Source organism: Nicotiana tabacum, chromosome 10, assembly GCF_000715075.1.
Source record: "Nicotiana tabacum cultivar K326 chromosome 10, ASM71507v2, whole genome shotgun sequence".
NCBI classification, from domain to species: Eukaryota; Viridiplantae; Streptophyta; class Magnoliopsida; order Solanales; family Solanaceae; genus Nicotiana; species Nicotiana tabacum.
The window spans coordinates 109,112,893-109,184,981 of record NC_134089.1 but is presented as its reverse complement, the minus strand read 5'-3'; the positions used below and the strand labels follow the sequence as shown (position 1 = coordinate 109,184,981).

The 72,089-nt window shown below is 35.9% G+C and overlaps 3 protein-coding genes across 9 annotated transcripts in view; 1 reads left to right on the top strand and 2 right to left on the bottom strand.

The window, feature by feature from the left end:
• Positions 1-28,570: 28,570 nt before the first annotated feature.
• LOC107804771 (choline transporter protein 1) lies at positions 28,571-35,026 on the top strand. The gene is made up of 10 exons (XM_016628702.2): positions 28,571-29,051; positions 29,950-30,308; positions 30,492-30,637; positions 31,062-31,245; positions 31,478-31,551; positions 31,641-31,754; positions 32,665-33,021; positions 33,368-33,628; positions 33,948-34,175; positions 34,597-35,026. Exons 1-10 carry the CDS (start codon positions 28,858-28,860, stop codon positions 34,780-34,782), a joined length of 2,103 nt encoding a protein of 700 aa, XP_016484188.1. The 5' UTR covers positions 28,571-28,857; the 3' UTR covers positions 34,783-35,026.
• Positions 35,027-35,365: 339 nt separating this feature from the next.
• Positions 35,366-43,424, bottom strand: LOC107804772 (putative nuclear RNA export factor SDE5). Of its 7 annotated transcripts, none has more exons than XM_075223187.1 (12): positions 43,190-43,424; positions 41,442-42,052; positions 40,997-41,022; positions 40,050-40,127; positions 39,016-39,086; positions 38,637-38,887; positions 38,032-38,117; positions 37,806-37,862; positions 37,207-37,274; positions 37,013-37,113; positions 36,887-36,937; positions 35,366-35,826 (listed from the first exon to the last, which is right to left on the bottom strand). In XM_075223187.1, exons 2-12 carry the CDS (start codon positions 42,049-42,051, stop codon positions 35,777-35,779), a joined length of 1,449 nt encoding a protein of 482 aa, XP_075079288.1. In that variant the 5' UTR covers position 42,052; positions 43,190-43,424; the 3' UTR covers positions 35,366-35,776. The 7 variants fall into 7 exon arrangements, with proteins under 7 accessions (XP_075079288.1, XP_075079284.1, XP_016484189.2 ...); XM_075223183.1 differs by having other exon boundaries at positions 36,870-36,937; positions 41,442-42,090; positions 43,190-43,422; XM_016628703.2 differs by having other exon boundaries at positions 36,870-36,937; positions 43,190-43,422.
• A 26,352-nt stretch (positions 43,425-69,776) lies between these two features.
• LOC107822027 (MLO-like protein 11) overlaps positions 69,777-72,089 on the bottom strand; it is an 11,021-nt gene continuing 8,708 nt past the window's right edge. The window contains exons 14-15 of the mRNA XM_016648516.2: positions 71,944-72,004; positions 69,777-70,523 (exon numbers count right to left, since the gene is read on the bottom strand). Of these exons, the coding sequence (XP_016504002.2) occupies positions 70,119-70,523; positions 71,944-72,004 (466 nt within the window). The 3' untranslated portion in view covers positions 69,777-70,118. The remainder of the gene's footprint in view (positions 70,524-71,943; positions 72,005-72,089) is intronic.

The window sequence follows — 72,089 nt, the reverse complement described above, 5'->3', positions numbered from 1 at the left end:
GGAATAAACACAATAAATGAGGAGCAATAAAGCTGTAGAGCAATTGTTGAGCACGTTTAGGCAAGAAAGGCAGAGAATGTTCTATTGTATTAATATTCATGTATATTTCAAAATAACCAGAATCCCTACATGAATGTTTGAGTCCCCTTTATATAGGAGGAGTGAATCCCAACACAGTACAAGTCTAATAATGACAGAGAAATGTTATTGGTATAGCTGTGTAACAGACTTGTACGGGCTTTACTATCTTTACAGACCTTATCAACTCTAACCACGCATTCTTGAGAGTTTTCCCGCCTTTCCATGACGGTCAACGATTTCATACTGCCTCGAGGTTGACCGTAGTGAACCTTCGATGTGCTCCCTCGAGGGACGCACCTCGGGGTCACACTTCACATTCTACTTCGAGCTTCTCGAGTATGGGCGTGGAGTGCCACAGTAGCCCCAAAGTCGAACTCCTCAATTTTGACCATATACAGATAGTCCTCGTGTTTCTTAGAATAAAATAATATGAAACGACTTTGACCTCGATTTTCTCGAGCCTCTCGTGATGATGTCATGCTCGTGATGTAAGCGTTCGAAGTGATCGAAACGTCCCATCGGTTCGTCTCCCCAGAAGCATTGAATATACCGCCAGTCCATTTTCCCAAAAGCGTTGATTGCGTCGTTGATCCGTTTCCCAAAAAGCATTGATTGCGCCATCGGTTACATCACTGTCTCTCTATAAATAAGGGATTGCTTGAACCAAAACTTCACTCATTCTTTCTTCAACAGTCTTTAGCCTTTTCCCTTCTTTATATCCTCCTTCAAACTTATATTTTTATGGTTCAAACTTATGACCACAAGGTCATACGGCAGCAACTTTGTCAGTTATGTCATGACTCTTTTTCAAAGCTTTTCCCCACTGAGTGGGATTATACTGAGTTGTTGTTGTTGTTGTTGTTAGCCCGAAATAATGAGAGAAGGGCACAAAATTCTTTCCGTATCAGAAGATATGTGGTCCTTATACCGCTGCTCATCTCTCTTAACTTCAACCTGGTGTGGCGCTTCATTACTTCTGCTTTCCATGGAGTGAGGTGGCACTATCTACTAACTTTTGCATCCCACACCGGTACAATGTCTCAAGAAGTGGTTTACTTGCCAATTTTTTTACCAGGCCACAATTTTCTTCGCTTGTTAAAAGTTTTTGCTCTTTGATAGGCTACAACCTTTTCTTCATCTATTGTTGTTTCGAAGGAGGTTCTCGAAGACGCCGCTTTAAAGATCGAAATGGAGTCCCCGAGGAAAAGGTTCTCGAAGATGTTTCTCTTGAGGATATACCCTCGAAAGTAGATTAGGCCTTTGACTGCTGTTTTTTGCTTCTTTGTTTCTGTGTAAGGGCCTCTCGTGGGCTTTGTAAACATCTCTTATTAATATAAGAATTTCTTCATTTTGCCTTCAATTTGTGTTGATCTTCATTCTGCCTTCGTTTGTGAAAAATCCAAGTATATGACTCTATTGATTAGTTCGAATATTAGACCCGGAACATAATAAACCCTTAGGTTTTTAGTTGATTAATATGATGTTTCTTAAAGTCTTTTGTTATCCCTCGGACTAAGCTTAGATTGATTTGATGCAAACTTAGGTCACCGGGACTTTTGAGTTCGAGTTGAGTGAGAGCTAAGTCTCGATTCTTGAAATAAAGCTAGCTTGTTGATAGCCCTCGAGTGAGAATTTTCTTGAACTCAGGTAGCCTTTGGACTTAATAGTCGAGTGAGTGTTTGCTCGAACTCGAAATAAAGATAGCCTTGAGGCTTTATAAATAGTCCCTGAGTGAGAACTTGCTCGAACTCGGGTAGCCCTTAGGCTTAAGAGTCGAGTGAGCGTTCGCTCGAACTTGAAATAAAGATAGCCTTGAGGCTTTGTAAATAGTCCCCGAGTGAGAACTTACTTGAACTCGGGTAGCCCTTGGGCTTAATAGTCGAGTGATCGTTTGCTAGAACTCGAAACAAAGATAGCCCTGAGGTTTTATAAATAGTCCCCGAGTGAGAACTTGCTCGGTGCGAGGCCGAGCTTAAGAAAACTTCAGAGGAAAAGGAAGCTGCAAAAGCCTTATATGCACAGAAAGCACTGGAGATTCATAATCTTCGAGCTTAGTTGGTGCAGGTGTGCCAAGATCAAGCCGAATATGTTGAGAAAGTAAAATAGTTCCTGAGGGTTTGTCACATACTTGTTTTGTTTTAGTGGCTGACATCATTAAATTTTGCAGTTCAGTCAGAAAGTCGAAGTGGAGGCGCAGCTTTGGGAGGAGCTTAAGATAAAAGAAGCAAATGACCTGAAGTTGAGGCGAGATATGGATGATCTCGCTTATGAGAAGGACACCCTAAAAGATAAGTTAGCTTCGTTCGAATGCCAGCTTCGAAGCGCAAAAAAGGAGAGCCTAGCTCGAAGCCTTGAAATTGAGGAGCTAAAAACCCGATCTGCTGCTGAGCTGGCCGAGCTTGAACTGACCCGAGCCCTAGAGCATGCCTTAAGATCTCGGAGACGGACTCTCGAGGATGTACATGTAGGGGGTATCGATTTGTCTGTTGAGATCGAGAGGGTGAAGGCCTTGGAGGAAAAATCGACAACTTTGCTTTCTTCCGATTACGGTTCAGCAGTGGTTTGGAGGATGATGAAGATGAAGGTGAAGTCCCCGAAGGGGAGGAAGTCGTTGATGTTGCGGGGGTCGATGGCCAAGCCATTGAAGGCACAACTTCTGAGGGAGCTTTGTCCGCTCAAGTTACCCCGGCGATAGATTAGGTTTTTATTTGTTCCTTTTTTATGTAAGGCCTCCAGGCGTGAGCCTTGCAAATATGTCTTTGCGAACCTTTATTATATATATAATGATCTTTGCTTTTCGTCATTTTTTGTCTTCCCATTGCCTTTTTGGAATAAACTTTGATGCTTTTCGATAACCAGTCCGATGTGTCAGACTTATAATATAACTCCCTTAGGTTTTCATGCTCGATGAATAATCGATAACAGTTGACCATTCGGGGTTCGATCCTCGAGTTAAATTTTGACCCGGGGCTGTCAACCCTCAAGTTTTTAACACATTGTCCCTTAGGCTCTTTAGATCGGCCCTTAGGCTATTACGCATTGACCCTTCGGCTCTTTAGGCTGGCCCTTAGGCTCTTACGCATTGGACCTTAGGCTGGCCCTTAGGCTGTTACGCATTGGCCCTTAGGCACTTTTAGATTGGGTCGATGCGACCTCTAATATGGCCATAGTTTTTCCTTATTTTGGCTAAAGACTTTTGAAGTTTCGATTATGCCTTGAAATGTTTTATGTTCGTCCGACTCTTCGACAGCTCAAACGAGAACCTCGATTATGAGTCGATATGTGATGATAGTTGAGTACCTCGGGGGCTTCGCTCGAAGGCTGAGTTTTCAAAACCTTTTCATCGAAGGCTGATCATTTTCAAAGCCTTTTTATTGTTCGGAGTTGATATTATCGAAGCTCCTTTGCCTATGCTGAGGGTAGTATGATTAACCGGTTATTTTTGAAGTATTTGAAGGCCTTCAGTTTTATGGCGGTAGTCGAACATCTCCGAGCCGCGTTAATTCGGTTGTAGCCTTTTAGTTCGACCGTAGTCTTTATGTTTGGTCGTAGCCTTTAGTCCCCGGGTGCGGTGACCTTGGCGTCTATATTGAGGGTATGCCTTTTTAGGGGTCTTACAAGTTCGAATATATAGCCTTGGCCTTAATATCGGGGTTATGCCTTTTTTAAGGTCTTATAAATTTGAGTACACCTCGTTGAGGTCTTACAAGCTCGGTATTGCCTCATTGAGGTCTTACAAGCTCGGTATTGCCTCATTGGGGTCTTATAAATTTGGGCATGCCTCGTTGAGGTCTTACAGATTCGATGCTGTCTCACTGAGATCTTACAAGCTCGAAGTTGCCTTATTGAGGTCTTATGAATTTGAGTTTTTGATGGCTTCGATGAGTTGACTGTCAATGACAGTCCCCGAATGTTCGACGATTTTTGGACCTTGAGCCGTTTTGTGAAAGTGGTAAACTTCTTTGAGGCATACAATGTTTTGACAAGCAGAGAGGCTTCTTTGATTACTTGATATATGTGTACATATTCTTGCTATCGGAGGCTGGAGTTCTACATGGACACGGTTCATTCGACCGTTTGGCCCAATACAATATTTTCCTATCGAGGTCCCATTAGGCATAACTCAATTTTTTCAAAAAGATAACTTCCGAGGGGGATGCCCCCTAGTATTCGAGGCTGATTGAGAAGAAGTCTTGAATACATGTTGTGTTCTCTTTAGGTAGTATATAGATGTTGCCTCGTTAAAAACCTCACCGGAAAAACCCATTTGGGATAAAAACCTATCGAAGGGAAAAAGAGTGCAATGCATGCTTTAAAACCCAAGGTCTTCGAGTCGAAGGGTGCTTCGGCGTCTCCCATCGAACACCTATAATAAATTAGTATGAGACATAAAGTGAAAAGGGATGTGGTTACACCTTAGCAATAATAGCGTTTGAGCATTGATATGTTCCAATTGCTTGGAAGTTGCTCGCCTTCCATGGTGCCAAGTTTGTAGGACCCTTTGCCTACTACTCCGAGGACGTGGTATGGTCCTTCCCAGCTCGGGCCTAGCTTCCCTTCATTTAGGTTTCGAGTGTTGATGGTGACTTTCCTTAAGACTAAGTCCTCGACTCCGAAGTACGGAGGTGTGTTCTCCTATTATAATATCTCTCGATCCTCTGTTTTTGGGCAGCCATTCGGACTAGTGTAGCCTCTCGCTTTTCATTTAGTAGCTCGAGGGCTGTAATCATAGCCTCGTTGTTCGAGTCCTCGGTGGTATGTCGAAATCTGGCGCTTGGATCTCCGACCTCGACCTGTATCAAAGCCTCGAAACCGTATACCAAAGAGAATAGTGTCTCTCCTGTGCTTGATTTCGAAGTTGTTCGGTATACCCATAGTACTTCAGACAATATCTCTCTCCATTTTCCCTTTGCATTTTCTAACCTCTTTTTCATGTTTTGGATGATGGTCTTGTTCGTGGACTCAGCCTGTCTGTTTGCACATGGGTGACAGGGCGTTGATAGGATCCTCTTGATCTTATGATCTTCGAGGAATTTCGTCACCTTGATACCTATGATCTGCTTCCCATTAGCACATGTAATCTCGGAGGGGATCCCTAATCGGCATATGATGTGGTCCCAGATGAAGTCAATGACTTCTTTTTCTCTTATCTTCTCGAAGGCATGTGCTTCCACCCATTTCGACAAATAGTCAGTCATAAACAGAATAAATTTGGATTTACCTGGCGCCGTTGGTAGGGGGACGACGATGTCCATCCCCCATTTCATGAACATCCATGGTGATAAGACTGTATGTAGTTGTTCACCAGATTGGTGAATCATCAGCGCGAACCTTTGGCATTTGTCACACCTTTGAATGAATTCCGTGGTGTCCTTTTTCTAGTTGTCCCAATAATAACCTACTTTGATCACCTTTCGAACCAAAGAATCAACACCGGAATGATTTCCACAAGTGCCCTCGTGGATTTCCCGAAGTACATAATCGGTATACCCCGGTCCCAAGCATACTGCTAGAGCTCCGTCGAAGGTCCTTCTGTATAGTGTTCCATTCTGGTTGAGTGAAAATTGAGTTGTTCTGGCTCGAAGGGCCCTCGATTATTTTGGGTCTGTGGGCAGCTTCCCGTTTCTCAAATAGTCGATGTATTTATTCCTTCAATCCCATGTTAGACCTGTTGAGTTGACCTCGGTGTGGCCTTCTTCGATCACCGATTGGGATAACTGTACAACAGCCCCCAGGAGTATTTCATCTTCTTCGACAGACGACCGTAGGTTCGTGAGTGCATCAGACTCACTATTCTGATCTCGAGGAATGTGGACCAGAGTCTATTCTTTGAAGCGATGCAATATGACCTGAAGTTTGTCTAAGTATCTTTGCATCCTATCTTCTCGAACCTCGAAGCTCCCATTTACTTGGTTGACTACCAGAAGGGAGTCACACTTTACTTCGATGACTTCTGCTCCTAGGCTCTTGGCCAGTTCGAGACCTGCAATCATAGCCTCATACTCGGCCTCGTTGTTAGTAAACTTCAAAGTTTTTATAGATTGCCTAATCAGGCCGTCTGTAGGCGATTTTAGAATGATGCCGAGCTTGGACCCTTTCACGTTCGAGGCACCATCAGTGAATAGGGTCCATACCCTCAATGATGTGCCCGTTTTTAGCAAGGGTTCTTTCTCTACCTCAGGCACAAGGGCAAACGTAAAGTCGGCCATGAAGTCCGCCAAAATTTGGGACTTGATATGTACAAATCGATAATCGATAAGTAATTATTGATAAGGGTCAAAATCAAATCGATAAATAGAATTCACACCCCTATTTTGAACAGGATACATTGTTAAAACACATATTCGATGGCATTGAAAATAAGGTTTTAATTTCCGAGATGCACTTATTAATGCAAGAGCTAATTTTTCTAAGTGTGGATACCTGGTTTCAGCATCTCCTAGAGTCCGACCTACGTAATAAATAGGGAATTGCATACCTTGTTCTTCCCAAACCAACACACCACTTACCAATACTTAGGATACGGCCAGATACAAGTACAGCATTTCATCTTCCTTAAGTGTGTGGAGCAAAGGCGGGCTCGAGAGATATCGCTTTAATTCCTCTAAAGCATGTTGGCATTCCAGAGTCCACTCAAAGGTATTTTTCTTATTGAGCAAAGAGAAGAAATGATGACTCTCATATGACGACCTCGATATGAATCGGCCTAAGTCCGTTATCTGCCCGGTCAGCTGTTGTACGGCCTTCACATTGTTCACCACTATGATTTTTTCAATGGCCTTGATTTTCTCGGGGTTGTCTCGATCCCTCTATTCGACACCATAAAGCCTAAAAATTTGCCTGATCCCACCCCGAAGGAACATTTCTCGAGGTTGAGCTTCATATTGTAGCTTCTAAGGATATCAAATGGTTCTTGCAAATGCATCAAATGGTCCTCTATGCGTGATCGAGGCCAATCCTGTACTATTATTGAGTAGCAAGAGAGGTCGAAGCAGCTTTTACCCGAGAAGGTCGGGATTGATTTCCACAGGGAGCTAGATATTGGAGTTGAGTTTCTATCTAAAGTGGTGTTGTGTAATTGTTCCTGATTGCACTTCTGAACATTTTTGGTTTTGATAATAATTCTAATTTTATAATACTACAATGCTAAATTAGGCTAAGTAAATCTAAGGTTAAATTATTGCAAGTTGTTCAATTAGATAAAAGGCACTAAGGTAGTGACTTTATCCTAGGTGGCTAATTGACGGATTCTTGAGTCTAAGGCTAGATTGTCACATTTGGGAAATATGATATAACCATTGCACGATTCTACTCACTCTACACCTCTCGGTGGTTCGAATTTTGCCCAAATTGACTTTCTCAAGACCAATTGGGTATGCAAATTTGTGCAAGCAATCAAGGTTCAAGTCGGATAATACTACCTCTAGGTTTAACCCTTTAATTGAGGCTATCAATCTCTTGAATACGCCTCAATTCTTTGTTGGACTAATTTCATGGACTTAGGCTCTATTTTTGAAGAAGAGCCATAGTCTACTAGGCATAAACTAGTGTTTACAACCACTAATTCCACACTAAAATCCTAAATTAGCCCAAATATCAAACACCCATAGACAATCAAGCATCAAAACACAAGACTCATCAATTACTCATACTAGGGTTGAGCCACAACCCTAGCTAATGGGTCTAGCTACTCATAATTAGAGAAGAAAATAAAGAAATAGATGAAGAAAAGCTCATAATAATTAATTGCTAAATAAAACTTGAAAATTCAATGTTGAAACTAAGTTAAAATTACTCAAAATAGTAAAAGGAATGAGTTCACGAGTGCATCTCTACGTCCAAAACTATCTGATGACCTAAAAATGGGAAAAGAAACTATTTATACTAGGGTGAAAATTCTGGACAAAAATACCCATGCGAGGCTAGTGCGGACCGCACAAAATCGAGTGTGGCCGCACTAAGGCTCTTGGCTTGACTATTCTGCTATCTGAAGTTGGGCTTTCCAGACCGCACAAAGTCGAGTGCGGCCGCGGTGGCTTCTATTGCGGTCAGTACAAAAAGGATCGTGGACCGCATTGGCCAATTCCTCCGAAATGCCACCTCTTTGAAAATTGGCTCTGCGGACCGCACGAAATCGAGTGCGGCCGCAATGAACCCAATGCAGACCGCACAAAACCCTTTGCGGCCGCATTGCCTTGTGGCCTGAAAAGCATCCTCTCTGAACTTCATCTTTGCGAACCACACAGAATGGTGTGCGGCCGCACTGGCCCTGTTTGACTAAGCTTGATCTTGTCTTGGTACTTGTGCAAGTTTCACTCCTTTTTGAGCTGGATTTTGACACCTTGTCACCTTGTTGATCAAACTAGCACAACTTGTGAGTCTTTGGAACTATTTTGTACACATTTCTAATCAAAACTTAAGCAAGAAGAAGTGTAAAATGAATCATAATCCCTATTTATCAACTCCCACAAACTTAAGTTTTTGCTTGTCCTCAAGCAAATAAAATAAGACTCACCCCTTAAGAGAAAATCCAAGAAGATTCAGCTGTCCTAAAGTGACCTCATCTAGCATCAATTGGGACTAACAATTGCCTCAATACAAATGAATCATTGACAACATTCACTCTTTTAAACACCATGGATTTAGTGCGACACAAGAGCATCAAGAGTTGACTCAACACATCAAAGAAACTCTTTCTATTACTTTGGTCATTGTGGAACCCAAACTCACACATCCTCAACTCTCCTAAGCAAACCTCACCTTTAGGATAGTGGCACTCCGAACGAGGTTAATAGAACTACACTCATCTCTCTCAAGGAAAAGTCATAAGTCCGGCTCTAAGTACCATATGCTTGCCCCTTATGTAAGTCACCACTAATGAAAGTTTCATTCAACTCAAGATCATATAGGGCTTTTGTGGAGACATAGTGAAGACTTTAGTTTTAGGTAGGAAATGTTTGGTCTAAGTGGGTTCCATCTTCCCTTAAGCACTTCTTTTGCTTCATTTTGGCATGCACTCACTTGACTTTTTAAGTCATTTCATTTCTTTCTAAGGGGTTAGAGAGGCACACTGTCAATCTTTCTTGTTCATTTTAAATCTTTTCTCCTTTCTCAACTTTCCACACCTTTCATTTTTTGCTTTTCTTGAATCCCTTTATTCATTTCTACATTGAATATTCTTTTTGTCTTTTTGCTTTTCTTTCTTTTTCATTGCCTTTCTTTTTCTTCATTTTGTACCTTTTTACCATTTTGTTGCAATCCTCGTCTCTCCCCCCAAACTTATACTTTTGCCATGTGCTAAAGAAAGATCGGGTGCCAAGAGAGGGTATCTTTTAGAACGGGTAAAGGCTTGTATCATGGTTCTTGAAGGAAAAAGGTCTAAGGCTCAAAAGGATTGACTGGGGACTTTATCATTGGTAGGTTATGGAAGTGTTCAAGCTATCATTTGGATCAAGGAGAGCCTATAATCATGTCTCAACTCAAATTACACTTAGGATTTCACCTCGACAAACATTCAGAGCAAGTTCTAGACCAATGGCTCGGGACTTAGACTTGCAATACAATTTCTCACCACACAAGATATGGGATTGTTAAATACACAGAGTCGAGGGGCCACAACAACCTTAGATAAGATTTGAGCACACAATGGTCCCGAAAAATCACTTGATGATTATCGACCAACACAAAAGTCTCAAGGTCACAACTTTCACCATCCTATACACAACGATTTATTTTTGACCATATGATCAAAGGCAAATGTGTTAGGCCCAAGTGAAGCTTTGCTTGAGGCACCCTTACCACTAACCACTAAAAAGCCAAAAGAAAAGGAAAAACAGACTCAAACCCTTAAGAAGTTTGTCATGCCATCCATCATCGGGAAGAGCTACCCGGTTCACACAAATTTCACCTTTGGAAAGAACCGTGGCATTAAGAAAACCAAAGGCTTATTGCAAAAACTCAAAACAAGAAGCTACGAGTATAAAATAAGAAGCTAAGAAAATAAAATGCGGAAAGTAAAATGAATATGTACAAGGGGGATTTAATCGAATATACAATAGGGGAGATGAATATATACAATGGAACATAACTTTTATATACAAACCAAAGGTAAAAGTGCAAAAAATATAATGAAATGATGAAATTATATACATACCAAAGATAAAAAAGAAAGAAAGAAATCATCTATATATACAGTCATCCAAATCCAAGTAGGGCCTACCCCCTCAAATGAAAGTTGGCATTGTCTTCAACGCCAACTAAGCAAAATAAGCACAAAAAATAGAGAAAAGAGGATACAGAAACTCCCTATGGGATCCTGAGTGGTCCCTAGGTCCTCTCTATGCTCGGGAACCTGAGACTGGCTCCCTGTGACATGTGGCTCTACTGTTGGGACCTGAGCCTGGACAGGCTCCTGGGCTGCATCTTGTGGCTGACTGGAGGAAGTCTCTTGTGGGTCCGCCAACTGGATAATTGCATCATCGGACTGGGGGATCACCCTCTTCCTCTTCTTCCCCTTCTTCTGTTACTGCATCCTCTCCGGATAATGAAGCTGTAGGAGAGGTGTACTAGTCATCCCCACTGGCTGCAGCTGAGCCTTCAAACGACCCAGAATATACATGTACTGACGCTTGGGCTGTGGGGGAAGGTGGAGGTATATCTCGCAATCTGTTTCTCTCCAGCCAGTCAGGAATAAACTCTGGTACGGAGTCTGAAAATGCCTCCCGGGAGGGCTCATACTCACTCTCTGACTGGTCAATGGCCTTGTCTACAGCTTTTATAAGCTTCCTTGTGTTTTTTATGTTTTCAAAGGCTTGTGGGGTCAACCTTATCATCTTTTGTTTCCCACCCCGAGAGGACTCTCCTCTTCCTGGTTGTTTAACACCCTTGCCTCGTAATTTTACCATTGTCTGCAAACAAATTCATTCATGCTTTGTTAGTGTCCAGAAAAACAATATAATTCACAGTTGCAGAAAAAATGTTGCAGACAGTTTTAAACTTGCAAAGTGCAGGCCGTACAAAATGCAGTGCGGCCACAAAGAGGCCATTGCGGACCGCACAAAATCCATTGTGGTTCGCACAGAGGTGGGGTTCAAACTACCCACTCTCTCAAACTATGCATCGCAGACCGCACAAAATGCAATGCGGTCGTGGCCCTCAAATGTCAGCTTTCAGGTCTTTCACCATTGCGGTCCGAACAAAAAACCATTGCGGACCGCACAGGGGCACCGCGGACCGCACAAATTCCACCGCGTTTTGCCCTGAGTAACAAGTAGCAGCACCAACCTAGGGTTCATGATTTGAGTCCACTTTTTCACCTATTGAAAGTCCCTAAGTGTTGGTTCCATCATTTAACTACCTAAACTAACTTTAAACAAAAATTAACTAACCTAAGCTACAATATTGAAAGAAATACGGGAAAGCTAGGAAGAAGAACAGAGAAAACAAAAAAAAAATTAAAAGAAAATAACAAAATTAAGCAATTAAGAAGAAGTTAGAGTTACAAGAAGTGAGAAGTACTGAAGATAGATGAGTCTTACCAGTTAATTACGAGCAATTTAGAGAGATGAACAGTGTTTTAGTGTCTCTAAGATTGAAAAGATCGAAAAGTTCAAAAAGAGGGCCTCAAGTCCTATTTATATAAAAAGGTCCTGGGCCCCATCTCACCTACTCACCGAGGACCGCACAAAATGGCACCGCGGTCTGCATTGCTCAAAACTATAGGGCTCAGACAAGTCAACCACTGTGGTCCGCACAAAATGCAATGTGGTCGCAGTGGACCACCGCGGACCGCACAAAATGCAATGCGGCTGCGGTGGTAAAATTCAGAGAACCCGAACTTTTTTCAAATCACTAGTGCGGTCCGCATTGATTTCTTGCCCCCACACTGAGGTCTTTGCGGCCGCACAAAATGGCAGTGCGGTCCGCATTGACAACTTCAGAGAGTGGTCATTTTCCAACTTTTTTCCTACACTGCATTAACACAATCCTATAGCATCTCACAACCAGTCAGTCCAAAAATAAATCCTACACTACAATGAAAATCAAAGAAAAACAAGAAGAAAAACACATGGGTTACCTCCCAAGAAGCGCTTGATTTAACGTCGCGGCACGACGCAGGTTACCATCAAATCATTTGAGATGAAGAAGTGCCACCACGTGGCTGTCATCAATTTTTCCCAAGTAGTGATTGACTCTGTGCCCATTCACTCTGAAAACTTTCCCATTTTTTTATTCAAATCAAGTGCACCAAACGGGGTCACAAAAACCACTTCAAAAGGTCCACTCCATTTTGACTTAGCTTTACTGGAAACAGACGTAACCAAGAGTTGAACAAGAGAACCAAATCACCTACTTTGAACTCCTCGCCACGAGCATATTTATCATGAAGGTATTTCATCTAGTCCTTGTACAAGGACGAACTGGAGTAGGCATGGAAACAGAATTTATCAAGTTCATTAAGCTGCTCCACACGAAGATTTGCTACCATATCCCATTCAAGATTTAACTTTCTCAAATCCCACATGGCCTTGTGCTCTAACTCAACCGGTAGATGGCAAGATTTCCCAAACACCGATATGAACACATACCAATCGGAGTCTTGTAAGATGTCCTATAAGCCCATAGAGCATCATCCAACTTCTTTAACCAATCAGACTTATTTGCATTGACCGTCTTTGAAAATATACTCTTGATTTCCCTATTTGAGACTTCAACTTGGCCACTCGCTTGTGGATGATAGGGAGTAGAAACTTTGTGGTTGACACCATACTTTGCAAGCAAAGTGTTAAAAGCTCTATTGCAAAAATGAGACCCCTCATCACTTATGATTGCACGAGGAGTGCGAAACCTTGTAAAAATGCTCTTCTTGAGAAATGCAACAACATTCCAGTCCTTATTGTTGGGTAAAGCCACGGCTTTAACCCACTTTGAAACATAGTCCACCGCCACAAGAATGTATGTGTTCCCACACGAGCTAACAAACGGGCCCATAAAATCAATGCACCATACATCAAAAATATCAACCTCAAGAATGGTATTGAGAGGCATCTCATCTTTCTTCAAAATTCCGCCCGCTCTTTGACATTCGTCACACCTCTTCACAAGTTCACTTGCATCTTTGTACAAAGTTGGCCAATAAAACCCACAACTAAGAACTTTGGAAGTCGTCCTCGCCCTGCCATGATGGCCACCATAGGGATAGGAGTGACAAGCCTCTAAGATACTTAATTGTTCTTCCTCCGAGACATACCTTCGGATCACACCATCTGTGCAAATCTTGAACAAGTACGGCTCATCCCAATAGAAATCCAAACTATCCCCTTTTAGCTTCTTCCTTTGGTTAGAAGAGAGCTCACACGGGATTATACCAGTCACAACGAAATTAGCAACGTCCGCAAACCATGGCATACCATTCACCGACACCGAAAGGAGTTGTTCATCGGGAAATAAGTCATTGATCTCTAGGCCATCACAGGGCCTCCCCTTCTCCTCCAAGCGGGACAAGTGGTCTGCCACTTGGTTTTCACTACCCTTCCGGTCCACAATCTCCAAATCAAACTCTTGAAGTAACAAGACCTATCGTATCAGTCTAGCTTTGGAATCCTTCTTCGTCATCAAGTACCGGAGTGCGGCATGATTGATATGGACTATGACCTTGGCACCCATAAGAGACGACCAAAATTTCTCCATTACAAACACAATAGCCAAAAGTTCTTTCTCAGTCACCGTGTAGTTTACTTGAGCATCATTCATTGTCTTGCTCACATAGTATACCGGATGAAACATTTTGTTCACTCTTTGACCCAAAACCACCCCAACTGCAACATCGCTTGCATCACACATGAGCTCAAAGGGCAAGCTCCAATTAGGTATGGTAATGATAGGAGTGGTGGTCAACTTATGCTTGAGAAGTTCAAAGGCTTGCATACTCTCTCATCGAACACAAGCTTGGCATCCTTTTCCAATAGCTTGCACAAGGGGTTCACTACCTTCGAAATGTCTTTGATAAATCTCCGGTAGAACCCCGCATGCCCAAGAAAACTTCTAACTCCCTTGACAGAGGTAGGGGAGGGAGCCTCGAAGTCACATAAATTTTTGCTTTGTATACCTCAATACCATGCTTTGAAATTTTATGCCCAAGAACTATTCCCTCTTCCACCATAAAGTGACATTTCTCCCAATTGAGAACAAGATTGATTTCTTCACAACGGGCCAACAATCTATCAAGATTTTTCAAACACACATCAAATAAATCTCCCACAATACTAAAGTCGTCCATGAACACCTCCAAAATATCTTCCACCATATTGGTGAAAATGGCCATCATACACCGCTAAAACCTAGCCGATGCATTACACAATCCAAAAGGCATCCGAGAAAAGGCAAATGTGTCATATGGACAAGTGAATGTGGTCTTCTCCTGGTATTCCAGAGCAATCAAAATTTGGTTGTACCCAGAATACTCATCCAAGAAATAGTAGAAGGCACACCCAGCAAGTCGGTCTAACATCTGATAAAGAAAAGGCAGTGGAAAGTGATCATTGCGGGTCACTTTATTCAACTTGCGGTAGTCCATGCATACCCTCCAACCGGTGACGGTTCTGGTAGGAATCAACTCATTTTGTGAATTTGCAACCACGGTCATGCTACCCTTCTTCGGTACACATTGCACCAGCGAAGTCCAAGAACTATCAGAGATGGGGTACACAACCCCGACATCCAACCACTTGATCACCTCATTTTTCACAACTTCTTGCATGGCCTCGTTCAACCTCCTTTGATGTTCCAAGGAGGGCTTTGCATCATCTTCCAGAATAATCTTGTGCATACAGAATACGGGGTTTATCCCCCGGATATCAGGTAGAGTCCATCCAATTGCCTTTTTCGCTTTTGGAGCACCGCCAATGTGGAATCAACCTGCATATCAATAAGACAAGAAGAAAGAATAACTGGCAAAGTAGAACTAGGGCCTAAGAACTCATACCTGAGGTGTGGAGGCAACGGCTTCAACTCCAACACCGGAGGCTCCTCAATTGAAGGTTTTGTTGGTGGAATCTTCCAATTCTCAAGGTCCAAAGATAGTTTTATAGGCTTATAAGAGTAAGAGCCCATCCCATGTAAAGCATTCACACACTCCACTCGGCCCTCATCATCATTGACATCAAGATTCAACAATACAGCCTCCAGAGGGTCTTCCACATTGATCATTGCACTAGTATCATCAACTATCATTGTCGTGACAAGGTCCATAAAAGAGCACACCTCGGAACTGTTGGGCTGCTTCATTGACTTGCACACATAAAAGACCATTTTTTCATCACCCACCCGGAATGTGAGTTCCCCTGCTTCCACATCAACTAAGGCCTTCCTAGTAGCAAGGAAAGGTCTCCCCAATATTATTGGAACTTCATAATCCACCTCACAATCCAAGATCACAAAATCAACTAGCAAGATAAATTTGTCCACCCAGACAAGCACATCATCAATAATACCCAATGGTCTCTTCATTGTTCTATCCGCCATTTGCAATCTCATGGAAGTCGACCTCAGTTTCCCAATACCCAAAGTATTGAATACTGAGTAGGGCATCAATTTAATACTTGCCCCCAAATCACATAGAGCCTTAGCAAAGTCCGCACTCCCAATGGTGCAAGGAATGGTGAAAGCATCGGGATCTATAAGCTTCGGGGCCATTGAATGTACTATTGCACTAACTTGGTGGGTCATCTTTATAGATTCACAATCCATGGATCATTTCTTTGACACCAAGTCCTTCATGAATTTAGCATAGCCCGGCATTTGTTCAAGAGCCTCCACTAAGGGCACATTAATGGATAAACTCTTCATCATATCAATGAACTTTTTAAATTGATTCTCATTTTCTGCTTCACGAGCCTTTGAGAATAAGGTGGAGGTGGCTTTGTCAAAGGAGCCTTGGCTTTAGGCACAACCGGCTCAGGCATGTCTATTACGTATTCCCTAGACGGGTTCACGTCATTTTGAGTTTCCACCTCGGCATCTTGAATATCAATCCTCACTTCTTCATTCACATTATCATCAATCACATTTTCAACCACCAAAGGAACTTCATCTTCTTGCAACTCAACTTCATCACTCAAAATTTGCTTTTGTTTGGAGGCATTCACATTACCGCCTCGTCCACTCCTTATAGTTACCGCCATAACATGATTGTTTCCACCCTTCGAGTTTACGACCATATCACTTGGTAGAGCACCCTTAGGGCGAGTATTCAAGGACTGTGAGATTTGGCCTAACTGAACCTCCAAATTTTTAATTGAAGTATTATGGGAAGATAACTGAGCATCGGAATCCGTACTCTTCTTCATCATCTGTTCAAACATTATTTCAATTCTCCCCATGTCAGGGTTAGAAGAACTAGAACCTTGGAATGGAAATGGGGGCGGATTGTTCGGTTGTTGGTATATTGGGGGCCTTTAAAAGCCTTGACCCCGGTTTCCTTGGTTGCCATTGTTCCACCCACCTTAATTGTTGTTACCACCCTAGTTGTAGTTGTTCCCATTCCAATTACCCTAATTATTGTTCTGATTTCCCTAGTTGGAGTTTTGGTTGTTGTTCCCCCAATTACCATTACCTTATTATTTATTGCCCCAATTGCATTGGGGCCTCCATTGTTGTTGGTTGGAAGAATTGCCCCTTTGGCCTTGATAATTGTTCACGTATTGTACCTCTTCATTTTGCCCATCATAACTATCATCTTGGAATCCACCACAATCATTGTCAAATTGCTCTGAATTCTCTTGGTTCTGTTGACCTCGTTGTCTTCTTTTGTTGACTAGTATGTTGACACCCTCCATAGCATTTACTTGGCGAGGATTTTGAACTTGTTGCAACTGTGCCTTTGCTAGTTGGTTCATTATAGTTGTCAACTCAGCTATAGCATGCCCATGATCATGTAACTCCTTGTGCAAATAAGTGACCGTGGGGTCACCCTGAGGCACATTGGCTCTACTTTGCTAAGCAGAAGAAGTGTCAGCCATCTCGTCAAGAATATCACAAGCCTCATCATAAACAGCTTCATGAAGTTGCCCCCAGCAAGTTGGTTCACTATGCATTGGTTTGTTGTGTTAATGCCCCGGTAGAAAGTCTGTTGGATCATCGCCTCAGTCATATCATTGTTGGGGCCTTCCTTTACCATTGTTTTATAGTACTCCCAAATCTCATGCAAAGGTTCAGTGGGCTCCTACTTGAAAGCTAAGATCTCATCTCTCAATGATGCCATATGCCCCGGTGAGAAAACTTTTGCAATAAACTTGTCCGCTAACTCATCCTAAGTAGTGATGGAATAGTTGGAAAGTTGCTCAAGCCAATCCAATGCCTTCCCTTTAAGTGAGAATGGGAAGAGTCTCAACCGAAGTGCATCCTCAGACACATTAGTTTGCTTGCTCCCTCGACAAGTATCCACGAACCCCTTAAGATGCTTGTAAGCATTTTGATTGGCAGCGCCCATGAAATACACATGTTGCTCCAGCAATGTCAGCATCACATGGGTAAGTTGAAAATTGTTCGCCCGAATCTGGGGCGGACAATTGAACTTGCATAGCCTTGGTTTAGAAGCACTCGAGGAGCCACTCTTGGAGGTGGCGGGGGAGGGTCTAGAATATTATCATTGGCCTGACGGCCTCTCCTTTGTCCTTGAGGCATAATAGGGACCTCATCCTCAACATTGTTATCTACTTCCTTCCCTAGAGGAAGATCTCCAAGAGGTGCGTTGTTTACGTTTGTTGCCATTTAGTACCTGAAGTTGTGACACACACAAATTAGTAACAAAGAAGGAAAAAAGAACAATACACAAAACTATTTAGATAGATAACCAAAAGCGTTAGCTCCCCGACAACGGCGCCAAAAAGTGATCGAGTCCAACCCTATACTACTATTGAGTAGCAAGAGAGGTCGAGGCAGCTTTTACCCGAGAAGGTCGGGATCGATTTCCACAGGGAGCTAGATATTGGAGTTGAGTTTCTATCTAAAGTGGCGTTGTGTAATTGTTCCTAATTGCACTTCTGAACATTTTTGGTTTTGATATTAATTCTAATTTTGTAATACTACAATGCTAAATTAAGCTAAGTAAAGGTTAAACTATTGCAAGTTGTTCAATTAGATAAAAGGCACTAGGGTAGTGACTTTCTCCTAGGTTGCTAATTGACGAATTCTTTTGTCTAAGGCTAGATTATCACATTTGGGGAATATGATATAACCATTGCACGATTCTACTCACTCTACACCTCTCGGTGGTTCGAGTGATTTTGCCCGAATTGACTTTCTCAAGACCAATTGGGTATGCAAATTTGTGCAAGCAATCAAGGTTCAAGTCGGGTAATACTATCTCTAGGTTTAACCCTTTAATTGGGGCTATCAATCTCTTGAAAACGCCTTAATTCCTTCTTGGACTAATTTCATGGACTTAGGCTCTCTTTCTCAAGAAGAGCCAAAGTCTACTAGGCATAAACTAGTGTTCGCAACCACTAATTCCACATTAAACCCCTAAATTAGCCCAAATATCAAACACCCCTAGAAAATCAAGCATCAAAACACAAGACCCATCAATTACCCATACTAGGGTTGAGCCACAACCCTAGCTAATAGGTCTAGTTACTCATAATTAGAGAAGAAAACCAAGAAATAGATGAAGAAAAGCCCATAATAATTAATTGCTAAATAAAACTTGAAAAGTCAATGTTGAAACTAAGCTAAAATTACTCAAAATAGTAAAAGGAATGAGTTCACGAGCGCAGCTCTACGTCCAAAACTATCTGATGACCTAAAAATGGGAAAAGAAACTATTTATACTAGGCTGAAAATTCTGGACAAAAATACCCCTGCGGGGCTAGTGCGGACCGCACAAAATTGAGTGCGGCCGCACTAAGGCTCTTGGCTTGACTATTCTGCTCTCTGAAGTTGGGCTTTGCAGACCGCACAAAGTCGAGTGCGGCCGCGGTGGCTTCTATTGCGGTCCGCACAAAAAGGACCGCGGACCACATTGGCCAGTTCCTCCGAAATGCCACCTCTCTGAACCTTGGATCTGCGGACCACACGAAATCGAGTCCAACCGTAATGAACCCAATACGGACCGCACAAAACCCTTTGCGGCCGCACTGCCTTGTGGCCTAGAAAGTATCCTCTCTGAACTTCATCTTTACGGACCGCACAGAATGGTGTGCGGCCGCACTGGCCCTGTTTGACTGAGTTTGATCTTGTCTTGGTACTTGTGCATGTTTCACTCCTTTTTGAGCTGGATTTTGACACCTTGTCACCTTGTTAATCAAACCTGCAATCAAGCACAACTTGTGAGCCTTTGGGACTATTTTGTATACATTTCTAATCAAAACTTAAGCAAGAAGAAGTATAAAATGCATCATAATCCCTAGTTATCAATGTGCAGGGACTTAACTAGCATGTCATCAATGTAAACTTCCATAGATTGACCTATTTGATATTTGAACATCTTATTAACTAGGCGTAGGTACGTAGCTCCTACGTTTTTTAGCCCGAAGGGCATCATATTATAACATTATGTACCATACTTCGTGATAAACGAAGTTTTTTCCCTGTCCTCTAGGTTCATTTGAAGTTGATATACCCGGAGTAGGCATCGAGAAAGGTGAGGATCTCGTGGCTGGCCGTGGCATCGATCAAGCGATCGATGTTGGGCAATGGGAATGAGTTTTTGGGGCATGCTTTATTCAAATATTTATAATCTACGCACATTCTTAATTTATTTTCCTTTTTGGGAACCACTACTACATTAGCCAGCCATTCAGGGTATTTTACCTCCCTAATTGATCCTATTTTGAGGAATTTTCTTAACTCATCTTTGATGAACACATGTTTTATCTCGGGCTGAAGCCTCCTCTTTGCTTCACTGGATTGAACCTGGGATCGACGCTCAATCGATGGGTGGTTATTTCCGGCGGGATCCCTGTCATGTCTAAATGGGACCAAGCAAAGCAATCAATGTCGTTAATAAGAAATTGGATGAGTTTTTTCCTGAGTTCGGGGGTTAATCCCATTGCCAGGTATACCTTTTGATCTAGAAGATACTCGATCAAGACGTCTTGTTCGAGTTCTTCGACCGTTGATTTCGTTGCATCCGACTCTTCGGGGGCAACAGGCAATGAAGGTTCTAGGAGTGGGGAAGTCTTCTTCATCATCTTTGTTCGAATGCTCACAGACCACCTGTTCCTCATGTGTCAACTCATTTCCTGACTCATCCTGGATAGGGAGAGTCGATGTTGGTGCCATGTAGTTTACCGTGAACATCTCCTTTGTTGCATGTTGTTCTCCGTACACCATTTTTATACCATCTTTTATTGGGAACTTTATCATCTGATAAAGAGTTGATGGTACCGCCCTCATGTTTTGTATCCACGGCCTTCCAAGTAAGGCATTGTACCTCATGTCACCTTCAATGACATGAAACTTGGTGTCTTGAACTGTACCGGACACGTTGACTGGGAGGATGATTTCTCCCTTCGTTGTCGCACTTGTCATGTTGAATCCATTGAGGACTCGAGAGGTGGGTATGATTTGATCGAGCAGTCCGAGCTTCTCCAACAGCTTCGACCTGATTATGTTGGCCGAGCTACCTGGATCCGTGAGAACACGTTTAATTTGAACGTTATTCAAAAGAAAAGAAATTACCAGTGCATCATTATGTTATTGGGAAAAGGTCCCGATGTCTTGTTCTCTAAATGTAAGGGCGTCCTCAAGTATGTAGCTCCGAGTTTGCCTTTCTGTTGCGATGGACACTTTGGCCCATTTGGACATGGGTCCCTCTAGGACGTCAGTTCCTCCAACGATTATGTGAATGATGTGCTGAGGTTCTTCCGGTCCATTCTTTCTGTTCGCCTCTCTTTCTTGAAATTGGTTTTTGGCTCGATTGCTGAGGAATTCTCGAAGGTGCCCTTCGTTGATTAGTCCGGCCACCTCCTCTCGGAGTTGCCTACAATCCTCAGTCCTATGACCGTGAATGCCATGGTATTCGCACATCAAGTTGGGGTTTCTTTGGGAAGGATCTGATTGTGCGGGCTTTGGCCATCTGGTATCTTTGATTCTACCCATGGCCGATACGATGCCTGAGGCATCGATGTTGAAGTTGTATTCTAACAATCGGGGTGCCTCCATTGGCCTCGAATGCCTATCAAACCTGGTTTTGCTCATAAGTCTCCAGGAATTTTGGCCTCGATTTACTCCTCGATCATTTTGAGATATATTCTGCCTCGAGGTGTCTCTTCGATCTTTGAAGTATGGCTGATACCTTTCCTTTCCTAATCTCGACTCCCTTTTTGTAGACATTGGTTCCTTTGCTAGGAGCCTGCTTGGATATATTGAGCCATAGAAGGCTCCCAATTGGTCGTCTTCGACCCTGATCTTCGATTGATACCTATTGTGCACATCCGCCCAGGTCACGGTGGGATATTCGATCAAATTTTGCTTTAGCTTCTTCGAAGCTATCGAGCTTCGTTTGTTCAAGCCCTGAGTGAAGGCCTGCACTGCCCAGTCATCGGAGACCGGTGGTAATTCCATTCGCTCCATCTGGAAGCGAGATACAAATTCCCTCAACATCTCGTTCTCCCTTTGTTTGATCTTGAAGACGTCATACTTCCTTGTAACAACCTTGATGGCACCGGCATGTTCCTTCACAAAAAGAATTTCACAAAAGAATCTGCCAATATGGCAAACGAATCAATCGAGTTCGGGGGTAGGTTGTGATACCATATCATGGCTCCATTCGACAGTGTTTTTCCAAATTTCTTCAGCAAGACGGATTCGATCTCGTCATCCTTTAAGTCATTCCCTTTTACAGCACAAGTATAAGCGGTAATGTGCTCATTGGGGTCCGGGGTCCCGTTATACTTCGAGACATCGGGCATTCTGAATTTCTTCGGGATGGGCTTCGGAGCCACACTTGATGGGAATGGTTTCTGCACGAACTTCTTTGAATCTACACCCTTCAGAATCGGAGGTGCGCCCGGGATCTGATCGACCCTCGAGTTATAAGTCTCTACCTTTTTATCGTTAGCCCTCTATCTTCTTTTCTCCCGAATCGATTCTTTTAGTCAATTCCTCAAGCATTTTCATGATTGTGGGGTCAGTCCCTGAGCCACTTTTATCGGTTCTTTCTAGCACTAATTCTTGTTGCATGTTTACTGGTTCGGCGGTGTTAGGGGTTCTGTTCTGACTTTGAAGTTGAGCGATGGCGACTTGTTGAGCTTGCAGCATCTCGAATACCACTTGGAGGCTGATTCCTCCTTCTTCTTTTCCTCGTGCTTCTTGGCCTCCAGCCTGGGCTTCCCTGCGTCCATTCCTTACGGGGTCTACGCCTGCTTGCAAGTTTAGAGCATTGTGGGAGCTGATATCAACTGTCTCTACGTTTAGCACTCCCTCAGGGTTTAGAGGTGGTACATTGAGCCTTATGTCGTTGTTTTCTCCAAGTCCCTCACTGTCGTGAAAAGGTGCATTTTGTGTGCTAGACATGATTAAGCCTGAAATCAAAGAATCTTTGACAAGAAAAAATGTGAAGAGTAACGTGTGTTATCAGAAAACTAGCACCAAAATAATCACTATTATTTTTAGCCCCTCGGTAGGCGCCAAACTATTTACCTTAAAAATGGTATTTACAATTATATTTGATTTGTGGTTCTAAAAATATATGATTTATTTCAATATTAGTTGTTATGTAAATAATGCTAAGTGTAAGTGAGCAAGAAATGATAAGCAAACCAGTGTGGTCACAAGATTGAGGGCCTCGAGCTCAGCGATATAAAACCTCGAGGGCAGCCTTTAAAGGTTGATAATGAACAACAAATGAAGAACAATAAATGAACAAGGAATAAACACATTAAATGAGGAGCAATAAAGCTGTAGAGTAATTGTTAAGCACGTTTAGGCAAGAAGGGCAGAGAATGTTCTATTGTATTCAATATTCATGTATATTTCAAAATGACCAGGATCCTACAAGAATGTTTTGGTCCCCTTTATATAGGAGGGGTGAATCCCAACATAGTACAAGTCTAATCATGACAGAGAAATGCTATTGGTATAGCTGTGTAACAGACTTGTACGGGCTTGTACTATCTTTACAGACCTTATCAGCTCTAACCACACGTCCTTGGAAGTTTTCTCGCCTTTCCATGACGGTCGTCGATTTCATACTGCCTCGAGGTTGACCATAGTGAACCTTCGATGTGCTCCCTCGAGGGACGCACCTCAGGGTCACACTTCACATTCTGCTTCGAGCTTCTCGAGGTTGGGCGTGGAGTGCCACAGTAGCTCCAAAGTCGAACTCCTTGATTTTGACCGTATACACACAGACTCCTTATTGCAAGTAGAGAAACACTTAACTTGCATCGGAGTAAATTATTCTTTCTATTAACACTTGCACTTAAATAACTACACCATCCATTTGATGTAACATAATACTTGGCACTTTTTCGCAAAACGAGACAAAAAAATTATCTCATACAACTTACACAAGTTGTATAAGACACAAAATAAAACTTATTTCTCAAGTCGTAGATACGTCGGGCTTGTGGGTCTGGCGCCGACGTTGGCTACTGTCATTTTCCATTCAGCAATTCAAAGCGACAATATATAGGAGGGGGAGCCTATTGGCTTTTATTACCCCAATAGTATTTTGTTTCTTTGTTACTTAATTTTGGTACTACTATTGCAAACTCCATATTTTACGGCGACTGGGGAATGTTTCTTCTCTTCGGGTTCTCTTCTTACACTTGTTTTATTTTAATGGTGGTGGACGGCCACGGATTTTAATATCTTTTTTTGTTTCCCACCTGATATTCGGTATCCGTATTGAAGTCCGATTATATTTGAATTCGTGTCGCATAGAGCCTTATTTGGGAGAAAGCCCTTCTACCAAAAAATTTTCCATACCCGAAATTCGAACTCGAGATCTGAACAGTTCCATCCACTGCACCACATCCTTTTATAATAAATTTAATTATCCTTGGCAATACTGAAGATAAAATGTGTTCTCTAAAATTGCATTGGGAAACAAGTTACTAACAGTTTTTATTACCTAGCGCCTATATATATTTCCAGTCAGAGATTTTGTAGTCAATGTTCTTTTCTATTTTTTTTTCCGACGTGTGTTTAAAGACATTGGAATGATCTATTCTCGGATGAAGTGAAAGCTTTTACTACTACTCCATATATCTTTCGCTTGTTTCTTGATAAAAAGACACTTATACCTTTTTCGCCTAGTTTCTAAAATCTACTTATTTTGAGAAGTAGTTTTTTGAAAGTGTTTTTAAAAACTCGATTTATGTTTGGCTAATTAAATTAAAAAATACTTTTAAGTAGTAATTAATGTTTGACCAAACTTGTGAAAATTACTTTTAAGTGTATTTTTCTCAAAAGTGCTTCTCAGAAAAGTATTTTCGGAGAGAAGCTACAATTTTCTGCTTTTCTTAAAAGCACTTTTTTTCTTCTAAAAGTTTGGCCAAACAACTTAATTTTTGGCCCAAAAAATACTTTTGGCCCAAAAAAAAACTTTGCCAAACATGCGATTACTCGTCTGATAGCTTCATTTTATCCCTTTACTAGTATTAGTACCCGCACGATGCGCGGACACAAATTATGTCAAATTGTAATCTATATTGTTTGATTAGGTGCAAATAACTTTAAAATATAAACCTTTCATATAAAAATTATATAACATTAGATATTAATTTTGAAGCAAGATATGAAATTATTATTCAAATCTCGTAGTAGACAACTTTTATTTTATTTGTAGCAACCTAATCCCTTGATTTTAGTACTTGTATTTCGTTTCGGTGTCAATATTAAAAAATATTAAATATGTCATGTTGTGATCTGTGTTGTTTGAGCACATTATATCATATTATTTTAAGAAAATTCCTATTATCATTTTGTTTTTGACTGAAAGTCAAATATGTCTTATTCATCACATCATTTTATGCAAATTCTTTTTTATTTTTGTTCTTTTCTTATAGTTATTGTATTATTTATTTAATATTATTATACTATCATATAATTTTTTATTAGCTTAATAATTTAATTAATATCTTGCTTATTATCTTTTTAATAGTCTTTAATAAATATAAATAATTTATTCTTGAAATTTGGTATATTTTTATGTTTGTATCCTCTTATTCGGAATTTTTTAATCATTTAAATTTATCAGTAATATTTTTAAATATAATTTATTTATTTTTCAATTAATTTAAAGTATAAATCACACTACCTTTATTTTTTTATACATCTCTTCCCTACTATATTTTAAACAGTTTTTATATTAATATTTTACCTATAACCAAAATAATATCATATTTTATTTAAATTATAATTTTGAATTAGTCTAAAATATTAATACATAAGTTATTTGATTATTACGTTCCAAATATATTTAGTTCTCTTATAATTATTTTTGTATTAGATGCAGTTAAATTTTCTTTTCTTTTTAGCTTTAAGATACAAATTTTATTTTTAACTATCATTAGTAAAATTACCTATATTAGAAATTAATTTATATTTTTAAAATTTTAATTTAATCATAGCAAAATATTCCTTAATTGTTTGAACACATTATATCTAGATGTTGTAGTAATATTTTTACTGTTTTATTTCTTTACATGACATTTTCAAAAATAAAAAAAATCCCATCTTAAATTTAAATAATTCTTATCATTCTATGTTGTAAATTGGACCGCATTTTCAAAATATTATGTTATGCTTTCAAACTTAAACTAACTGCACTCAATTCAGATATTAATCATAGGAAAATATTTTCTTAATTGTTTGAACACATTATATCTTAATGTTGTAGTAATATTTTCACTGTCATTTTATTTCTTTACGTAAATTATTTTCTTTTTTAGTTTTAAGATTAAAATTTAATTTCTAATTTTCCTTAGTACCTATATTATGTATTTTTAAATATGTATTTGTTTTTTTATTTTTCATAAATAAGACTTCAATTTCATGGTATTCTCCATAGTTTGAGCATTCTCAACATAGTTTTAAGAACTTTCTAATCTCAAATTCAAATAGTCTTTCCCTTTCTTTCTAATAGTAAATTTTTAATAATTTAATATAGTTTTGCTGTTTTTTAATCTAATATATAGTTTTATTACGTTTTATGTGGCTTTTCATTAATTTGTAACTTTATTTAACATCATTATCACTACTATTCTTTATATAATATAGATAAATATATATAAATTTTTGTAATCATAAAATAAATATTTATTTTGTTTTAAAAATATTTCTCGAAAATTTAAAAAAAATTAAGTTTTGATAATATTTTTAAGTATTGTATATTTACATTTAATTTATTTTCTAAACTTATGATTTACAAATTTTCTCACATTCTCTAATTTATTTTTATTATTCAATATTTTAGTTTTTGATTTTATCTATTAGACTTGAGTTATGTGGACTTATCCATATTATGATTTTTCTTATCATAATATAAAAAACTTTCTCATCTCAAATTTAAATAAGTTTTACCCTTTTCTCTATAATAAAAAATCTGAATTTTTATCACAACTATTCTTTATATAATATAGATAAATATATATAAATTTTTGTAATCATAAAATAAATATTTATTTTGTTTTAAAAATATTTCTCGAAAATTTTAAATTTTTTAAGTTTTAATAATATTTTTAAGTATTGTATATATACATCTATATTTTATTTTCTTAACTTATGATTTACAAATTTTCTCACATTATCTCTAATTTATTTTTATTATTCAATATTTTAGTTTTTGAATTTATCTATTAGGCTTGAGTTATGTGGACTTATCCATATATGACTTTTCTCATCATAATATAAAAAACTTTCTCATCTCAAATTTAAATAAATTTTACCCTTTTCTCTATGATAAAAAATCTGAATTTTTATTTTTTCTCTATTCATTAATATATATATAAATATTTGTAATCATAAAATAAATATTTATTTTGTTTTTAAAATATTTTTCGAAAAGTTTAAATTTTTTAAGTATTGTATATTTACATTTATTTTATTTTCTAAACTTATGATTTACAAATTTCCTCACATTATCTCTAATTTATTTTTATTATTCAATATTTTAGTTTTTGATTTTATCTATTAGACTTGAGTTATGTAGACTTATCCATATTATGACTTTTCTTATCATAATATAAAAAAAATTCTCATCTCAAATTTAAATAAGTTTTACCCTTTTCTCTATGATAAAAAATCTGAATTTTAATTTTTTTCTCTATTTATTCTTTATTTTTAATATTATATTATTCAATAACTAATATTATTACATTGTCATGTGAATTTTTATTAGCTTGTTTGAATTTAATATCTATTTCTACCACACTCATTCTAATATAATATTGATAAAAATTTAAAAACTTTCTCATCTCAAATTCAAATAATTTTTATCATTCTATTTTCTAATTTGGACCGCATTTTTAAAAAGTATGTTATGCTTTCAAATTTAAACTAACTGCACTCAATTCAAATATTAATCATAGAAAAATATTTTCTTAATTATTTGAACACATTATATCTAAATATTGCAGTAATATTTACGTATAAAATATTCGTTTGCATGATTTATCAATATTAATATGACTTTGTTATTCTTGTTATTAAACTATTTTTTCTTGATTATTTAATTTTTTTACCTTATAAATAATTTGTATACTTTATGTAAGATCTTAATTTGCTGCTTGACTTTGTTTAATTTTTAAACTCAATAAATTTTTAATATCGTAAGTAAATTTTAGTTTTATTTTATAGCTCCAAAGTACAAATAGTCATAGCTTATCTCAATTTATGTCTTTCTATATTTTTTAAAATTTTTTATTCTAGTTTTTTAATTAATTTTTTACCTCCATATTTCTAGCTAATATAGAAGAAAATCTATGAGTGAATCAATATATATATATACACACACAAATATACATATAAATATAAATATAGATATAAAGATTGGATTAAAGTACTTTCATTAATTATGTTTCCATTTATAATTTTTAATTATTAATATTGTCCTAAAATTGCCAAGTGACATCATGTTAGCTTGCCACTTGGCTTAACCACAATGCATACTACTCTCCTTTTAATATAATATAGATGTTATTATTCTTTCATTTAAAATGCTATTTACACCATTGGGACTGTTTTACTGAAAAAGAAAATTATTTCTAGAAATAAAGCCTTTTTGTCTTTTAAAATTAAAATTTATTTTTAATGATAGTTAAGCAATCTAATTATAAGAATCGAAATCAAGTTTTATTGAGCAATCTAACTCCGTATTTCCTAAATAGATAGAGTATTTATTTGGGCAATTCTAGTATTATACTAACTTACAAGGGTCTTATCTAAAAAGTTTAAGAAAAGAAAAAACATAAATGAAGCTCAAACCAAACCAGTCCCCCTTCACCTGGTGGCATTAGATTCTGTCCTCTTACCCTTTAAAAAATATCCAATACAATCTTTGTCTTAACACTTACTAGTATTAATTAAAAAAGTTTTCATCACACAAAAAGTATAACATTTTTAATCAGAACTTGGTGGGACTAATTAGCAGAAAATATTCCCATAAACCCCTGTCCCTTTTCACACTCTCCTTTTCTGCTTCTTTCTTCTGTTCTTCCCCCCACACACACTCTTTTTCATCTTGCTTCTTTTTATCTGTGTGCAAAACCAAAACCCCATTTCTATAAAACCCTTTTTTTCTACTTCATTCTTTAGATTTGCAAAATATATATGAAAATGAGAGGACCTTTAGGGGCAGTAATAGGGAGGCACCCTTCAAGCGATGGTACAACCCAAACAGGGGATGGTATAATCAAACACAACAGGAAATGTAGAGATGTTGTGTTTCTTGTTATCTTCATTGCTTTCTGGGTTGCTATGATTGTCAATTCCAGCTTTGGATTTAACCAGGGAAACCCATTGAGGTAAAACACAAAGAAAAGTAAAAAAGAAATGATAAAGCTGCTTGCTTTTTACTGCTTTTCATAGCCCAAATGTGTCCGTGAAGTCTTTTACATTTTGATCTGTTAGTTTAATGTGTTTAGTGTAAGTTGTTCTTTTTTGTCCTTCTTTTTGTTGCATCTTGAGTTACTCTAATCTGGGGTTTTATGAGCTTCATATATGCTTTTTAATTCACCTCTTCTTTGAAAATGTTGTTGTGATGAATGCAAGTTTCAGATGCTACCTTGTTATGCTTGTGAAGGGTGAAAAGAATGCAACAACTTTTGACACAAGTCAAAAAAAGAATGTTCTTTTTCTTGTCCAAGATTTGTTCTTTTTGGCTCTTTGTAATTGAGATTGTCATTAAAGGAACCTGAGCTTATGTCCTAAGTTTTCAGTTAAAGATTGTATACATAAACTCCTTGTTTTGGAAACAAGATAATGCCCTTTCTAGAGGGGAAAATCAGGAATTGCAGAATTGTTGAATTGTGTGTCCATCTCAGCTAAATGCTTACGGTTTTAGAGAATGTATGCTTATATTTACTCAATTGTGTTCATTTTTTTCTGGAAATATTTTTTGATAATAGGTGGCGCTGAAACTCGAATCCTGAACTGTTCTCTGATACTATATTGAATTGTGTAACCGTTTCATTTAAAAGATTAAGCTTTTAGAGAAAGCACACTTATATCTACTTAATTATTTCATCAACAATAGCTTTCAATATTCTGCTTACTCAACTATGGACGGTTCTTTTCTCTAAATAGAATTCTATCATAGGAGCTGTTTTCACCCTGTCCATGCAACTAATATCTTACGCTTGTCTACCGATATACTAGTTCACTATTTGTCATATTGCTAATGCATCTGATCTGGCTTAGCAGGCTAACATATGGGCTGGACTATAAAGGCAATGTTTGTGGTGATAGACATGCCGATCCAGATCTTCGTGAATTGGAACTCAGATACTGGTTGAACCCTAATCAAGTTTATGAAAGTGGTTCAAAAGATAACCAGGCCAAGATTTCTAATGCCAGGACCATTTGCTTAATGGACTGCCCTATCCCATCAGAAGATTCTCTAAATTGGGTGTGTGACTATCCGGAGGGCGAGGTTCGTATGTCAGTAGATGACTGGATCGATAGGAATTATGATTATTTTGCAGACCTTACTCCGGACCTAAGAAACACTTCTCTTCAGCTTCAAGGTCCTTGTTACCCTGTCATATTTCCAAGTGTTAATGGTAAGTGAAAACAGATGAGCAAATTAATTGTGGAAGACATTTGTGGCATGAAATGTCAAGCATATTGTTTGTTTAAGTAGTTGTGATTGATTTAAGTACTTGAGATGTTTAATTTCCTGTTGGAAGTTTTGAGTGTCTTGAGATATTTAATTTATTTTTCGATCTTCTAATGTTTTGTGCCAGTTTATTGGAGCTGCCAGCTTATTGCCCGTGCATCGAATGTGTCTTTGCGGCATTGGAGGGAGATGGGCGGTGTTAACATTGTTGAGGACATTGCAGTCGATAAATCCATCCATGGCTTAATTAACTCTCGATCGTTGGTCTTAAAGGTTGCGTGACTTACTATTCTCTTGTTTTTCTTGTAAAGTACTCAGCTAAAATACTTTTGAAATTTGTATTAAAAATGAGACACCCAAGAGATGTAGATTACCCGTTTCATTGGCTGTAGATGACGTTTTCACTTGGAACTGCATCAGGATACATAAGAGCATGTAAAAAAGGTGTTCCTTTTCATATCCACAAAAACTGAGGATCTCTTTTTTCAATCACTAAAAGTGTAACTCATTTTCATAAACAACAAACATGTTTCATTTGACCTGTGTAGTCAATGGTCAAACGATGACTAAAAGAGCGGAACCCTGAAATGTTCAAGTAACACATATTATATCAAACTTGGTGTCTCACTCGTATTCTCTATGGTAAGATATTCTATTATTTAAGAGTTCAAATTTCACATCTGAGTCTCATTTGCAGAGATATGTAGCTGATGTTGGTAAGTCATGGGGAGTGTTGATTGTTTGTGGAGGGATTTTGCCAGTGTTTCTATCAGTGATATGGCTTTTGATGATTCGTCACTTAGTGGCTGCAATGCCTTGGATAACTGTCGTCCTCTTTAATGCCCTTATTATTTCAGTCACAATGTTCTACTACTTGAAAGGTTAGGCCCTGTTTCTTAATGTTTTCCTTCCGGTTGTTATGTCTTAATAGTAATTCATGTCAATTTTCAGTTCTATATCCAGTTTGTAATTGAGATGAAGCACACTCTGACAAAATTTATGCTCCCTATTTGAAGTTCTAAGTCCTGCATTCTATCTTATGTTTGTTGTGTAATTGAACATCATATGTTTCCATCGAGTACACTGACAAAACTATCCTCCTTTCCTATCAAGCTGGATGGATTGGCAATGACTCTATCTCCCCCATCATTGGTGAACATGATCCGTATTATCATGTGTCTGCAAGGGTATGCTTGATTTTTCAGTTTTACCATTCTCTATGTAATAGTTTGCTTTTCGGTTGGTGTAGCATTTAATCAAATTATCTACTTGGTAGGAAATAAGTCACCTCCATGCTGCTGCGGTTCTCATGACTGCTGTGATGATTATTTCGGTCTTGTCATCCATCGCCATAGTGCGACGTATCCTTATGGCTACTTCTGTCCTGAAGGTAAGTCCATCTCTCTCCCTTTCTGAGCCATATAGCACCATGTTGTTATTATCATTTTATTAAGCTATAAAAGGGTAATTTCGTTAATAATCAGCACTAAGATGGTGCTGTAAATTACAGTGTAATATATGTACATTCAAACGGAAAAAAGCAAAAAGCAAAAGGTGTAGTTCTTTCTAACAGTGGAAGGACTCTACAAAATCTATCTGTGATTCAGCCTCCCGAGCATACTCACTTCCGCACCAAACATACAGCAAAAATATACAATCAGCCTTATAGCACTGTGTTATATGCGTTCAGAGGAGTAACACCCTCTACACCTTTTTTCCTCTCTATATTTTAGCCCTTCACGATGGAGTATTAAACTAAACATGATTTTATTCTGCCCTTTTACATGGAAATGATGACCCCCACATACACAAAAGAATGTTATAACTGCCTTTTGCTAGATAAATGTCTTCTAATTTTCTTTTAAAAAAAGAAGATAAAGACTATCAAAAACACGAGAAGCATGCGGTAGATTCTGGATATTATAGATAATTACTTAGTTTATGTCCATACAGAGAGAATTTTCCTATTTGCAGAAAAAGAGCAAGTAGCTTTTTTGACTATTTCTTGGTATTACAGGTTTTGTACGCCTGCATTTATTTCAGTTGTATCTTCATGAAGTCAAATTTATACTAACACCAGAATAACCATAAGAATAAAGATTACATTAAGAAACACGTCATCTGCTCTCTGAGGCAAAACGTTGACCTAGAAGAGTAGTTCATCTTAATTTATATTCCCTAGATAATGAAGGAATTGACTTAATAGCAGTTTGGTTTCTTTTCTGTTCATGGGTTGAGTATTAAGCTTCTTATCTCTAGATAAATTTACTTAAAATGATAAATGAGCATTTAAATTGCAGGTAGCTGCTAAGGTTATTGGAGAAGTACAAGCACTAATAATTTTCCCCATCATTCCATATGCTATCCTAGCAATCTTCTACATGTTTTGGTTTTCAGCTGCACTTCATCTTTTTAGTTCTGGACGAATTGTCCAGAATGATTGCAACACCAACTGCTGTGCGTATGATCTCAAATCAAAAAGAGTGAGCTGCGATCGTTGCTGTGGATACAGTATCCAGTATACTTCTCATATTGGTGTTGCAATTCTTTTCCACTTGTTTGGCTGCTATTGGGCCACACAGTTTTTCGTGGCAAGCTCTGCAACGGTTATTGCAGGCTCTGTTGCTACATACTATTGGTCTCGAGGCGGAACATTGGTAGGTCATAAATTCTACTCTTATTTTTCCAGTAATGCATTTGAACATATATACATGAATAATTTCATCTCTACATTTCAGAACTATTTCATCTTTTGTGAAGTTTAACCTACTCTTATTAGTCCATATTACTTTCTTTCAATTATCATTACATGTTTTTTTCCAAATCATTCTGAATTTCTGCTATTTCTTCGCTTAATCATGTTTATTGTTTGATACTCGCATGCAATCAGCTTTAGTAGCCTGTTTCATATATTATTGGGATAAAAAGGTTCCTGATTTAATACAAGAGTAATTTTTCGGGTATGTTCTGCTGACTGATTAGCTTCTATTTTTGCAAGTGCAGCCAGAAATTTCATTTCTCCCAGTGTTCTCCTCTATGAAGCGGCTTATACGTTACAGCGTTGGATCTGTTGCTCTTGGTTCGCTGATTGTTTCTTTTATAGAGTCTATCAGGTTTCTACTTGAAGCACTCCGGCGTAAACTTAAAGTTGCTAATTCAGCACCAGAAAGTTGGGTTGGAAGAATGGTATATAATTCCTCACAAGGTTGCCTGCGGTGTATTAGTTGGATCATCAAATCTGTGAATCGTAATGCTTACATCTTGGTAAGTAATAAGTGTTGCAATCCCATTTGATGTTCCTCAAGTTTAGTGCAGTATGCTTGGGAAAACATGACATTTTGTTGAGTTTAGCAATTTTTTATGCTAAATTTTTCAGTGTCCTGACATGATATTAAATTGTTTGTTTTTAGAAGCGGGTAATGCCTGTTGTTTCTCTCAAATCTATGATGGGATTTGAAATTCTAATTAGGTCTCAACTCGTATTTTTAGTACGTTAAATTAACAAGAACATGACATCATTGTATGCATGATCTTGACTTGTAGTAACAGCATCAGTTATGATGGTGCTTGTGATACATTGCAGATAGCTATAACAGGAAAGAGCTTTTTCAAGTCTTCTGAGATTGCAACTGATCTCATTATCAGCAACATCCTTCGGATCGGAAAGGTGAATGTCATTGGCGATGTTATTCTCTTTCTTGGGAAGCTGTGTGTCAGTCTTGCAAGTGCACTTTTTGCTTTTCTCATGTTGGATACTCACAAGTACAAGTCTGGACATAACAAGATCTCATCCCCAATATTCCCAGTGCTGGTAAGTCTAATTCTGTTGGTTGGATTATCCATTTAAGTAGATGCAACTATCTATTTTACAAAACTAATAATTAAGAAAGTGCTCAGATCCTTTGGGCAATTCTATTACCACTTCAACAAAGTGCTCAGATCCTTTGAGCAATTTTATTATCACTTCAACAAGGTGCTCAGATCCTTTGAGCAATTTTATTACCACTTCAAATTATGCAACGTGTAGAGCTAGACACAGAGAAAGAAGACCTATATACATAAACTTACAGAATACTATTCAGGAAAGGTGTGGTTAGAAGATTTCACTTGATGATTGCTTATGATAATGATGCAAGACTAACTGATACATAACATATGTTGCTGCAGTGAATCTGTAAATGCCTAGATAATTAAGTGTAGTATCTCTAGCTTGATCCGTGTTTCTAATGCAGGTCTGCTGGAGTCTTGGCTACGTTGTGGCAACTCTTTTCTTTGCCGTTGTGGAGATGTCAATTGATACCATAATACTTTCATTTTGCCAAGACTCAGAGGAGCACCAAGGAACCGCCCAATACGCCCCTCCTCTTCTTATTGAGACTTTGAATGACCAAAATGAGATGCAAAGACTTACACAATGATCAATCTCCAGATGATATCTCCTGCATTAGCTTGAATGTTATCATTTCAGGTGTAATCGCTTGTCATCTAAATTAATTGAGTGTTTTTGTTAGCTCCTTCTCTAACTTGCTCTTTAGCCTTTTTGATAGATTTTGTATCTTATAGTTGTAAATAATTTTAAGTCCAAATTAGATCAAGCAAACTCTGCAATCTCTTCAATCGGGGCATATGCCCAATGATAATAAGAGTTGGCTTTGGCTGTAACATGCAATTTTTTTTATTGCCATTTCTGCACATTACAACAGAGTTATGGACAATGAAAATTAAGATATTGATGAATATTTTCCAAAGCTTGTTGGAATGAAAAGTTTGGCGGAAAAGATGCGTACTACCTCAATCCTCCCTGCGGAGATAGCTCGATCCATGTTAAACAAATTCATTTTAAATATCTTATGCGTCTTAAAATTGGAAAGTGAAATCGAGAATACATGGTGAACTCTCTTACACAAATTAAGTTTAACAAGTTGGAGTTCACTCTCGAGCTCAAACATACCGTAATCCATAGTAAAAGTTACAACGAATCAAAAGATTGTTAAAACCATCACTGATGTCATCCGTTTTTTACTCCAATATGATAAAATCCTGGATCAATGTACTTGCAATCAATCATGGAATGCAAATTATAGTATCTAATTTTATATATATTCTAAGTTGAATAAAGGCAAGCGAAAGCAAATGTATTGGTTAATCTACTCGTGATATCAATGAGCAAAACATTAGTCTGAGTAAACGGTGCCAAAGCAGAACTTTATTGGTTGAGAATTAAGAGGAACAGAAAATTTAAGGATTCCTTTGAAGTCTTTCTGCCAGCAACAAGGGGCTAAAAGACCAATTTGGTTGTTTCCTGTCTGCGCAAAAAATGCGGAAGTATTTCAGGCTCAGACAGTTGATTTTTTAGCAAAAGTCAGTTTCCTTGGATCTATTTCATCTGCTTTTATCACAGTTGCTTTGCCATTATCTTCTTCCGTCCATGCTATCGAGGCCCTCTCCAAAAGTTTGAGTATCTGCTTCAAATATCTTAGTATCATACTTATGTTTAACAAAGGTTGGTTGAAGTAGGTAAAGAATGTAACATAAGTAGAACAAAGAAAATTTATTCAATGACATGTAACATAAGTGGAACAAACATGTGGTTATTCATTCAGATTTACTATATGGGATATGAAACAACAGACATCAGATAGAATAAAATTCATAAAATTCCCTCTAATCCCACGGCATGGGTTGAATCCTTTTAAATGCATCGTTTCGCAATCCTAGTTTATCCAAAGTCCTTTAAATAAAAATATTCTTGATCAAAATAGTGGAAATGAGAAGATCAGGACTAGAACAATCTCTAAAACGCGCTTTCTTATATATATTGGAAATAATCATATCATATATTTCCTAGAAATAACAATTTAAATATCATCATTAAATTTCCTATGTTGATGCTATGAATGATTACACTAACTATACTGACACCTCAGTAAAGTTCCAGACGGTGCTCCACTGTATAGTTAAATAGTCACCATTTCAGCACTGTTGCGCTCCCAGCAAGCGAGTATAAAGAAGAAGATATCGCTGCTTCAACATTGAGGATTTACATTTATGAAAGATGTAAATGGAAGACGTGCTCATGAAAGTGTGATCTTTCCCTTTCATATTTTTAAATGTGAAAAGATGAACTGGCATACATCATATTTGTATTTAAACTTCCCACATCTCATATTTTAGGTCTATAATCATCTAGAATTACCAATCTGGTATGAATTGTTTAGACATCAAGGTCAAATATTCTGAACCATCTAGATTTTTAGAAGGGACCACACCATGCATGACATGGCAGTGACAGAAGAATCACAAACAGCAATGTTCTTCACAAAGCAATTTCTAGGTCCTAAGAAACCCTCTTTTTTTGTAAAGTATAATATTCCAATCATCGATAATGTACATCCATGAGAAACACAGCAGCAGATCGATAAAATTATTCTTTTTTGACAAGGAGATGGACCAAATTATTCAAAAATATCAGCACAAAAAAAAAGGACATAGGAGCAGGTCATACCACACGCTTCCGAATACCTTTGGCTTCTTCATTGGTGATCCCAACTATGATTTTGAGATATTGAATAGCTGATGAACGGAAAGTTATCAATGTCAATTCTTATATTAAAAAGTTGAAGAAGGCATGTAATGACAATAACCTACAGGAGATGCCACAAAGAGATGTCAACTGAAATTTGAGATAGCGCACTGCTTCCTTTGGCTCAAAATCGTGAAGATCGACAGTCACAATTTCTTTGCTGTAACTGCACCCAAGGTATTGGTGTAAATACAAGCTCTGTAAGCAAAATATATGAGTAGAGAAAGACAAGAGAGAGGAAGGTGGTTCTCTGCCGAACCTGTTTTCAAGAAGCTTTTGAGTGGATTGTTCATCAGTCTCTCGGGCCTTTGTCATGAAAAAGTTTCCCTGTCCCATGAGACGATTATGAGTAAAATGCCAGCACAGCACCATAATGAAAATTTAAACAAGTGGATCAACCAAGGCAAGATCAACTTTTGGGAAGAGAAGAGTTCGCACATATTGGACATGTACTCCAGCACGAATTTAGAGCCTTTTTTTTCGTGATAGGTGATGTTGGAGTATTTTAGAAGTGAAAGACGTCATGGAATATTAAGAACTGAACCTGGAAGCACTATCTTCAAAGGCGTTTTATACTCCTCAACTTACTTTGCGTTTTGGTATTTGTCGGCTAACTAAAAGCTAAAACCTCCCTTGATAGGTATAGAGCAAGAACCAAGTAGATATTTGGATAGTTTAACGGAAGATGACAGAACTCTTAAGTCTGACCACTTAATAAGCTAAGGTGGTAACTGCACACCATCCACCCAGCCGATACCACTAGTAGAACATCTCATAGAGAGCCCAGTTATTTCCACTAACATTTTCAAATGTAAGCACGAAGGAAAGTCACTTTAGATAAAGGAACAAACACCATACCTCTTCCAGGAATCTGTGTGCCTTGACCTGATCTCCTTTTTGAAATGCTTCAGCAGCCTGGAACAAAATTTAAGTTTATAATACCAGTCATGACTTAACATACTAAACTTTTCTTCACCTCAATCAACACAGAATGAAGCATCTTAATGTGATTTTTTTTTTGGATAACACGCATCTTAATGTTATTCTGATCATGAAACAGTATAAGAGAGGTTATGTGACTCACTGCTTTATAGTACTCTTTCATTGTAATCCAATACTCCTTTACAGCTTTTCGGAGAACTTCGTAGCTTTCTTCATTCTCCTCACCATCTAATAATAGAAAATTATGAGGTGTTTACGTAACAAAGTGAAATAAAATAGCTAAACACGTTCACTAGTGATATCCTATTAAAGAAATAAGTCCCCCCACCCCACCCCCCCACCCAAAAGAAAAAAAGAGAGAGAACAAAGCTTATTTACTTAGCAGTTTGAAGCCATCTAAAAGTGCAACCGTAGATTGGTTGAATATCATGCAACCCTACTCAATCATTGCCAACAACACAGACTTTGTAAAATTGCAAAACAGTTCCTATTTGTATAGAGGATTGGGCTTCTTTTGTTGAGAACCATATTTTGGTGCAGATTCTCTCTTTTTGGTATACGGCTTATATACGGGGTTTCCTCCCCAATTGTTAATAAAATTATTTACCTAATCAAAAAAAAAGAGTACAAAATCAATAGAAAAAGGCAATCAAAAGAAGATATGAAATCCTTGATAAGAAGCCATATGTTACCATATACACTTATTTCATCTGCACAACACACGTAATAAACAAATGAAGTGCTTACTTTTTGCATCACTCTGTGGTGTCCTGATAAGAATCTGGCGTTCTACAGTCTCCTGTGATGGTTTCACTACAAACTGGCTTAATCGCCTAGACTTTTCAACTTCCCTCACATGACGAATCACGTCATCCACACCATCATGTCTTGCAGGCACATTAAACAATGTCTGTAGAACTTCCTTCTGAAGCTCATACCTGTCCTTCTCCTTCTTAGATAAGTTGAACCCATTTTTAGTCATATTCTTTGCTTTGGAACTGCATTAGCAAAAGAAGAAGGATGACCTCCAAGTCACAACACCTTGCAAATTAAGAAATCTATTTAACAAAAAGTTCTATTCCTGAACATAAAAATTCTAGAAGATAGTTTCTGGAGGGCAAAGTACCGGCTGGTTGGATCTTGCATTGAAGGTGTCTCATGCGATGCAACTGATGCAAAATCTGGACTCTCCACGGACTGTTACATCAGATCAGATAAAGCATAGTAAGTAAAGAAAAAATTCATGTGATTGACACTTGAATACTTGGACAATTTCAATTGCATCTGGAACGGATATAAAATTATCACTAAAGATTAAAATAAATTCTTACAGGTGGAGTAGCTCATGTAATAAGGGATAGGAGACGAGTGGTTGGTTATATGTTCCCTTTAATTTGAGAGACGAGGAAACTGGTCTGACCATCTAAGCAGCCCAATAATATAAAAAATAATTCCTAGATTTCAAAGGAATATAAATAATTATATGGTGAGTCAAACATTATTAATCTTGTAAGCTCTTTTTACAGCTAGAAGCAACGTCAATTTGGTTTAGCCGGACTATGTAAGCTACAGATCCAAAACAATTTCCAATTTTAGAGAAGTTACCTCGTAGAAATATATTGTCTACAAATAAAATCCCTTATATAATTACCTCCCAAAAGGATTACATTGCTATTTTGTTTCTGAAGGGGTAATCAGTGGGTTAATTTTGACTTGAATTTATTTTTGCACATCAATTCTAGCGCATGACCTGGTCTTTGGTATTCAGTCAAGAGATTACCTACCATGTAGATTTGTATAGACGTGGAACCCATCTCTCAAAGCAAAACAATCTGTATAACTACACACATTACGACCCTTCTCAGGCCAGATGAGAGTGAGAGCCAGGGGGAGAGAACAAACTGGGGTGAGGAGTGAATGGAAAGAGGGAAGGGGGAGGAAGAGGAGAATAGAAGAGAAAGCACTATCCTTCCCAGGTTTTATTGTGAAAAAGAAATCTCATTTTCCTCCAAGAGCATGACCAGGAAGAATGAAAGCAAGGCTAAACAGACTGCCTCAAGATCATTACCACTAAATTATTGTCACTTGTAAGTGTGACGGTATCTTATCCAGTTTTACAGCAGACAGGAGCAACACCAAGTGACATACAAGAAAACTTACTTTCTGAACACCTATGTCTAAAATATCATCACGCTTTCCCAAAGTTGATGCTGACAAATCTAGCAGCTTATCCATACTCTGCATATTCAAAGGAAAGGAGGCCTTATATAAGGAAACATGCAGGTTAACGCGACAAGCAAATCTGTCTAGAGAAGTAAATCAATCTATATGTAGTATGTATGCATAGTTTCTGAAAATCAGGAAAAGACAAACATACAAGCACCCCAAGCAGGACACTAAAAAACAGGCCTATTTATTCAGAAACAGAAGATAAACAGCACTAGCCGAGCATTGTCTTGTCTGCTTAGCATGAGAACTAAGCTTCTACAAGTCTAACAGCAACCTGGCCTCATTCCTCCTGCAATTTTGCATGATTCCACACATGCATTGTGGTTTCTCACCATGAAAGTAAACCAGAGTCAGCAAGAAATCCACTCATTAGTCCCTAATTTCGCAAGCTAATTAAGTACATGAGGTTATTACTTTAACCATGATAGAGGTTTAATAGCTACTTAGGTAAATCCAATGGAGCATAATTAACTTTTAATTAAATAATGACTTCATACCACACACTTGAATCCTTAAAACTGCTTATAAGACTTCCAAACCAGGAACAGGATTAACCTTAAAGAGGACCTAGAGAAGCATATAGCCAATCAAACCAAACACAAGACTTGCTTTCAATAGTACCTAGGTAACATGTGGGAGTGGGAGAATAGACGGGCTAGATATATGCAGATGCTTAGAAGAACAACCTTCACATGTATGCTCAAGACTTATTTCGATTATGCCGTGGTGCCAATTACTGAGTAAGAGCATACAGAATTAAGTGCAAATATGCAGATGCTGAATGTAAATATAAAATTGAGCCAAATATAAGGTTACCATTTGATGCCTCAAAATAGATATAGAAAGTATAAGAAGTGATGGAATTGGAGCACACTCACCTTATTTAGATCATAGCCGCACTGGCCTGCAAATCCAACAACATCAGATTAGCAAAGAAATTGTCCAGAAATTGTGACAGCTCAATAGGAATTAGGATGCAGTTACAAGGAAGAAAAAGAAGGAATGGAAAGTAAAGCTATCTAAGTGCAACCTATAAAGCAGATACCCTTTCCAGGAAGGGGCTTGGTAATATTAAGCACAACAGGAATACGTGGACTATCCACAAGTTGCATTCTAGTTCACAAAATTAAGTCCCAAAATAGACTTTAAAGAAACATTTAACCGACTGTTGCAAGTTTTATTGGAAGATTACCAAAAAGAAGTGAAGAAAGAAATGACGCGATTTCAGGCATTAAAAGTAAACATTAGTGTCACTCCATATGTGAAAGCTACTTCTCAAGTAATCTTACAAATACTTAGAATAGACTTAAGCAAAGTGCTCACCCACAACATCTTCAATTACACTCATGTCAAGAGAGAATCGATCTCCGAGCATTTTGAAGAGGAACTCCTCAACACTGCCTGGCAGGGTTTCACTCATAGCGGCAGCACCTAATGGAGCTTTCTCATCCCTTATCTCTGAGGTAAAAAAATCATCCACACTTAATTTCAGTGGCTTGATTCTCGTAGAAGTTTCTGGAATGAGTGGCCTATTTGTCACATAGTCTCTTGGGATCATGCTTGAGACAGTCCCCATAGACACTGATAACTTTTTTTGCTTTGATGAACTGGGACCAGCTCTCTTGGCATGAATATCAGATGCAGATTCAGAAGTTAATGTCACAGAATCTCCTACTTCCTCAAATTCGGATTCAGAAGTCAATGTCAAAGAATCCTCTATTTTTTCTTCTGATGCAGAGGTAGTAGTTATAGAGGTGCTAGCTTGCAGATCTCCAAGTATATCACCTGCAATAATTGGATCCCGACCTGCTTTACAATAAGCTGCAGCAATGTCATCAAGAGAGACAACACGTCCAAAGACATCAAGCAACTGCTCCAGGTTCTTTCTATCATCATCAGTAAACAAAACTGTTGGAGGTGCTTCCATCTTCATCCTTCCAGCATAAGATGAAATAAAGAACCTCTGATAAGACTAAAGAAGCAACTATATTGAGAACATCACATATTAATCAAAGGCTGTGTAACATATATTGGAGTAACAGAAACCACAAAGAAAAGGAAGTAGCAGGAATTGGATAGTATAACAACAAGAGAATCCAACATTTCGTGGATAACAGAACCTAAATAGAACCAATAACTGTGATAGGAGAAAAGGAACTAAGGAATACAAGTAAATATGGAGAAATACTACTTTTGATAAGAAAAATGGAGAAATACTACTAACTAATTGTTTAGATCTAACAGAAGTGATCAAAGAGTTACTTTTTACTCTCCAGCTTGTCTACGCGACGTCATCACACTGCCATAAGAATAATGTTGGTAAATCCCTTTGGTATGAGAAAATGATATGCAACTGCTGCAAACTAATTCAATTCTCGTATCGCCCACAGCCCAAAAAATCTCTTTAAGAATACCAAATTTTAGAACTATTCAGATTTGGCATAAAGGCCCATTCAAGTCTGAACTTCCAAGTTATGAAGAAAATCGCAAAGAAGCACATTGTGAGACTGACATTTCAGCTTTCCAGAAATTCTATATTCTTCCTCAAATTACTGAATATTACATTAAGCATACAAATATTACCACGGAAAACAATGCTGAGCACACTATTACTCAGAAAATGAAAAATAATCCTCAAGTTACAGAAATTCCTGAAAAAATCATTGATTAAGGAAAGAACACATATTATCAAATTATACCGTACATTAACAAATGACGATCAATGCTACTGTACATACACTTTCACAAAAAAAAAAAAAACACAGTCGACTCACAAATTAAAGGCAGGTTTCGGAATTGAAAAGGCAATGCACTTAGATATTATCCAAAAAAAAATTCAATCAAGGAAGATAAACAAGCAAACAAACATTCTTCGGAATTTTAAACATCAACGCTTTGCTCAAAAGCGATTAAATAATTCATTGTGCGAAAAGTTTCGTGCTTCTATGAATAGTACGCAATGCAATGCAACTCGATTCATTTAAAATTATGGAGAATGATTAAATTTTTCATCCAATAAAAACAAAATTGGCGTGATTAATCAGTGTGCAGAAAGAGAAAAAGCTTCATACTATATGTTTGAAGGTCGATGATTCAGCGAGAGTGGAAGAAAAGAAGTTGCTTACGTCTCGATTCTCTCCCTCCACCCCACGCTCTGCTCAGTGTGTAGTCCCCAACCTCTGCTTCTGAAAGGAGGAAGAAGTTAAAGAGAGTGGAGAGAGAAGTGTTGTTCTGCTAATTATTTGACTCGAGTCACGCGGAAAGTGCCCAAGCTAAATTACCAAAACATTCTTCAAGTGTGTTTGGTATGTTTATGGAATATCACTTGTAATTTCTTTTTATTACCCAAAAAAGTTATAGGCCTGAATGTAATCCTTCATTTTTAGTGGTCTTAATCTTATGCAATACAAATCCCCATAATTTATAGGGAAAGTTTCGCATATGAACAATTGAGCTCACTGCATTTTAATTTTATAGCTCATATTTTAATTTACAATCAACTAATCTAAAAATAATAGGCTAAGATTCAACATTCAATTTCAATAGGTTCTAGAAATTACTATTTGATTTTTAAAAAAGATTGCTTAAGCTTTTAAGTTAATTTTTGAATCAGTAGTTGTGACTCAAATATTAGTTTAACAAACCAAATCTATTTGGATGGTGAAAATTAAATTCTTAACAAACTTAAATATGTGGGTTTAAATTTCGAATCTGATTTTGTGAGAAATTTGAAGTGGGTGTTATTTAGACTTGTTAGAAATAGTATAAGGAGGTTTGTGAGCAGCTTATTTTTGACCATGTTTGAATTTATTCCTACTTTTCTCTACTCACTACTCACTTTCCCCACTCACTACCCACTTTCCCCATTTTCCCCACTCATGTTCCCCACTCTCCCCACTTTCTCCACTCACTACCCACTTTCCCCATTTTCTCCACTCACTACCCACTTTCCCCACTTTCTCCACTCACTACCCACTTTTCCCACTCATGTTCCTCACTCTCCCCACTTTCCCCACTTTCTCCGCTCACTACCCACTTTCCCCATTTTCCCCACTCGTGTTCCCCACTCTCCCCACTTTCCCCACTCATGTTCCCCACTCTCCCCAAAAAATATTTCCTCCACCCACTCTTCATCATTCTCTCTACCTATAACACACACATCAAGACCTCACCTTAAAAAAATATATATATAAAATGGCGCATTTTACAAGGGAGCTCTCTTCTTCTTCTTGGATTTTTTCTCCAAGCAACAGACAAATACAATAGATCTCACCCTTTCTTCCCAAGAAAAAACGGCCGCACACACTCATTTTACAACGGAAGCTTCTCTGAAAATGCACACCTGAATTCACACCCAACATTTGAGAGACTCACTTTGAAAGTTCTTCACACTCAAAAAAAACTGAAAGCAAAGGCTTCAAAATTCAAAATTTTCAGTTGGATTCGGGTAAAGGTTTGTTGCTCTGTTGCTACTGTTGAAATTGCTTCTTGAGCTCCTCATGTGATTTGGATTCTGCTTTTCTTTGGCTTATCTCTTGGTGTCCGCTTAACTCTGTTAGGTCAGTCCCAAATCCTTTGTATTATGTTTTGCTAAATGGCTATATATAAAGTTATTGAATTCCTTTTAGATTTTTGGATTTGCTCAAAAATACGATTTCTGCTATTCTAGTGTGTCATGGACGAATGTTTGGTTTCCATTTGAATAAAATAGTGTAATGAATCGAAAAATGTTAAACTTTAGATTAAATGTTGACGAAGTAAATGCTGTAAAGATTTTGGAATCTATTATTTGCTTTGGGAGTCTTTACTCATTTTCTTTAATTTCCACTTCTTGTCATCGAGGAAGAGAGTAAAATCCAAACAAATTTGCTCTTAAATCGAAGATCTGATGGCCAACAATAGTTATCTTTTAATAGCAAACAAGCCGTAAATTATAGTCTATACTCCACTTTCAGAAATAAGATAAGCGGCATCATGAGGTATATAGTTTTTTTTTTTGTAGCAAAAATATAAAGATATATAGTATCACATGTTTTAACTCGTAGGCATAATGATTCCTCAATAGTTTGTTAATGAGTTGTTTGTGCACTCCAGCTTTTACCACCGCAATCTACTTTATTTATTTGATTAGTTTAACGTCAAAATTTGCCCCCTATCCTCTCTGCCTCACGTTTTCTTGTTCTTGAACTTTTTGCCTCCTGATTTATCCAATCCTTTTTTTACTAGTCTATGTATTTTCATGACTTGTACATTAAGTTACATAAGTCGAGCAAATTTAAATATATATCTTCCTTTTTTTACAAAAACTTTTGAAGTATGTATATGTTCGTGTATGTATAAAAGAGATAGAAAACGCAAGCTAAAAAAATAGAAATTGGCTTGAACTTTCGTAGTTTACTTTAGGTGCGTTAATTGAATAATTGTCATAGCTACGGGTACGGTTCCCGTAACGTAGTTTGTGACACCTAGTTACTAAAATCCGGGGGTACAGTTATGTGACCCGGCCACAATTTAATCTTTAAAAAAAATTAAACATGTTGTAGATCGTGAGTACGGTTCTCGTGACATGATTCGCAATATGTAACAATAATTAAATAAAAGCGGTTATAAGGTAAAAATGCACAATAGTTTAAAACATGTATTAAAATCAGATAATATGCCAGTTATAATAGTTTAAGCGACCGTGCTAGAACCACGGAATCCGGGGATGCCTAACACCTTCCCCCGGGTTAACAAAGTTCCTTATTCAGAATTTCTGGTTCGCAAACTTCAAAAAAGAAAGTCGAAATTTTCCTCGATTTGGGATTTAAAATAAATCGGTGACTTGGGACACCAAATAAACTATCCCAAGTGGCGACTTTGAACAAAATTGAATAAATTAATCCCATTTCGAATAATGTCACTTTAATTGGAAAAACTCCCTTATACTATCTTCGGGTGTGTAAAAAGGAGGTGTGACAAGGTTGTATATAAAATTTGAAGTCATTTAATGGAGATTTGGACTGGTTTTGAACAAGAATTGCAATTGAAAATTGTGGAAGAAGTTCGTCTATAGATGCTTGTATAAAGGTGTATAAAAGTGTATAATAGTGTATAAGATATGTTTATACACTCATATACACTATTATACAAAAACTGACTTCGTCTTCTTCCTTGCATTTTTTCTAAAATTTAACTCAAATCTTGCTCAAATATACTCCAAATCACTTCAAATTAAAATTTTGAACTCTTTTTGATATTTTCAATCAATTGGAACAACACACAATCCAAACAACTAACAAACCAAAAAAAAACTTATTTTCGAAAGCAAAGCTTTTAATGGCCTTCAATGGTGGACTTATACTCTTCAATTTTCTTACATTGCAACCAGATGACACAGGATAAGAAGCAGCAATGGCGGACGACCCCTTGAAGCATATGTAAAATATGTGAGAAGAAGAGAGAGTGAAAGCAATGGTTGTGAGAACACATATTTAACTCCATAGTTTTTAGAAGCAATGGTTATAAGAACACAAGTTTTGAATTTGCTAGTGCTTTAAAAATATGTACAATATGGGCTAAGTTGGGTAAAATTTAAAAATATGAGCCATTTTTTGTTATGATGTGAAGTCATATGTATTTTCTTATAATTCTTTCTAATTTATAGTAGAATTTGGACGCCAGATTTATATAATATAAAAATAAAAATTATGTATATATTTTAAAAAATATTTTGCTGAAAAAAATTGACGGAATAATCAAACAGACATTCGTATTGCACGGGATTGTCTTTCTGACCCCCTCGACTCCATGTCATTCAAACCAGATTCTTTATTAGGGGTGTTTATAAAAATCCGAAAAATCGAACCAAACCGAAAACCAAACCAAACCGACCAAAAAAATCGTTACTTTTTGGTTTGATTTGTTTTTGGTTTTGAATTTTAAAAACCGATCAAATTTGATTTGGTTTTGGTATTAATCAGAAAAAAACCGAACCAAACCGACTATATGAGTAACTATTTCAAATTTATTATTACACCTATATATATGTATATTGTTATACAAAATTTCAAAAAATTTATGGTAAATGTTAATAGTTTGCACTTTTAAAATAGTTCTTTACCTTTACATTCTAGTTTGATTGGTAGTTTTCTTTTGTTTAGTGTAAGAATCCATTTCATGTTAAAATAACATATTTTAATTGAGCCCTTAAATTATTCATCACTATTTGATTCAATTATCATCAATATATTTTGGTAAATAATAGATTTCTCAAAGGGCAATTGATTTGATAGTGTTACATTGAAAATGTGGTCGCCGGAATATGTGTTTGGTAGTGTATGTCTTATATTTAAGAAAAAACCGACAAATAATCGAAAAAACCGAAAAACCGACATAAACCGAATCGAGAAAAACCGACTTAATTGGTTTGATTTGGTTCTAATATTTGAAAAGCCGACTTACTTGGTTTGGTTTCTTTTTAGGGAAAAACCGATCCAAACCGAACCATGAACACCTCTATTCCTTATGTTGGTTGAAACTATGAGCCCATTTGGATTGACTTAAAAAAAGTGGCAAAGCAAATTTTAAGTGCTAGAGCTTATTTTACAAATAAGCAGTTATTTGTTTGGATAAAAATGTTGAAGCTTAAAAAAAATTATTGAATTATTTGGTAAACAAGTGATGGTAAGCTCTTTTTCTTTTAAAAAGACAAAAATATCCTTAAGTTGTTAACATTATAAAGGAGCTGATTACTACAATATATTTAATTATGAATTAATGCAAATAAAAAATAATTTATATTTTAATTTAATTTCAATTTAATTGATTAGTTTAGATAGTTTTTATAAATATAATTCTTGAATGCTCATTTTTCACCACTTTCAATCAAGTAAACTTCCATAAAAGTCTCAACAATTACAATTATCAAGCTTTACAAATTTCAGTAGCAATCAAATTACAAATTTCATTTCTTCATTTCCGCCAGACAACGCATGACAGTTACAAGCTAGAAAACATACACATACTGCAAGAATCCACAAAGTATATATTAAAATCAATGTTGCCTACAAATATAGGAAATTAGTGTTGTTCTATGATGCATATAATAATAGAAACATAAACTAAAGCTAACAAACAATGAGCAACTCGACGAAACAATAATTGAAGCTTACACATAATATTTTGTGTCATGTTTGTTCTTTTGTCCTAAGAAATTTAGAAAACAAAGTATGCATTTAAAATTGGCATTGAGTGATTACAATTGGGTGTGATGCTTGAGAAAAGTGCAGAAAATAAAGATGAAGCAGAGAGGAAGGGGAAAAAAGAGGAACGACTCAAGTGAAGGAAATAGGAGAAATAGATGTTTTAGGGTTTCTGAGGGTAATTTTGGTATTATGAAAACTTATAATGGACAAGAAAATAATTTTTTTGGTCAAACTAAAATGGCTTTTAAGCCAAAATCGGAAAAGTTGGGGCTAACCAACTTGTTGCTTTTGATTTTTTAAAGCATATTTTAACTTTTTTTAAGTATTTTTTTTTGCCAAACACTTCCAAAACTAAAAAAGGACTTAATAAGCTGGTCAAATCAGCTTTTAAGCCCATCCAAACACGCTGTATATATGTCTCTAATGGTTGACCGACTTTATGTGGAGTTGATATGGCTAATCTGAACAAATTCATGGTACACATGCATTTAAAGAGCGTCAATGGTGGGTTTTTTTTTTATATAAAAAAAAGTGAGAAAAGCCTAGCTCGAGGGGTCTTAATGAGTTCCAATTATTATTTTTTACTGATTTTTGTCATTTCCCCCGTTCCAACTCACACCATGCACTTGTAATTATATTTTAATCACTTTTCTACCCTCATATGGGTCCATATATATATATATATATATCTCAGTTTTACATTAATTACATTGTTAGGGCTGCAATTAGTTAAGGAATTTTGGCATGATGTGACAACTTACCTACATAATTGGCAGGAAAAAACCACGGTTATAGATATTGGCACCAGATAGCCAATAAATGTATATCACAACAAGAATGTGTATATCGTAATATTTTCCTTCTTTGTGTATATCAAAATATATATTAATTTTTCCTTCTTTGTATATCTAAAATATAAATAATAAATATAGTTTTTTAAAATTTATTATTATCTCTATATCAATGTATATCATAACAAAAATAATTGCATTGGTTGTATATCACAGTATATAATACATTAAATATGTGTATACCAAAATGGACATCACAAATTTATGTTTCTTCTTTGTGTATATCAAACTGTACGTATGTCAAAGTTTTATTTTTATTCTTTATATATTATAATGTATATCAAATTTATTTATTCCCACGATTATATTTATTGTTTTATAGTTTAGAACTTGCTATAAACCTATTATATCAACAAAACAATGTGATATACACACATGCATACATGGTGATATACATAGATGTACACCACCTCAAACACACATATTTTTATCTTACAGTGAGACAAAAGGGAAAAAGAAGAAATTGAAATCTGCCGCTTGAAAAAGAAAGAGAAGAATGGCGAAATTCATTAGTACGAGAATTTACACCTAAGATATGTAAATATAGAATGCGAAATATGATCCGGCACCGGCAATCGCACATTGAATTCTCATAATAATTAGTGCGAGAATTTTTTGTGACATGCGGTAGACTTCAGCCGTATCTTTGGAATTGAAACAACACACAAAAAAAACCCCAAAAATCCTTACCCTAACTTCGTTTGAGATGCAGACCAAGTTCTGCAAGGAAACTTTATAATTCTATTTTTTCTTTTACTTCAAGACCTTATAATTCTATCAAAACTAATTCCCACACACAATATTAAAGGCCCCAAGTAAGATTATTGAAATATGGGAAAAGAAAAGAGAAGAAGATTGAAGAAGAATATTGGAGAGAAGAAGAAATACGGGGAGAGAGAACAAATAAGAAACTAGGGTTTTTTTAGAATTTGGCTATATAATGCCAATTTTTTTAGGTTATCTTTGCCAAATTTAATACAAGGCTAAAAAATTGCCAATTTTCTTTATGGGTTGTCATACTATGCCATTTTTTCATTAGTTTAATATGTTATTACTAAGGTTTAAATTTAAGGAGCTTTATAAAAATCACCCTTAATGATTTTTGTATTGAAATATATGCACATATTTTTGGTTATAACGACTAATGCAATTCAGTTACTTGTCACTTGTAACATTCTTTTTCTCTCGTATGACTCAATTCTTGTACGTCATTCTTTTACCAAAAATAATATTAAAAAATGAGGTTAAGAAAAAAAGGTCTTTTCAACGGAAGCTAAGAATAAAGAAAGCATTGGCCGGGCTCAACCTGCATTAGAAGTTGAGCTCCCTAAACAAATATTATGACCAACCTAAAGACCATTGCTCTAAGGTTCGCTTGGTATGAGACATAAGGTGGGATAAGATGTAGGATTAAATTTATACCTTATTTGGTTGGAGGTATAAATTTTTTCTGGGATAAATTTATACCGCCAACCAAATAAGGTATAAATTTAATCCCAGACTTAATCCAAGATATACCATCTTATCCCGACTTATCCCATCATATATGAGATTATTTTATCTCATCTCTCATGTGATATAAATTAATACTAGTATTATAATAAATTCGAGATAATTTAGTCCGTGTACCAGACGACCCTAGAGTTTGTAAAAAAAACAGTAGGGTAAAATTTTCCATCTTCGGATTATGAAAGCAAAAAATAGGGAATAAGTGCAAAACCTTTTAAAACAGAAACAAAATATAAATAATGCCCTTAAAAAGTTATATTTGGCAACCCGAGCTAATAATTAATTCAAATTGTATTAATCATAGTTATGGATGTCACACCTCCTTTTTACACACCCGAGGGTATATAAGGGAGTTTTCCAATTTAAGTGACATTATTCGAAATGAGATTAATTATTCAATTCAGAGTCGCCATTTGGGATAGTTTATTTGGTGTCCCAAGTCACCGATTTATTTTAAATCCCAAATCGAGGAAATTTCGACTTTCCTTTTGAAGTCTGCGAACCAGAAATTCTGAGTAGGGAATTCTGTTAACCCGGGAGAAGGTGTTAGGCATTCCCGGATTCCGTGGTTCTAGCACGGTCGCTTAAACTATTACAATTGGCTTATTATCTGATTTTTAAAACATGTTTCAACCTATGGTATATTTTTAACTTATTAGCCGCTTTTAATTAAAAAAAATTTTGGAAAAATTCAACGTCATATAAAACACGTATTGAACCATGTCACATGAAATGCACCCGCGGTCCACGACACATTTTATCTAACGTTGTTGAGATTTAGATTTGGGTCACATAAAATGCACACCCGAGTTTAGGAAATTATTTTTTTTAAAAAAATAAGCGCGCCTAAAGCAACTACGCACTTTCAAGTTTGCGAGGGCCATGGAAAATTCAACTAAATGGCACGCCTCGATTTCTAAGGATTAAAATTAATTAAATGAGGGCCATGAGTTTTGAGATTTTATTTGGCATGGCGCGTCTCGATTATTCTAAAAGGATTGTATTCAATTTAAAGCAAACTACAAATATTCATGATTATGTTTCTTCCTAAAACTACTTTGAGATTATTGCAAGGTCATGATTTATGAATATGGAATTATTATTGAAGAAATATATGATTTGAGTTATTATGGACTTAATCACCCATGTCGGTATCAAATTTGCTATTGACTTAACATCCTTTAATTTGGATCCAAGCTATTACATCGTTCTCTCTCCATTTTTGATACATTTTTCTATCTTTCCCTACGAACTGCAATCTCATTGAAGAAACTCATTCTGTCTTTCACGAATTCTATTTCTTGATGCTCTTCATTCATTTTTTTTTGTTCATATCTTTCAAGTTGGTAGATAACCAAAATATAATATACAAATCAAAAGGAAATACGGTGAAAGAAAAATAATGGAAACATTGGTTAAGAAAAGAATGAACCCTTTATAGATGAAGATCTTATTCAATACATATGGAGCAAACACCCATCAATTTTAATGTGCAAATGAACCACAATCAGAGGCAACGAGCGGAAACCTTTCGAACCGAACTCGACTTCGACCTCTTCGGGCTAGTATTTTGGGCTATCTTTTAAATTGAGTTTGAAGCTTTTGGATTTGATTTTTCGTGTGATTTAGCTCCTGTTTTTTAGGTATTTTTTTTTAAACAAGGTAATGAATGGCTATATGTTTTTTTTTGTTGTTGAAAGAAATAGGTAAAAAGAATAAAACTAATAGAAATTCTCTTTAGCATAGAAGAAGAAAATTTGTTTTCTCTCAATATTCTTCCCTCTTCTCTTTTCTCTTTTTCTTCAAATATTTCTCTTCTATTTATAGGAGAATTTTTAAAAAATTTCAGCCCTTTTTTATTTTTTTTATTTTTTTATTTAAAAGAAATCCCACTTACATTTTGCTTTTCTTTTTTTATAAAAAGAATTATCACCTTTCTTTACTTTTATTTTTTAAATTCCAACTTTAATTACTTTTATCTTATTTTACTTTTTTTAAAAGAGAATTCCACTTATTTTACTTTTCTTAAAAAAATAATCCACTTTCTTTTACTTTTCTTTAAAAAATTCTACTTTATTTTAATTTAATTTTTTTAAAATTTTCAGCTACCTTTATATTAATTTTTAATTCCAACATTCTTTTACTTTTTATTTTTAAAAATTTCCACAACACTTTACTTTTATTTTTAAAATTTTTCACTTTCTTTTACTTTCTTAAAAGAGAATTCCACCTACTTTTACTTTTTTTTTTTAAATTCCATACTTCTCTTTTTCTTATTTTTTTAAATCTCTCCCGAATTTTTTTTAAAAAAATTAATATTTTTCGGATTTTTTATTATTATTTAAAAATAAGAATAAAAATAAAATAATATTAATAGTAATAATTCACCTTCTAAAAATTTGTATTTTTAACCTATAATAAAAAGTATAACAAAGCTAAAAATTTGAATGTTAAAACCCCCTAAAATATTTACATAGAAGAAGTGACAAAAAAATTAAATATTGTCAAAAATTAGGTGCTCACAGTGGATTTAACTTATTAATACAAAAAAATAAATTTAAATACTAACGGAACTCACTCACAAAGTAAAGTTCCGGATCCAGTAAACTCGACTGAAGGACTTTCCGACGACCGACTCATAATTCGCACCGCACTTCTCTTTAGTTTGCAGCTAAGCAATTTCTTACCGTATCAGAAGGTATATTCTTCGTCCTTTATGTTTTATCTATTTTTCTTATCTTCTGTGTGTCTGGCCTGATAGAGGATGTCATGAACTTTAGAGTAATTTGTTGTACGGGGATTTTGGATCCATTTGATTAGTTCACTTACTGAATTTATGACTTATTTCCTGAATTCGTGCCAACCACTCTGTATAGTATTGATTTGGAAACTGAATTTGAGCTTTTTTCTATTCCCTCTGTTTCGAAAAAGAAAAATTTAGGTTTTTTTTTTGTTAATAGATGAAATCAGAGAGAGTCGAAACCAACGAGGATTGAGACAAACCCTAGACAGAACTATCCAGAGAGGAAGATACTTTTGGGAGAAATGTAAAATGTTATTTCCAAAAAAGAATTCGTTCCCTATTACATTGTAAGTTGCCTAATATGTACATAATACAATTGGGCCGGATCCTTTGATAGTCCTAAAGTTTGTAAAAAATGGTAGGGTAAAATTTTCCATCTTCGGATTATGAAAGCAAAAAATAAGGAATAAGTGCAAAACTTTTTAAAACATAAACAAATTATAAATAATGCCCTAAAAATAGTTATATTTAGCAACCTCAGCTAATAATTAATTCAAATTGTACTAATCATAGTTATGTAACTTAACCTATTAATACAAAAAAATAAATTTAAATACTAAAAGAACTCACCCACAAAGTCTTGGGCGTGTTAAAGTTCCGGATCCAGTAAACTCGACTGAAGGACTTTCCGACAATCGACTCAGAATTCGCACCGCACTTCTCTTTAGTTTGCGGCTAAGCAATTTCTTACCGTATTAGAAGGTATATTCTTTGTCCTTTATGTTTTATCTTTTTTTCTTATTTTTTGTGTGTCTGACCTGATAGAGGATGTCATGAACTTTAAAGCAATTTGTTGTACGAGGATTTTTGATCCATTTGATTAGTTCACTTACTGAATTTATGACTTATTTTTTGAATTCGTTTCAACCACTTTGTATAGTATTGATTTGGAAACTGAATTTGAGCATTATTTTCGTATTCCCTTTGTTTCGAAAATGAAAAATTTAGCTTTTTTTTGTTTGTTAATAGATGAAATCAGAGAGAATTGAAACCAACGAGGATTGAGACAAACCCTAGGCGGAAATATCTATAGAGAGATACTTTGGCAGAAATGTAAAATATTATTTCAAAAATGAATTCGTTTACTATTGCACTGTAAGTTGTCTAATATGTACATAATATAATTTGGCCGGATCTTTGATGGGCCAGAATAAGAATAATATAGAGCTACTTTCATTAATAGCACACTATTAAAAATATAATACAAAAGATTAGCATTAATTAATGATTAACAAATATGGAAGTAAAATATTTATATATATAGCAGATTTAATTCAATTCAAATCAACAAGAATCAAGCTGTTTAAAAAGGCAGTCCTAGTATTTAATATATTTCCCTGCTTTTTCTCTCCATTATATACCATGTTTTATACTATTTTTTTTTAGAAACCAAACCATTCCATAATAGATTTTTCCTTTCCATACATGGACCTTTTTATATAATGTAATGTAGCAAATTATACATCTTTATATTCTAACAAAATAAAATACATATATTTACGAAAAAATTATAATGTATGTTTGTGGTGTATATACATTATAAATCATATATTTTTTTAGGAAAATTCATATATTCATATATATATATATATGCATATGTTGTTTATATATGTCTTTATATTTAATTATATATCATCGATCCATTCCATAATAATTTTTTTCCTTTTTACACATGGACCTTTTTATTCAACTTAATCCTAGCAAAATTATATATTTGTATATTCCAATGGAATAAAATACATATATTTCGTGAAAAAAATATAATGTATGTTTATGGTATATTATAAATCATGTATTTTTTTAGGAAAAATTATGTATATATGCATATGTTATTTATACACTTATTTATATTTAAAGAGATTATAAATATGCCATTTATATTTTGCACTAATATAACATGCATATTTGTACAAATTATCCGTATATAAATAGTATATGCGACATATTTTTCTTCTTCTATATACATATTAGTGGCATACTAATATTTTAAATTAAATTTTATGTAAGGTATATGCTAGCAATATACTTTGAATAATATCAATATAATAATGTAGTATGATGTATATATAAGTTATATATGTGATATATATGACATATTGATGGAATATTTACATTGTAAATTATCACAATATAATATACTTGAAATATGTTAAATGTATATTTTTAGTTAAAATAAAATTGTACAGAAAAAAGTTTAAAATAAAATTGTACAGAAAAAAGTTTAAAACTCAAAAAAGAAAGAAATACTAAAATTCTCATTGTGTAGAGAGATTATTTATGAGATATTCTTCTTTCAGAATCTTTGATATATTTGGGTAAATGTTATTTATGAAAGAGAAAAAAGAAGTTATAGAAGAGTGAGAGAAAAGGAAATATAGTAAAAAGTGTATTAATGTAGAGGGATCCAAGTTAGTTAATGGAGTTATCAAAATGAAAGTGCTAAAAAGGTAAAAAAAAAATGCTGTTTTTAAAATAAACAAAGTCTACTATCATTTATGATAATATTTTTTAAAAAGGGACCATGTAAAAATCTCAACAATATATAATTACAATATGGCCGGCCCATTCTAACTACTAACTTCAGCTCCAACATTTTTAGAACAAGAGTGAGGGTTAAATCATATATAATCTTGAATTGGACATCATTAATTGTTGGAATATAAAATTTACATATTCAAAACCTTAATAAGAAAATATTTTTATATAAACCAAAATATTTTAGGATTAAAATTTATTTAAAATGTATGAAAAAATTTGAGTCGAAGAAAAGCCGATGACTTACCGAATAGTAATTGTCATAATTTTAGATTATCTTGCTTCGAACCGAGTGACAATTTAAGGGTGAGTATAAAATCCGAAAAACTTAATTCCGAATCGAACCGAATTAATTTGGTATTTCGGTTTCGATTTTTTTTGATATTTCGGTACAAAAATTACAGTATTTCGGTAGTTCGATCCAGTATTGGATTTCTGATTACCAAAATACCGAAATAGTTTAGTCCAAGCCCAACTTTATTTTTACTTTTTAGCCCAATAACCTTAAGTTCATACCCCAAAAGTCCAAAACCCCTAATTACCTAATTCCTTACACTTAGGTTTATAACTTGTTTGACCAAATATTTGACTAAATTTTTAGAAGGAAAAAGTACTTCTCGAACGATAAGTTTTTAGAAGGAAAAAGTACAATTTTTTAGAAGCTTATCTCCGAAACACTCTTTTGAGAATTTTTTTTAAAAAAATATAATTACAACCATTTTTTAAAGGCTTGATCAAACATTAATTAATCAAAATTGCTTTTCAAATCAATTATGCAAACACAAATAGCACAAAAAACACTTATTATTCTTAAAAGCAGACAAGAATTTCAAAAAACCCACACGACTTTGCTTGGTTGCTGCGGCGGTCGGATTCACGAGTTACGACTCACGACTACAACCTCGGCGACGGCGACTCCTACCTTCGGCGATTGTTTGTTTGCTCATTGTTGACCTTCATTCAGGTTCATAACTTCTCCATAAGCTATAGCCTCGTCAAATAAGCTATAGATATCTCAAGAATTAACTGATTGAAAATAAAAGAGTTATTGCATGAAATTATATTAATGATGGTTCTGTGAGTATTATCATTGTTGCACTTGTTAATGGGCTTCTTTGTTTTGTGAGATAAAGTGCCCCTGTTCCTATTCGGTCATAGCAAGAAATTATGTGCTTCTGATCTTCCTTGACCACTTCGATACTTGAAATAGGGAACCGTATATAAAACTCGCCCAAATAATTGAATGTGTAAAATCATGAAAAACGAAGTTGATAATAAGTAGGTTAAGGTAGGGCATACTAGAACTATGATTGCGCTTAGTATTCTTGTATCTAGGGATGAATCTATATGATGCAAAGGAGCTATTAATTTGTGACAGTAGTTTCAGATATATGAATGAATAGCCTGATGTTTCACGTCAACCTATAAATTGACAAAAGTTGCTTATTAGATAGCATAACAGAATAGGCTGGTGTTCTAGCTATTTGACAAAGTAATAGGTGAATAAGAACCTAAGAAGATGCAGATTAATGCATCAAGTCTTAGTAGTATTTCAGATGTACTTGGTTAGTGGTTGTTACTACTCGTTAGTGGTTGTTACTATCTTAGCTTGCTGTGATATTTATTTACCTCTTTTCCCTTTCAAGTACTTGTTGTGAATGTGATAATCAGGTGTGCATCTGCCATGTATGTGCTGCTGTATGTTGTTAGGCAGATTTGAATGTTTCTTACATGCCTTTTGTTAGGCAGAATGGCAGATTGTTAGGCAGAATGGTCTTGTTTACTTGTTAGTGGCTGTTTCTGGCTTTATGCTTGCTTAATGCTTAGGCTCTTAGCACTTAGCAGTACGTGACACATGAATATGTATTAAACCGAAACCGTACCGAAATACTTTGGTACGGTATTTGGTATACACAATTGATAAACCGAATACCGAAATTCTTAAATACCGAATCGAAGTACCGAATGCCCACCCCTGTCCAATCGTGGATTGTTTAGTTTGATCGACTACCTTAATTCAGCAGGCAAAGAACTAGTGATGGAATTTTGCAGACGCCTTGAACTTGAACTTTAGTGCCTAGACCTCAGAAGTAAGGAGATGGAAAATTGGATGTTCTAGGGCTACAAGGTGACTTCAAGCTCTTTCACCCTTTTTTTTGTAGCTTTGCTATTGGTTTTAGTCTTATTTTAATCATCTCAAGGACCTATCATGTTTGCGCTTTTACAAGCTCAGTTGTTTCAAAGTTACCTATCAAAAAAAAAAAATCAGTTGTTTTAGAGTTGGTTGCTTCTCTTTTTCTGGGTTCATCTAGCTGTGCCGTCTTCTTTCTTTTCCTTTTCATGTATCTCGAAACAAAGTTCTCTATTATGTTCTCCATTTCTCATATCATGAAATAGTATACCATTTTACCTAGGAAAGAAAAACTTAGAAACTGCTTCTTTGATTTAATTAAAATTTCCAGTATGTTCCATTCCTTTCAATTAATAGGTTTCGAATGATGAAATCATTTTCATTATCCAAATAAGGGATTTCAATTGCCAAGAATATCATACCCTTAAATTTAAGATTCATGAGTTGTAATCCTCTTTGTATATCCAGATTCCATCATCCAAATGTTACCCTAATGAACTTCTCCAATCAATAACTGCCGATGCATATTAGACTACTCCAAGTTGGTTCCAGGTGCCAAGCTAGAGTGCCTTAACTCTGGTCCAGCTTATATTATCTAAGCCCTGACTCGAGATGTTTCCTTTTTCATAATTTTTCATCCCCTTAATAACTGTTTTTTTTAATTAGGAGAAAATGATGTGAACTGATTTCCATGTATTTCGATTATTAGTACTCATCCTTTATTATTTGCTTCTAGCTTTGGAGTTCGCTGACCTAGTTGTTCCCTATAGTTCTTCATGTTAAGTATCTATTAACCTTTTGAAAGCTCTTGCAATAATTATAGCTATCTTGAAAATAGTAGTCATTCTTTATAACCTGGCACTGGCATTGAGTTTGCTGACCCGTTTGATCCCTTGAAGAATAATTTGACAGTCTCACTCTCTCTCACACCTGAGTGTTTGTATTTCATTTATTATTATGTTTGTTGCTCCCATTTGCTTCTCCTTTTCGAGCATTGTTTCTGCAAAATAGTTTTGTATTTGGGGGTTTTGGTCTTCTTTTTTTCTTTTTCAAATTGTTTTATTTCAGTGGTCCTACTTTTCTTTCGTATCTAAGTGAACTTACACTTTTTGCTATTGGAGCTAGTTAGGCAATATGAAGAGCGATCCAAACATCCAATGGATCAGTTTTGATTTGCTGCATAGAAGCTATATAATGCTCTCTCATTCATCCAATTTAGAGACATTTTTGGTGTTAGGGAGTGGTGGCAGTTTCCAGAACGATTCCGATCTATAGTCCCTACAGTGTCTTCTTTCCTTCAAAATTGTGCTAGTTTTACATGATCTTCTGGGACTTCTAAGGCTGGGTATCTTGGTTTTAATCATTGATCTGATTGCTAAGCTGGACCTTACTATGAAGCAAAAATTATGAACTTTGATCATTTGGTAAAATGATAATTAAATTTTTAGTTTTCTCTTTTACTGATCGAATAAGATGGTTTTGAATTTCTTCTAGCTTTGCTGTGCGATCATTGTATTGGTCAAATGTCTCTGTACCAGTGAAAGAAAAAACTAAAATAGAAAGGATTCCTGGTGTAAATTTTGAAAGCACTATGACAGCTAGAATTCTAATATTTTGATTATCAGCAGCAACAACTAATACTACAACGTCACAATTCCAAACTTGTTGGGGTCGGCCATGTGAATCATCAATATCCCTTCAGTTTTATTTGGTCTCTTTTTGATTCCAATAATAATTTGTCTTTTAAGATATATTACGGTTTCTCTAACGTTTGAGGTATTTTTAGTCATAAAATTATGAAATTTGATACGGGACAAAACATCCAGATGCGATAACAAAAGGCATATTCGTGAACAATTGTTTATATATTCTCCAGAAACTGCTTAGTGGGTCATTTAGTTGATACCAGCCTTAATGCTCAGCCTAGATGGATCATGGAATCAACTTTTATTGCTTTCTTATTGTTCTATATACCTGCTGTACTACGAGAAATATCTCTTTCATATTTCTCTGTCTTTGGAATTCCCTGTTATACATGGTTTCTCTATTTTCTTACTGTTTGAGTTTGTTTTACTTCCTCCCTTTCTACTGTAGTTCATGACGAGAAATTCACATTCTAATACGTGTTTCCCTTGCTCCAGTTTTAGCTGATGGGCTTTGGGAATAGAGGAATCGTTGGTGACAAATGGTCAGGGAGGCTTTTATGGGTCTGTGCAATTGGGAGTGCAATTGGTATGGCTATCAATCTTCTTTGAGTTTTTCTTAGTCAAGGGATTTGTTATTTTAAGCCTGTAATAATCTGGTAGATTAACAAATTATCTAGTCTGTCAAAACTTAATAATGTCATATGTAAGAAATCTCCACATATTAATTGATGATCCACAACGAAAGCTCTTTATTAAGCTAGAAAGTACCTACTTGACTGCCAGTGCTAAGTGCTTATCTTATTCATCCAAAAACTGTTGCATGTGATGTTCATCAACTGATGGTATCTGTCAAAATTCGAAAGGGTTTTGCTCTATTGGGAAAAGAGCTTATAGAAACATCCTGTCGAGTAAAAGAATGTCAACCAGTCAAAACGTAGAGAAGTTTTTTCTAGGTTACTGAAAAATTGTTCTTCAATGCCCTATGTTGTAATTTGTTTTAAAATTTTCTAATAATTGGAATAACTAATTCCCAATTTTCTTTGTGCTAATTAGAATTGGTTAACTAAAAAGTAAAGATAAAAGCTGAACCAAAACCCTGCTGGCCAAATGGATCAAATTTTTTTCACTTAATCCATTAAAGTTTGATCTTATCTTTCATTTTTTACCCGATGGCGGTGTATCATATCTTTAATTTTATTCTCTAGATTTTATTTACATGCCAATATTCAGATTCTTTTAATTCTGCATAGGTCTCGAGGGGTGCCATGGGACATTATGGGGTATGGACTCTGAAATAATCTACTTCCTTTTCACCATCCCTCTAATAGTCTAGTCTCATTATACACAATGACTGTCGTTGACTAATGAAAAATTATGAATAATAACGATACACTAAGATTTTGATAAATCTATATGTTCACTGTGACTGATCATTTCTGAGTTGTTAAATTATTCTTAGCTCTTCTGTTTGTATATTTGATGCTGTTCTTTATTGAAATCTTGCTTGTTTAGGCTTTTATATGGTTGCTGTGGAAAGACAAATGCAGAATAGAGAAAAGATGATGGCTGAAGCACTGGCGGATGCAGGATCAAGTATAGATGCCAATGACAGAAGTTGAATATGGATTTGTGATAATGCTAGTACCTTGTCATTAGGTTACTTACTTCCTTTTCGTTCCTGGGGGTTTTTCTTATCTTTTGCCTGTCTGAATCATGCTTTAGAAACTGTTGTGTTGTAATAAGTACTCGCAATCCTTAAAAAGAAAAACCCATTGCTGGAACAAGAATTCTAGTTGGCAATGTGGGACTCTGGTACTTTAAGCATTTTCGCTTACTAAGTTTGAAACTAAATTAAATTAGTGGCTGCTAGTCTGCTACCATGAGAGCAGCAAAGAGGGGAACATCGGCTAATACATTCATAAAGGAGAAACGGTACTTATATTGAACTTTGTTTTGCATTTAGGCGTTTCTATTCAGATATATTTAGTGGTGTTAGTAAAAACCCGAAAAACCAAACCAAACCAAACCGAGCAAAAAAAATCGTTACTTTTTGGTTTGGTTTTAATCAGAAAAAAACCGAACCAAACCGACTATTGGAGTAGCTATTCCAAATTTATTATTGCACCTATATATATGTATATTGTTATACGAAGTTTCAAAAAATTTATGGTAAATATTAATAGTTTGCACTTTTAATATAGTTCTTTACGTTTACATTCTAGTTTGATTGGTAGTTTTCCTTTGTTTAGTGTAAGAATCCATTTCGTGTTAAAAATAACATATTTTTAATTGAGTCCTTAAATTATTCATCACTATTTGATTCAATTATCATCAATATATTTTGGTAAATAATAGATTTCTCAAAGGGCAATTGATTTTGATACTGCTACATTGAAAATGTGGTCGCTGGAATATGTGTTTGGTAGTGTATGCCTTATATTTAAGAAAAAACCGACAAATAACCGAAAAATCGAAAAATTGACATAAACCGAATCGAGAAAAACCGGTTCTAATGTTTGAAAAACCGACTTACTTGGTTTGGTTTCTTTTTAGCAAAAACCCGATCCAAACCGAATCATGAACACCCCTTCATATATTAGTGGAAGATACCCACGTTTCAGCGTGGAAAAGAATATTCTGTTTCTTTAATAAGTTCCTTGACATTTTCTACTAACTTCTTGATTTAATAAAATTATAAAATAAATTGTGTCGTCTAGACTAGCTTGGCTTCTTGATCTTTTTTCTTTCAAAATCTTTTCTGATGGTGATCAGAGTTAAGAGGCTGAGGAATCTCGTTTTTCAAATCAACAAGAATTGTATGTCTTGTGCTTGTTGATCATGAAAGAAAAAGGATCTAAAAGAAGAGCAAATATATATATATATGGGGAAGCGCACAACTAAAAAGTTAAATTACAAAATTACCCTTATAATATTATATATTTATATTTTTTAATAATAATTGAAAAATATTTTAAAATATTAAGTTATATTGTGTCTTTTCTTAATAGTTGTGTCCTTTTATTAGAAACTAATTTTTGAAAAAATTATCTGCCATTTCAAAAGAACTATTTCTTAAAAAATGATGCGTTGAATTGAAGTGTTGTGATCCTTCAGATTAGCAAAATAACTTTTCAAATGTGTTCCTTCACATCTCAAAATCAAGAGACCAGTTTTATTTAATTTAAATACCTTATTTATTTAAAAAATTTCAAACGCTTCATAGTTTCTTTCTAAAGTTGTTACCGCAAAAAATTACCATCGTTTAGTTCCTAAATTACATTAGAAAATCAATAGATGGGTTGTCCAATTAAAATTAGTGACAAAAGAAAATGGAAGCACAATAAAAGTTGACTCATGAAGCAATCAGTAAGTACCTTTTTATATATATTTTTTTATTTCAAGTTGTATTCTATAGGAAGAAGGTAATCATCTAATAGCTTAGATGATCTTCTCAATGATTTTTACCAGTGAAGAGTAACATAACCAAGAAGGAACCCAAACACACAAAGATTCAAAAGTCCTACTATACAATACAGGATAAGCAAAGCTTTATCCAAATATAACGGATATAAATATTTGATTCTATTTTGCACTATTATTTTGGCTATTAATTAATTTATTATTTTAAAAATACAGCTTCCAAAATAATTCCAAGTCCGTCAATTATTCTTGCACAATTTTGATTACGATTTGAATTATTTACGTTTTCTTGAATAACTTTTGAGAATTGAACTTGTTATACGAGATTAGGATGAGAATGAAATTTGTTTCGGATACCAGGCTAATATTTGAAATATGTAGAGAAATTTTAAATGGATGTTTGACTTGTAATGTACGTTGCTACTTCTACTGCGTGACTTTGTATCATAATACTACTCTTTCTTTTCTATTTTTCAAACCATAACTGCGAGCACGTGATTTTTGTTTACGCGACAATCACTCCAAAAGAAATAAAAATGGCAAATGGTCTTGCTGTACAAGTTTTGGATTTTACGTGGCATTCTTGTTAGTTATTTGTGATCTTGTTCGTTTTTATTTTTATCAAACAAAAAATACAAAAAATGTGTGTCGTGTATAGTTGGACCATAATCCGGTTATTAAAAGGAAAATCACAAAATATGCATCTTTTGTCCTATTTGTTGCCTTGGCGTTGATTTTACCTACTTTAAATATTTTAATATGTGTGTAATAATTACATTAAGTGTTAATTAATGGTGTTTAATTTTTATTTAATTAGGTTTTGTGTTTAAAAATTAAAAAAAATAAAAATAAAAGAAAGGGTGCAAATGGGTTTAAACTCGGATTGGGCCCATTTTTCTTTTAAAACCTGAGGCCCAAAAGCAGCCAGTCCGAACAGCCCATCTCCAGGCCACCAAAACGACGTAGTTTGACACCAAAACTACGTCGTTTCAATGCCAATCCATCTTGACCATCAAACCAAATTGATCCAACGGCCAATATCACATACACCTACCCGTTTGTTTGGACCCGACCCATTCCACCCGGACCGACCCAACCCCCTTTAAGTTGAAACGACACCGTTCTTCACCAGCTGAAAGATCCTGGCCCTTCATCTCACTCCATCTGACGGCCAGGATTCGATCACTCATTTACTATATAAGCCCATTCATTTACCCCACGCCCCCTAGCCAGACCCCCCCTGCCCTTTAGATCGTCTCCTTCACAGACCCCAAACCCCACGAAACCCTAGCCGCCCCCTCTCCCCTCACCATTAATCCCGGCGGCATGGACGCCGGTGACCCCCACCTTAACACCCTAGGACCGCCTTACCACCCTGAACATAGATCTGTTGTCCTTTTGTCTCGAATCCCCTCCCACCTTCTCGAATCTTCATTTGAAGATTCGAGTCGGACCTCGACTTACACCAAACCCCACCGGATTCATACCAGGCCCTCCTCTGACCTCCCTCGTGACCAAACCATGCTTGGTTTGGTCCGAATCTAACCAGGGAAACATAAATCCCAAATCTGCTTTTAGGAGCCCTAGGGTTCCTCATGACTGATCTGTGTCCGTTTGAGCCAAGTGATTAGGGTCTAATGGACCTTAATCGAAGTGTTTCTCATTTGAGAACACTTCGATTAAAGTCCGTTCAACCCTAAGAAAGATCAATTCAAATCCGAGCTAGGGTTTGCTGATTTTTCAAGATTTCAGGTATTTTTGTTTTCTTTTATTAGTTCATGAATTTTGTTGTAGTTAAATATTTGTTTATTGCCCCAAAATGTTTAGTTGATTTTATTTTTTTGAATTGTTTGTCGACTGTGTCCTGTCCACCTTGTCCGGACCTCTGTATTTGGTCAAGTCCTTCTTCATTCACTGATAATGTGTGTGTGTGTAAACTGTATAATCGACTGAATTTGAAATTGGTCGATTAATTAGTTCCCAAGGTCATCTTTGTTTTGACAATGCAATCTGAACCCCTTGTTCAATACTGTTTGATTCCAATCCTTGGCTGTTGATTGTATATGTTATGATTAGTATAGTCGATTCGATACGTGTCGTCGAATAGTTTCAGCTGTTTGAATGATAACATATTGATTTGTTTCCTGCTGAACCTTGTTTGAATCAAATTGAGAATCGAGTATAGCTACTTATAGTTGTTGTATTTGAATCAGAAGTTTAAGGTTTGGTTTGGTTAGCTGCAGTCTGAATTGGTGGCATGTGCATTTGTGCACAACATGTGCATAAAGGCCCTTTTTGAGATAAAAAATAACTTGACAGTATGTGCTGTCAGAACACACCCCTGCTGCCCATACCCTGATTTAGTTTAGAAATAATAAACCCCACTTAAAAGATAGATCTGGCAGGGGAATATCATGGGAAGGGTTTTACTTTAAATAGTTGAATGGAAACTGGAAAGGGAGGAGGCCACATGGGAGGGGACCTGAATGTGTTTAACAGACTGTAAAGGGTTGAATGCTAGGCTATAAAATAGGAGAACTTCCATTGGAAGAGAAGGAGTTTTCGGAAAACAAAGATAGGGACTGGATTTTTTGAAAACAAAGATAGAGATAGGATTTTAAAAGAAAAACACAGATAGAGAGAGAGCAAGAAATAGAAAACATACAGAAAAATCAGAAACTGTTTCTTCCTATTGTTATTTGGATTTCATTTGTTTTCAACCTGCCTAATTAATACTGATTCTTCCAAGTCTTTAACTGAGGTTACTGGTCGTGTGTTGCATTAGTATTCTTGGATTTTGGTCTGTCTGGAGTTCTGTTTCTACTACACTGTTTGCTGCTATCGTTTAGCTACTTTTTCCATCGGCTATAGTTGCATCTTGCACTGGGATTTGTTCTGCTGTTACCAGTTGTTACTGCTGCTGTTTCTGTTGCCATTGTTACTCTACTGACTTCTCTTCTTCTTCAATTGTAAGCACTTCCAGGTACACACTTCTGAAACCATGTGTTGTTGAAAGCTTGAAGTTTGAAGTAGAAATAAAGAAATGAATGTTGTTTACTTCACAGTACTTGTGTTCAAAATATAACAATAGGTTGAATGGTAGTTAGCCTGTATTTGTTTAAGTTCATTCCAACTGCAATTGCTCTGTATGAATTAACACACATCCTAATTGAGATGGACTACTAGATAGTATTGTTGTTAGATCAGATGTATTTCCATGTGTACAACCATTGGGTTTGATTTAGTGATGACAGTATAACATAGAATCATGGCAAGCATCTGTATGTACTCTTGTCTAGACCTCTGAACTGTCAAATCTATTATATCCGGTCCCATTTGATTTCAAGATAAATGTATCCCAAACAAATTCTCATGTGGTGTTACATTAACAGGTTAGCCATGTACGCCGACTCTCTTGTTAGATTCCTTGTTTCGATATAGGTTCGATATAGGTTTCAATATAGATTCATTGTTTCGAAATAATGCAACAATTTTGAGGAAAACTAATTTAATAGGCATGAGTTTGGGTAAGATGTTTTTGCGCTTAGATCAAATAAATTCCCAAAAGAGCATTAATAATTAAGGTTAATCCTAGCACTAATAGTTGCGGACGATTATTCGTTTGTTCACATAATCATGGGGAGTTAATTTAGCTATAAGATGATTAATCATGTTTGGATATATTATTTCATCGTCCTCGATTGGTTCATAATTTCTAGTAATGTTCCTTTCAATAAATGCGCGTCTCAATCTAGCCTTTAATATGGTACGCCTCTTTTAAGCTTGTAACGATTTAGGTTTTTTTTTTCTTATTTATTTTAGAAAACAAATATAGAAATGTAGTCGTGCTAAGGTTGCCTTTTTAAAAATAATGAGACGAGACTCGCCGAATAAAAATGCAAACGGCGGGGCCCTCAATAATTGATCATAATAAATACTTAGAATTTGGGATGGACTGTTTAGTGAATTTCACTGCCTTCCCCAAAGATAATAACGCGTTAGACTCTTTAGACGCGACTTAATTAGATTACATTCTTAAATTCGGGTGCACATTTATGTGACCCAAATTCAAATCTCAACGGAGTCGAAATGTGTTAACAACTACGAGTGCATTGATTGTGACGTGGTTCGAGATGCATTTTCACGACGTTGCAATTCTATAAAAATAAATGATAATAATAAAAGCGGTTTTAAATTCAATAAAAGCACATAAGTCACAACATGTATTTAAATCAGATATTTAGTCATTATAACAATTTAAGCGACCGTGCTAGAACCACGGGATTCGAGGGTGCCTAACACCTTCCCTCGGGTCAACAGAATTCCTTACTTAGAATTTCTGGTTCGCAGACTTCATTTGGAAAAGTCGAAAATTTCCTCGATTTGGGATTCAAGATAAACCGGTGACTTGGGACGCCAAAAACCAAACCTTTCCCAAGTGGCGACTCTGAATTAAATAAATAATCCCATTTCGAATATTGTCACTTAAATTGGAAAAACTCCCTCGCGCATCTTACCCTTCGGGGCGGGCGCGCAAAAAGGAGGTGTGACAATAACTATTTCAACAATTCCTTCTACCTTTATGTATAGATCGACGCATTGAATTGTATATTTTGATCCATATAGTCATTTTTTCCCTTTAATTGAGCTTTAGCAAAATTATGTATCGATTAATAAAGGCAAATCTCTTCTAATATGAAAAGAATTATTTACTGTCATTTTTCTGTTCACCATCTCAAGTCTAATACATTATCAGATGTAATCTTGAATAAGTTGAACTCCTTACTACACCTCCAACAATGCATCTATTAGTTTACTTATTCAAACTGAGAGAACCTTAGGGCAACAAAATGGCATGTTGTATTTACTGCAGAAGGTTATATTGCCATTGGCAAAACAAGCTTAGTCGAACTCAGCTTGTGGTAAGTTTGCTTGTATTCTACGATTTTATTATACTGGTTGATTTTTGCTCTTTGTTGGTTACCGATTTAATGAATATGCATTAAATATGATGATAAGTTCTGAAAACTTATAGAGCTCTTGATTCTTGCCTAAGTTTAGAATGCATAACATGTGCAAGTTAGTCACTTAATTGTAATTGATTAAGATAGAACATTATTATCGAAGATGATAAAACCATCAATTCATCAAAATAGCTAAACTCTATTTTTAGCTGTCAAATTTGATGAGTTCGTACGGTCATGAGAAATGCTATATTTCTGAAACTTTATATAAACTCATCAACTTTTGGCTTTGAAGAGTTGTCATTGTAATCTATCTATATAAAGCTGGTTCTAAAATCTGCGATGCATGCGACACCTCTCTCTAGCTCATCATTAGTCCTCTTAATCACACATTTTCTTCGAAAATTATGTATTTACAACTTTATATTTCAAAGTTATGCTTAGTTTTTTGCATGGGAAAGTTAACTTTATCTTGACATAACACGAGTGGATTTGTTATAAAAAAAATATAAAATATATGTGCAACGCACGTATATATAGGAAAGGTTGACGACTGGCGGCAATAATGGTGACATATAGCTCTCACTATTTTGTATCCATGCAAGGTTGATGACTCCGTAATGGTCGAGCAATGTCAAGGGTGTTTCTTTCAAGATGAATTTTCGCATGCATTTAGCCACGCTATAAGTAGAGATGATCAGTCCTTTGGGATTTCATGCAAAAGAAGCATTTCCAATTCAGTATCGCCACAATGGCTTCTCAAAAATGTATTCCCTTAATTTTATGGCTCTTCATAAGTTTAAGCCTTGGCTCTGCTCATAGAGTCCTCCTGGAACCCACAAAAGACGAGAAACCAGAAAACTCCCAAAACCCCAATGGAGTGACAAAACCATCAAGCGGTGGTGGAGGCTTTGGTTGGGGTTGGGGAAGCGATGGCAATAACAACGGAGGAGGTGGAGGTGGCGGAAGCTATGGTAGCTCTTGTGGAAGTGGAAATTGTAACCAACCAGGAATTCCAGGGCGGATTCCAACCCCTGGAATTGGTGTTCCTGGTGGAGTATGCAATTGCCCAACTCAACCAATCCAATATCCTTGCCCATATGGATGTCAGCCGCCCGTTTTTGGCTGTATTATTGGGAATGCAAAGCAGACTGACAAGGAAAAGCAAGCTGGTGGTGATCATGAAAATGGAAACAGGGAGAAAGCAGTGTTGCCCAATTTTGAGAAACATGACTAATTTGGAGCAGTTAAGCTGACACCTGCATAGGCCATTGCTTTAGTCTTTACTAGTAATGGCACCTTAGTTAATAAAGCATGTCTCTAAGCATCCTTAAAAATAGTATGTACTGGCTCTCCTACTTTGAATGTTATTACAATTGGAAATCATACAGGATTGACAAATACATCCATTGTGAAATACAAGCTTGCAAGTCCAATTGAACCATAGTATCTCCAGTTTGTCTCCTGTTTAACTTCTATTCTATATAGTGACAGTGTAAAAAGAGTTTTACACTATCAGATCGTCGAAGTAGTATGTAATCATCCAAAAAATGAAATTAGTAACCATAAAAACAAGGCAAATTACCTTTTGCGGTTAAGATACACTGATAATGTAAAAATTCTTTAAACTGTCATTGTATATAAGTTGAACTGTTAACTATTTAAGAGAAAAAATAAGCAATACAAGCTTTAATGTGCTCCATCTTACTTAGCCATCTCATACGTCTAACTGGTTATACAAGGGAAACTACATAGAGAAACAGCGGTATATAAAGCGTTTGAGAACAAATATTTTTGTAACTATAATAACTATCCTTTACTACCTGCAGATTTTCTTTGATACACATTCACATGTAAACATTTTCCAAGTATATTGTTATATGCCAAGTTAAACAACCTGCAAATGTAATAACGCCAACTCCATTTTCCGTTGTTCTCCAACTTTACTGTGGCGGTTAATCTTTACCCAAATCTCCTCTAGCAGGCATTGAAGATGATCTTGCTAATACTTCAGGTGGAAAACTTGGGGAAGCTGTGGAAGAAATAGAGGCACAGGGCCGAAGGAGAGGAGTACCAACACGACTTGAAGTTTCGTTAATTGTTACTGAATGGTGATCCTCCGTGACAATTGCAGGTGGCTGTAGCTCAATTTCAGTCCCTGCACCATGCACTGTTCGAGGGCTATCAACCAACTGGTCATCGTATTCCTCAAGTGAAATCACTGTGCTTGTATCAGTGCGCACAGTTGAATCATCTGGGAACATGCGCATCCTCCTTTTCCTTCTTGCTGCCTTTCCCCATCCATGGATCGTTTCTCTTATTCGCTGTGGAATCAATGCAGCCTTATAGTTTGTACCCATCTGCAAAGGAGACAGTATAACATGCTCAAAGCTTTGTTCTTGGATAGTGAAAATATGAACAACTACAAGCTCATTTTATTAGTCGATGAAAATTATTTTGAAATTCAATGAGGATGTGCAACATGCAGAGTTATTAGCTATGTTGCGGGGACTCTCCAAATGATGTCGCAACCGTGTCGGATCCTCCAAAATAAATTGCATTTGGAGGATCCGACACGCACCCCACAATATTTTGGGAGAGTCCGAGCAACATAGGTTAACATAGGTTATTAGCAAGGTGAATTGCATTGACAGACATTAGAACATATGCTTGACCAGAAATTAACAATGCAGACAAGTATTATAAAATAGAATTTACTTTTCAAGCTAGACCTTCCATTGGTAGAAGACTAACATGATGAACTACATGTAGACATCACAAAATTTAGTGAAGATAGAAAATAATTTATTTATTTATAAATAAAAGAAGAATTAATAAAGAGTTTACTTCACAGGTCACAGCATAAGAGCAGTACATCTAAAATCTGGAATGTCTGATGCATACATGACCTAGAGACTTGTTCAGAATACAAGGTCACTAGAAACACAAGAATTAAACTCTCATCATCCTTGTGTTATGCAACTTTTTTACTTTTGACTTCAGCACCATCCATCTTCCTAAACTAGATCACAAGTTATGGACTTGTTTCTTTCTTCAGCCATGAATTACCCACATAAAGATACAGGAAAAAATGAACTTCAGGCGCAGCTTTAATAACTCAGACTGTTGGCAGTCACAATCATTATTTTGGTTTATCTTCAAGTCCTTTTGGAAGCAAAAACAGCTAAGGATCACACTTAAATCATGGATGTAATTAGGAAAGTGAACCAGGTCGCGCAGTAGTTTATAAAGTTTAATGTTTACAATTGTTCACTTTTACCACCTTTTAGGATGATCAAGAAGATTTTATGAGGATGATTACCTTGATCTCTGGAATCTGTTGCCCCTTTGAAGTACCACATTTTGGACAGAAGATAACCTTTCATGATTTAACATATACCTAAAGAGAATAGAAAAAAGTAAAGCCCCTTCCCTTTCCCCTGTACCATCACCTCCCTTTTCCTCACCTACTCCAGTCTCTGCTGTCTACCAATCTGTAGTGTGCATTTGCCATGTGGAAGAAGAAAAAAGAACTAGAATCGAAAATTAAATTTGAGAAAAAAGGAAGATAGGAAGAAAGACGAGGGAAGAAAAAGTCTAATCCAGAGCAGTTTTGTCTTCTAATCAAGTTTAATTATTTTGGAAGGAATTTAACCATGTAGTCCCTAACCCTTTGTAGAAGGCCAGAGAGGTAATGTCATACAAAGTGGAAAGTTAGAAAGAAAATCATAGTACTTAATTCTGACTTCTTAGTTTAGCTACATCCGTCGTTAGATATACCTGTGTAACCAGAGCATAGAGTGGCAAGGTGCTATAACTGCAAAGGAATTGTCCAGCAAACCTGGGTGACAACAGCACAAGCTCAAACAATTGTGCTAAACAGATATACATTGGTAACAATGTAAAACCTTAAATAAGAGATAAAA

Bases quoted from the DNA above. Each gene is read 5' to 3' on its own strand.
- LOC107804771 (XM_016628702.2), top strand. From the start codon at position 28,858: ATGAAAATGAGAGGACCTTTAGGGGCAGTAATAGGGAGGCACCCTTCA. The intron at 29,052-29,949 runs GTAAAACACAAA...CTGGCTTAGCAG, and splicing joins AACCAGGGAAACCCATTGAG to GCTAACATATGGGCTGGACT. The intron at 34,176-34,596 runs GTAAGTCTAATT...TTTCTAATGCAG, and splicing joins CCCCAATATTCCCAGTGCTG to GTCTGCTGGAGTCTTGGCTA.
- LOC107804772 (XM_075223183.1), bottom strand. From the start codon at position 42,051: ATGAAGATGGAAGCACCTCCAACAGTTTTGTTTACTGATGATGATAGA. The intron at 36,938-37,012 runs GTAGGTTATTGT...TCCGTTCATCAG, and splicing joins ATCTCTTTGTGGCATCTCCT to CTATTCAATATCTCAAAATC. The intron at 35,827-36,869 runs GTATGACCTGCT...TATTTGAAGCAG, and splicing joins AAGGTATTCGGAAGCGTGTG to ATACTCAAACTTTTGGAGAG.